The sequence below is a fragment of the Lathyrus oleraceus genome, chromosome 6 (assembly GCF_024323335.1).
Source record: "Lathyrus oleraceus cultivar Zhongwan6 chromosome 6, CAAS_Psat_ZW6_1.0, whole genome shotgun sequence".
NCBI lineage: Eukaryota > Viridiplantae > Streptophyta > Magnoliopsida > Fabales > Fabaceae > Lathyrus > Lathyrus oleraceus.
The window spans coordinates 401,236,173-401,308,261 of NC_066584.1; the positions used below are offsets into that span (position 1 = coordinate 401,236,173).

General features: G+C 35.7%; 1 protein-coding gene across 1 annotated transcript; it reads right to left on the reverse strand.

Moving 5' to 3' along the window:
- Window positions 1-28,455: 28,455 nt before the first annotated feature.
- LOC127095850 (uncharacterized) lies at window positions 28,456-29,466 on the reverse strand. The gene is made up of 2 exons (XM_051034482.1): window positions 29,347-29,466; window positions 28,456-28,767 (listed from the first exon to the last, which is right to left on the reverse strand). The coding sequence occupies exons 1-2, from the start codon at window positions 29,464-29,466 to the stop codon at window positions 28,456-28,458; spliced, it is 432 nt and encodes a 143-aa protein (XP_050890439.1).
- Window positions 29,467-72,089: the final 42,623 nt, after the last annotated feature.

A 72,089-nucleotide genomic window follows, 5' to 3' on the forward strand; every position in this document is an offset into this window, starting at 1 on the left:
ACCAATGGTAAACAAAAATGAAATGAAGATTAGGAGTCAAGAAATGTCAAACATATTTTTGGTATTTTTTTGAAATTAAAATGATACATAAAATAAAAATGAACAAATAAAGGTCAAACTTCAAATCCAACTCAAATCAACTTGGATCAGTCCAATGGGATCATCATAAGTCTAACATGGTCAAACAAGGTTTGACAAATTTTCTCAACATTTTTTGAAAACAGAAACTAATTTTAAACAATTAAAAAATGAAGAAAAATAACATAATTGGACTAAAATCTCAAAAAAATCTCAAATCAATTAAGAAATTTATGAGAATATTTTTCATAGATTCATCATCATCTAAAGATGTTAAGAAAATATTTTTGGCATTTTTGGATATCTAAAAGTATTTTAAATTAATTAAAAACAATCAGAAAAGAAATAATTCACAAAAAATATTAAATGGAATAAAAAAAATGATTAAAAATCATTTTATGAAACTAGAATTTAAGAGAGAAATTTTGCAATTGGTCCCATATTTTTGTGATTCCAAATAAAGAAGTTATGAATTTTTAAAATAAAATGGAATTAAAGAAATTAAAATGGAAATTCAGAAAATAGAAAAATCCAGAGGCGTCAGATCCAACCTCATTAATTGACATGGTTGATCACATGGTTAGGAAGCGTGCGCGCATTGTATACATTAGTCAACAGCGTGGCATCATGTATTAAATAAAGTCATAACATTCCAAGGCCAGGATTAGATCTAAGACTCATCATTCAATGGCCAAGGTTTGGACGCGTGGGGACGGTGGTGGAAACCACCGTCTTCTCCAGTGAGAAGGCTCATTCCGGCCACCAGTTGCAGGTTTTGAAACCTCAACTAAAACACGCGATCCATATACCATTTGAAAGTTGGGGTGATGTACATCACCCCTGTGACCTTAGTTTTTGCTCAAGATCCTTATAGAAGAAGAAATATGAGGTTGAAAAACAAGGTGTTCAATCTGAAGTTAACCAATTCACAAAATCAAAGCCACCACTGGCTTGCCTCTCAAATGAGGACTTCAGAAATGCAAACCAACACAAGCAATGCACAATATATAAGGAGATTCGAAGGAAAACAGTTGGAGAATAAACCTTTGCAGAGCAGCTTTCAAGAGCATAATTCAACCAATCCTTTGCTTGCAGCTTGATCTGGATGCTTGGTATGAGAGCTAGGCTTAGGAATTAGTGATGATAATCAACTGATGTTGTTGAAAATCACACTTGAAAATTGAAAGTGAAAACTCAAATTCCTTTGGTGAGAGGTTAGGGAAGCAATTCAGCAGAGGTTCAGGCACCTTCAGGTTGGCATTCAAGCAAGGCAAGCATTCTATTTATAGATGGAGCTGATGCAAGGAGGTAGAAAACTCATGTGCATGTGAAGTTGGGTCCTCCGTGCATGGGCCTGTACATGCGCATGTGAGGCCCAAAATCAATTGGTTTTGCATGCTGAACTTAAATGAATCAAGTTTGGACGTGCAGATGGCAATGCAATGGCTTGTGCATGAAGAATTAACATGATATGCATAATTGATCATAAAGCTTCATCTCTTCGAAAGTACCAATTGGAAAATCCAAACATAAGCATGTGGGAAATGGTTGAAAAGGTCTTGACATAAGGAAAAAATGTTATGTTGAACAAAAATCCATTTGGAGTATGGAAAATATTGAAAACTAGCCATGAAGTTCAAGGTACAAAACATGTATGTGAGAAATTTGCCAAAATGGACCAACTTCAAGCCCTTCTGTTTCAATGATGTAAGCCTCAAATGACAAAACCTTCGACATCAAAGTTGTATATCTTTTTAAGACAAGAAATTTGGACTTAAAGTTTGCATAATTTGGATTTTTGATGAGAAAGTTATGGGCACTTGAAGTTGGACTTTTTTCACATTTCAATGGCTTTGGTCCAAAGTGACCTATAATGTTTTGTATTATCACATGTACTTCTTTTAGGATTATGAAATTTTGTCCAACATAACAATTTAAGTAGACATCTTAAAATTTCCAATTCACTTGGTCTAACCTCAAAATCATAAAAAATGAAGGAGTTATGTCCTTGGGAAGTTGACCCAAAATTAGGGTTTCAGTCAAAATGACCTATAATATTTTGAAATGAATGATGACCTTCCAAGTTTCAAATGAAATTTTTATGAACATTAAAGTTGTTCATATGGTTATTAAGAACATTTTTTTTCTTGGGGTCATCTTCATTTTACAAACACATCAAAAGTTAGGTCTCAGTGGATTTGAAAATAGTCAGATGAATTGACTAATCAACTTCTCAAAGTCAAACTTCAAATCTTGATGAATAAATGATTGAGGACACTCACATAGGCTCGTATATACATAAAATGATGAATGGAAGAACTTCCCTTGATTGGGTTTGATCATAGGTTGAGGTTGATTCATGAGCAAGGCACAGTCAATGCACAGATGAATTAGGGTTTCCTTGGGAAGCAATCCTCAAGCCCTTTGGTTTATCTTGATCAAATTGAAAAATTGAGATACTTGGGAGGCATATATGATGATTGAGAGCTTGGTGAACCATCGTCATGCTTGCTTTCATCTTCATCTGGCCATTTCAATGGGCATAGGGGCCTTCTAGGAGCCTTGGATCACATGACTGCTTGAGCTTCAAAACAAACAAAGTTAGTGACATATTTTTATGCTTTTGGTTAGTAAAAAAAATAATAAAAACAATAATATACAATTCAAGCGTGCTTGGTGGTCTCAAACCAACTCACACAAGTCACACCCTAGGGTTAAGGAGCCAAGATGCTATGATCCTTGAGGCAAATGGAAATGAGCAATGTTATGATGCCATGAGGGATCTTAGGGTCAAAATTAGGGTCTTACAAAATGGAATTCAAATTTCACATCAGATTAACACACTAAATTCAACTCACTCGCCTAGTTAACTCCCTCCAACTGTCAAATTTCACTTCAAAACTAACCTCGTATTAACACTAACCAATCTCTAAACCTTCCTTAGTTGAACACACTTCTAACAACCTTCCTGAAACGGTTAAGTCTTAAACAAACATAAAACCTAACTAATCTTCACTCTAGAAACACAAATCCAACTAAAATTTGAACTACACCAAACTAACACACAATAAACTCAATTCTCACTAAACAAACTCAAACTCTAACAGCTTTTGAAATCAATTCTCAGCCCTTGATTAAACCTTGCCACAAAATACTATCTAAGAGCTAGGATCCATCCTGTAAGAACAAGATTCTGTGTCCATAATTCATCTCTAAGGTTTTGATGATAACAAAGGATGAAACAAATTGGTACCCTAACAAAGTTATCTAAGTGTGCAGGACTTTAGACGAAAAAAGGGTCAGATAGACAAACATCTGACAATCACGGGTCCAAAATGACAACTTAGAATATATTAAAGCATAAGTTCTGACTCTGAAGAAAAGAAAGCACACAGAGTTTGACGGAGAGAAGACTCAGACATTCTGAATCTGAACAAGTGCACTCAATGGATCTGATGATTTACACTCTGAAGAAATCACCATTAGAAAGACTTCAAGAATTTCTGAAGTCAATATGCCCACAACAATTATTTGAAAGTATACACACTAAACAAGAACTTCTAAGCTCCGTGTACTCTGATTCAAAGACAACCACAAAGACTTAGCTATGAAGCTTTCTGTTTTTGGTATGAATCTATTTTTGGAAGAGATTTAACACGCTCCAAATTGATATGGAAAGGACAATAAGTTTAATGAAATTAAAAAGTCCATCATTGCCAAGATATCCATGAATGCCTCAACTAACGGTCTCCTTATCAAATCTCTATATAAAGGCTGGATCATCTTTATACAAGACAATGAAGCATACATGAATACTACAACGAATTCATAATATCTTCTACTCTTGTTCATTATGTTCACACGAGTTGTTGCTATAAGTGTGAAATACTTTTGTTCTAATATTGTGTAACTACTGCTTACCTAGAAGCACTAAACATTTCATTGTATCTTTCAAATAGTTATTGAATATTTCCTCAAGTGACTTGTGAAGTCTGTAAACTTGAGAGGGCTAAGAGATTTTCATCTTCTTAGACGTTTTTCTGTGTAATATTTCAAGATTAGTGGATTAAGTTCTTGTTAAAGGCGAAATCACCTTGGCCGGGTGGACTAGAGTAGCTTTCAAGCGAACCGGGATAAACTTCTATGTTGATAGCCTTATTTTCATGTGTGTTTTATTTGCCAAAAGTTTTTATTATTTGTGGAAACAATTCAAACCCCCCCTTTCTTGTTTTTCTCTACCTTCAATTGGCATGAGATCTTCGGCTATGTTATTGATTTTCTAATCTTACACTTAACAGTGTAGAGAGATCCAGCGTGAGAAAAACACTATGGCCAACACTAATGAAAGAGACAGTTATAATGCCAAACCTCTAGTATTTGATGGAGAAAAGTTTGATTATTGGAAAATAGAATCGAAAGTTTCTTTCTGGGTTATGACGCTAACCTATGGGACATAGTTACAATTGGCTATGTACCTCCTGTATCTGATGCCGATATTGCTATTTCCAAAAATAAAATGACTGATGATCAGAAGCATGATTTTAAAAATCACCACAAAGCAAGAACAATATTGCTGAATGCCATATCCTACAATGAGCATGAAAAGATCACCAACAGGGAAACTGCTAAAGAAATACTTGACTCCTTAAATATGACCCACGAAGGCAACTCTCAAGTCAAAGAGACAAAGGCTTTGGCTCTAATTCAGAAATATGAAGCCTTCAAGATGGAGGGTGATGAAGCTATAGAGGTAATGTTTTCTAGATTTCAAACATTAATTGTAGGACTCAAGGTTCTGGACAAAGGCTACACAACATGCAGATCATGTCAAAAAGATTGTCAGAAGCTTGCCAAATAAGTGGAGACCTATGGTCACTACATTGAAACTATCAAAAGATCTAAACAACAAACCTGGAAGAACTCGTCAGCTCCCTCAGGAGTCATGAGATAGAACTTGAGGAAGATAAGCCCCAAAAGAAAAGAAAATCTATAGCTCTAAAGTCGAGATCTGAGAGACGCAAACCAGAAAGGAATAAAGCCCTCCAAGCTGAAGAAGAAGATAATGATGACTCTAAAAAGGATGATTCTGATGATGAAGAAGAGTTATCCCTTCTAACCAGAAGAGTAAAACAACTCTAGAGAAACACCTCCTCCCTTCACTATTCATCGTCACCCTCACTCAACAACACCAAATCTCCTCTACCAACCGCGATCCCCTTCGCACGACCTTCATCTTCTCCTTCGTTCGCCATCGTGAACAACAACTCCATCACCGGAAACACGCCTCACAGAACCACCTTCCATCGCCGCACCACTGCGATTCCACCGTCAACATCTACCAACATCTTTCACCGCCAACAATAAACACAAACGTTGTTGCGTCCTCTCCGTCCAACAAACTCAGACCACCACTGCTTCGAACCTTCTTCCATCCTCCGATCCATCACGAATAACCACATAGATGCTTTTGTTCAACCGTACGTCATGACTCCGTGAAGACGCCAGTTCCGCGGCGGTCTGCGATTGGAATTAGAGGCAGAAGTTTGGACAAGCACAAGTCAAATTCAAGTGCAAAGAGGAATGGATGGATTGTTAACAAGCTTGTACTGAATAGTCTTCACTGGTTTTGTCGGTTGGTTCATAACTTTTCCTTTCTCACTTGCTTTCAATATTGTGTGGTTGGTGTTCTTGCTTGTTTACACTTTTTTGAATTGTGTTTGTGTTGCTTTTGAGGGTTTGTTCATGTTATGGTTAAATGATAGCTTTGAACATTAGAGAAATCAGCTTTCCATTTCTGTTTCAATTAGAAGGCGGTTGGATTTTGTTTTAGATGCAGGTTTTTCTTACTAGAAATTTCGGTAACAGGTTGTAGAAAATTTCTGAGTATTGCCACTATGTTATCGTTGATTTTTTTGTGTCGATTATACGATAACGATTCATACTGACATTGCTTTGGTATCCCACCGGTTTTGTCGGAAAAATCTCAAATATAAGGGGCATTTAAGTAGGCCAAGTGTAGAGAAAAGAGAGTGAAGGTCTGGGATAAAAACATTTATGTCACTGTACATTATAAAGTTGTTTCTATCACTGTAATTGCAATATAAGAAAATTCATTATTATTTACTTACTGTAAGTTAACTTAAACTAATTCCTTGCCATTATTTTTTTTATTTTTTTTATTTTTATTTTTATTAATTTTATTTTTATGAATTATTAACTTCTACTATTATTAACTATTATTTGTTTTTATGTAGTTTTATTATATGATTATTATTTAGGTTCAAATGATTGTTGAGATTTTAAATTGGACTTTAAGTCCATTGATATATTCACCCGGTAATTTTTTGGTATTGAATTTTCGGTTCAATTTGTTCTATATATGTGTTATATTTTTAAATAACCACTATTCTGTTTCAATGTAATTTGCAAATTTTGTAAATATACGTGTCATTAGTATTTAATCTCATTGCATTTTGAATCGAATTAAGTTTTTGGATTCGACAAATTACATGTCGTTATGCCGCCAAAAGTTAAATAAATTAATAGAGTATTTCACCGCGTTTCGATCTTTAAATACGACATTCCAACTATGTTGTCGTTATGTATAAACCGGTTTATGAGCACATGATTCCCGATTCAACTCGATTATTCTACACTCAATATTGTCATTTGTTCCTTTTTTTAAAATTAATTAATTAGTGTTTTGATTAAATTAAGATGATTTTGTTAACTAATTTTAATTAACTTAATTATTTGATCATATTAAGTCTTAATCAAATAATTTTGATAATTGATTTTAATTACCTTAATTAGACGTTTTAATCGAATTTTAATCAAATTAATTGTGTCAATTAAAAAACGGACGGATCCATTTTCACGATCATTTTCCACCATATTTTCATAATAAAAAATTAGATTCCATTCCATTTCATCATCATTCAAAACCACTTCAAACCATCTAAATCACATGATTCTCGATTCAATGTTGAACCCATTTTCAAACACCTTTGTAAGTTGATCATTTTTAAAGCGTCGCCATCAACCTCACATAGCTTACTCTTGGGCTTTTTTACAATGAGAACTATTAGGTTATTAAATAACCAATTAGATGATTTATTCACTAAAAATAATCCAATTTATTTGCAAAACACAAATTTAAAACCTCGATCCAATGTAGAGTATTTTTATCCAAATCAAATTAAAATACCCAATCACAATCAAATACCATTTCATTTGGAAATGAAAAGGGGGATGGTCTTGAGTTTTCAACTCCTCTCCTCGATTATTTGAATACGAGTTCTCTTACTCAATTAGTCAAATAGTCGTCATTTCTATCCGCCTAAACACCATCAAAACGAATCATTCTTGTAAAAACAAAATGAAAAGGGGATGGTTTTAAGCCTTTAACTCCTCTCCTCGATTGTTTGAATACGAGTTTTCTTACTCGGTCAGTTAGACACTCGTCATTTCTTTACAAACCTTAAACCAAGCTTAAATCAAATTATTTTCAAAATAATGAAATGAAAAGGGAGGTGGTTTTGAGTTTTCAACTCCTCTCCTCAATTGTTTGAATACGAGTTCTCTTACTCGGTTAGTCAAATAATTGTCATTCTTCCGCAAACTTATAACTTAATCAAATCATTTTTACAATAAACTATACGAAAAGGGAGATGGTCTTGAGTCTTCGATTCCTCTCCTCAAATGCTTGTATATGAGTTGTCTTACTCAGCCATCCGAGCACTTGTCGTTTATCTAAAATACATCGACCATACACAAACCTTTTTTCATAATCACTAAGATGAAACAGAAAGTGGTCTAGAGTTTTCTATTCCCTTTTCCGATTTTTAGGATACAAGTTTCCTTACTCGACTATCCGAGTATTCGTCATCCGTTCAAAAACACCTTAACTATCATCAAATTCTTTTACAGTTAAAGACGAAAAAGAAAGTGGTCTAGAGTCTTCTATTCCCTTTTCCGATTATTAGGATACGAGTTGTCTTACTCGACTATCTGAGTATTCGTCATCCAATCAAAACACCTTAATTATTATTAAATCCTCTCATAATTAAGGATGAAAAAGGAGATGGTCTAGAGCCTTCGATTCCTCTCCTCGACTATTAGGATTTGAGTTGTCTTACTCGACAATCAGAGCAATCGTCATCCAACAAAAATATCTCAACACATCAAATCTATCTTTCTCGCCCCCGCACGATCGAAACTAATCCAACTAAAAACATCAAACATATTAACTCAGTTTGTCACCCCCGTGTGACCAAAACTCTTTTCAGAAAGAACATTGTTTAATCCTTTCTAATTCGCACAATAAACTAGTGCTTAAGCCTCCGCCGAGAGTAGACAAGCCAACGTTTAGCCTTTAGAACATGATCTAAACAACTGTTCAGTAAAAGACACCAACCAACCGTAGTTCCCCGAACTACGAATGCTCTGATTTCCTTATTGTACCATAAGTATACGTAGGCACGAGATTGCAAAATCTTGGCGATCACATTAATAAAAAACCTCCCTTTTCTCCCCTTATGAGGTTTCCATCAATCTCTATTTTTAATCATTTATTCACTCGAAGAAAACAAACAACATTAGCTAACATTCAAATCACAAATTAAACTAAAAGGTTCCCGTTGAGTACAACGGACATGAGGGGTGCTAATACCGTCACCTTGTGTAATCGACTCCCGAACCCGAATATGGTTGCGACGATCATTATTCTATTTTCTAAAGGTTTTATCGATATTTTCCTATTCCTTCATTGGGATAAATAAAGTTCGGTGGCGACTCTGTTCGAACATAATTTTTCCGTGACCATCGCGAGGAATCGTATTTTTTGAGATGCGACAAATGGCGACTCTGCTAGGGAATAACTCCAAGCAAGAGAGAGTGAAGCCTAACTTAGTTCAATTCATGTATTAAGTGTTAACCTTGTTTGTTTGTTATCTTTATTCTGTTATTATTCTGTCATAATTATTGTATTGTGATTTATTGACTATGTCTTATTTGGGGCTCGCTAGTTAGCGGTGCTTTGTGAGATAGGCTCTCTACCCGAGTATGAGAAAAAAAACATAAGTTTAAGTTGGTGGTTGCGTAGTGGACGCCCACAAGGAGTCTTCCTTGTTGGTACGATACGAAGACCCCGCCTAGAGGAGATTCTCTTGAGATATTGTTGCCCGACGAGTCTTCGTCACGATGATAGTATTCTGAAGTTGGATCAATGACTCTACGGACCTTTTAACCCACTATATCAGGCGGTTATGTAGTATTTGCCGAAAAAGTTTCAGACTTTTGGGGTTAATACGAAAGTCCCAATCAGATGAGATCCCTTGGACGTATTATTACCTTACAGTAATATTTCCAACCCCGATCTGTGACTCTAAGAACCTTGTTAGAACCCTAGACTCGAGAGTTGTGTAGTAGAATCCCCAAGGAGCCTTCCTTGTTGGGACAATACAAAGACCTCACCTAGACGAGATCATCTTAAGGATATTATTGTCCGACGAGTCTTCGTCACGGCAATGACGTTCTCAAGAAATATCTATGACTCTAGGAACCTACCAACTGTAAAGCCTACCCATGGGGTTCCATTAATCAGAGATACCTGTCGTTTACTTGTTATTCTGATCCATCTGAGAACACCTTGAACCTGTGATCCTAAACATGTCACTACATTCATACACATATCATTACATTTGCATTCATCATCATACATTTCATATCATTTTTCACCAAAAAAAATATATACAAAAAAACTTATCCATCCTTCGTCCATAACCTGCAGTTGACTTCCTGACACTCATATCAGACTTGAAGTAGCTCTTGAAAGATCATGGATCCGTTGGAGCAAAGTCATATTGCATTAAGAGGATATGTTGACTCAACGAAAAACCAGATAGACCAACTTATGGAGGCTATGATAGCTTTAGCAAAGAGAGAGGACAACATTCAGCAAACTGCAGTTATTGAGAATGTCATTCCGCCTTCAGTAAATAGTCCTACCCAACCTCAACTTGTGCGAACCCCAGTTGATAACTCTATTGTACAGAAACATCATATTGTTTGAGATTCCTCTTACCATGATGGCGTTGAATATCACAACTTTGCATTCTCTGTTCCAAATTCACATGGGACAAGCCTAGTGGTTAATGCTGAACAACCACAAGATGATGAGATCGCTAAAAGATGTCGCGTGCTAGAGAAAAGACTCAAAGCCATAGAAGGACAAGATACTGTTGGACTGAATGCTTTAGACATGTGTTTGGTATCTGACCTAGTTATACCTGCAAAATTCAAAGTACCAAAATTTGAGAAGTACAAAGGGGATGGCTGTCCAAAGCACCATTTGGTGATGTTTTGCCGAAAAATGACCTCTCATGCCCACGATGATAAGTTGATGATTCACTGTTTCCAGGACAGTTTGACTGGGGCATCATTGAGTTGGTACATGAAGTTAGAAAGGAATCACGTTCAGTCATGGATGGACCTGGCTAACGCCTTCTTGAAGCAATACAAATATAATTTGGACATAGCTCCCGATCGCATGCAACTGAGGGCCTTATCAAAAGAAAACAGCGAATCCTTCAGAGGGTATGCCCAAAGATGGAGAGAGTTAGCGGCTTGCGTTGAAGCACCGCTCTTAGACAAAGAATTGATGGAGTTATTCAGGGATACCTTGCAAAGTCCTTACTTTGAAAGGATGATTAATAGTGCAACATCAGACTTTGCTCACTTGGTAACAATTGGAGAATGTATCGAGTATGGCCTTAAAAGTGGAAGAATCCAATGCGCCTCAAGTATCCAGAACATTGAAAATGAATCTATTGCCATCTCCCAAAAGGAAGAAGAGGCTGAAATTAATGTAGTCTGGGAAGCTCCAAAAGCTTCACATCAAACACCATCCTCTCCTTATGGTCAGTATCCTACAAATCAACGATATCCTCAACATCAACAGCAGACTACATCTCAGCAACCATACAAGCGTCAGAACGCTCCACATCAACAACGTCAAAATGCTCAACAAAGGCCAAGGAAGCCAGAAAGGCATATCGATCCGCTTCCAATGTCATATAGTGAAGTAATTCCATATTTGATTGAGAGAGGACTGATAGCGCCAAAGGAGCTAAAACCAGTAAGTTCTCCATACCCACCAGGATTTGACGTCAATGCTCGATGTGACTTCCATGCTGGGGTACATGGGCATTCAACTGAAGACTGTAAGGTGCTCAAGAGTAAAGTACAAACCCTGCTTGATTCCAAGATGTTCTCATTCGCGCCTCGCAGCTTGCAAATCAGTAATACTCCTTCACCTGGTTGTGCTGGTCCATCAGTCCATGTTATGGAAGAGATTTTCGAGAATAGGTTTGAAGATAATTATCATATTAGTCTCAATAAGCATAACTACCACTACTATGGAGAAGGCTAGCCTAGCAGTGAACCAGGCATGAGAGAGCTTCCTCTGCATTGGCAACCATTTGGCTATTTTAGCACTTTCATTTGTATTTTCTTTGCATATTGAACACTTAGTTGCTTTTAAGTATTGTTGATTTTCTTTAATGGTAATATTAATCAAATTATCGTGCATGTTTTGAACGAATCCTTTCGTATTCACTCACATTTTCCATTTATATCAAAAAAAGTATTTCTCCCATTCACTTATCGAATTGTTGTTTTAGCAAAGATTGAAGAGAGGATGACGAAAACAAAATACCCATAATTGCTGATTGTATGCTTTCGGATAAAACGCTGCTGATGATGTACATGCATCATTTCAAATCCCCAAACACTATAAAAATAAGGAGTTAATCCCTAGTCAACCACTTTGAGCCTAGAAGTAGGTGTTTCTTCCGGATATACAAACCTTTATGTTTAACCCGGGGCAGGGTAGTGTTCAGTTAATCTGACTCCACATTCGAACTACAAGACGAAGTATCCCGCCTGTGGATCAACTAGATGTCGTTCTTCGCACACATCCTGAAGTGTCGAAGGAACTTTGAAAAATCCAAAATTTATGTCCGTTGTTCTTTAATGACCAATGACTTGGCAGTCACACCCTCTAAAAATCATCAAAGAAAAAGCCCGCTAAGTCGAACACCCAAACAGGAGACTTAGGCAAAAACTGGGGCAATCTCGATGGAATGAAGCTTCAAAAAGCGGTCCATGCAAAAGTTAGGGATCAAAACAAAAGTCAAAAGAGGCAATAAAAATCCTTAACAAAACAAAACAAGATTCGGTGACCACCATACCAAAATCAAAGGGTCGCCAACATCCATGAAGAGCAAAATAAGATGACTGCCATTTCAAGAGATTTTACACCTTCAAACTCTCTTAAAAGTTGAATATATGTGTTGAATTAACTGAACGTAGGATTGGAGATCATCATGAAGAAGGGAATGGTTAAAATAAACTTTGAGCCTTATACCCTTTTGTTTAAAAGCCACGAATCAAGCCATGTTACAATCCTCAAAAGACCTAATTGAAGTAGAGTTTATTCTGAAAGCATATTACAGCAAGGGTTCGTAAACTGACTCCTAAATGTTTGCTAACCACTTGTATCGGTATCATATTCTTGTTGTATCTTTCACACACTAGCTAAATGAGCAATGCGTTTGAACTAATGGTTTATTCGTCACACACTATCACCTCACCTCAATAAATGATTTTTTCAAACCTGCATGAATGTCGCATTAAAATTACCATTGACTAAATAAACTATTTTAACTACAAGTAAATACTTGACATCAAGGAATTTCAAAGAAGAAATGAGAGAAGAACTTGATCATTCGTCAATACTGACCCAAATTAAGACTACTTCCTAATCCTATGGATTATGGGCATGGTATCCAGTGACTATGAACTAATCAGACCAAAAGACCAAACTCTAAGAATCATGGGATCAAGGAGGAAAATCCATTCAAAATATCCAGTCCATCTGAGGCAAGCCTTTCAAAATCTCAATCAGGGGCGAACCACTGAAAGATTCATACACTGGGGAAAAATTGGTTCAAGCCATGGAATATTCATTCTCAAGGTTTCCTTTCAAAAGGATAATCCCTTCAAAGACCCTACAGGCTGGGGCAGACAAATTCCAAAGAGCCTTGGGGCAGAGTAAAAGCATAATTATCATGCATTGATTACGTCGCTACCTCACAAAATCATTTGCAAGCTATCAAGGCATATCAAGCAAAGAAGTGGGGTTTCTATCAAGAAGAAACACACAGTCCATGAGTGAAGGATCAAACTTGGGGCACCAAGAGCATCCCTATTTATCCTTCAATCATCACATCTTCAAAAGATCAAGTGTTGGGAAGTCAAAACCTTTCACAAACCAAAAGTCCAATCCGTATTAGCAATTACCAAAAAACCAAAGTCCAATCCATATTGGCAACTACCAAAAATAAAAAGTCCACTTTGTGTGCATCTTCATAAACTCAAATCCAATCAACATTGGTACCCAGAAAGTCTCACCTTCAAAAAGGTAGATCAATCCAAAAACAACCAATAATCCTCTTCAATTACCATATGCACTGCATATAATAAACACGTATCACTTTCCTGCCAAATCAGGAAGTTGCATATTCAAAAGCTTTCTCACAAAAACGAGAAATTTTCATTAACATGCATCATACGCATACACAACATCATAATTCCTTCCCATTAACTCTTTGATGAGGATGTAACCTGATCTTTCTTTTCCATCAACCCTCTGATGACGACATTTTACAACAAATTATTTTCCGTCAACCCTTTGACGATGTCACTCCATAGTGAAGTTTCTTTCCGTCAACCCTTTGATGACGATACTACATATATAATTCCTTTTCCGCCAACCCTTTGGTGATGCCATCCTTTAATTCTTTCCGTCAACCCTTTGACGATGACAAATTTTCTTTCCATCAACCCTTTGATGATGCCACTCCATAGTGAAGTTTATTTCCATCAACCCTCTGATGATGCCACTCCATAGTGAAGTTTATTCTCATCAACCCTTTGATGATGACAAATTTTTTCCATCAACCCTTTGATGATGCCACTCCATAGTGGAGTTTCTTTCCGTCAACCCTTTGACGATGACAAATTTTCTTTCCATCAACCCTTTGATGATGCCGCTCCATAGTGAAGTTTCTTTCTGTCAACCCTTTGACGATGACAGTTTCTTTTCCACCAACCCTTTGGTGATGTCTCTCATATTCTTTCTGTCAACCCTTTGACGATGACAATTATTTTCCATCAACCCTTTAATGATGTCACTCCATAGTGAAGTCTCCTTCCGTCAACCCTTTGACAATGACAATTACCTTTCCATCAACCCTCTGATGATGACAATCTCTTCCATCAACCCTTTGATGATGATATTCCCCAATAATCTCATTGAAAAATAAACCCTACAAAAAATCCAAGTATCCAATTGCATTCCCACAAGCATCACATGCATCATTTCATGCATAATTTTCCTGCCAAACAGGAAGATTCGTCAAACATAATCCCATCAATCATCGGCATACCTATGCATAACCTTATACAAAATAAAAAAATCAGTTGCATTCCTATGCACATCCTAAATATCCCCAGCAATTGCATACTTGCATATGTATCATGCATCATTCCATGCATGGTACTTCCATCCAAAGCGGAACATCATACAAAAATCACACCAAAATATCCGGATCCAAGGTCATTCATATGAATCCAGGACACTTTTCATTTAATTCAATGGAGTTATTACCCTTCATGTGCTCGTGGAATCATTTTCCAGCAAGCCGTTTTTTCAAATTTATGATTAATAACGATGTCCCTAGCATCTTTACTATCATTACTCCCCAAGCAGAGGTTACCCTAAAAAGTCTCTTATGAGTTTTTCCACTGTAGAGCATTTATAGTAAATCTCCTCCAAAATGAGTCTTTTCTAAAATATTTCCCCCAACAAACGAATATTTGAGATGTTGCTTCATCAATATGAAGAATCTCACTTGTTTTTTGAGATACTGCTCTAGTATCCTTGAAGAGTCTTAGATTCAATTAGGGTATCATTCCCCATGTTGAAATATCTTAATTCAATCATATAAGATGCTTCTTCGGTTTGATACAGAGAATCTCATTTTATCTGTTTGAGATACTGCTTCACCAATATGAAGAGTCTTATTTGAGATACTGCTTCATTGATTTGAAGAATATTATTTATATGTTTGAGATACTGCTTCATCGATATGAAGAGTCTCATTAATTTTTAGAGATACTTCTCTAGTATCCTTGGAGAATCTTAGATACGATTGAGGTATCATTCCCTTGTCGGAATGTCTCAATTATATCGTATAAGGTATTGCTTCGTTGATCCTCAGAGAATCTCGTGTGTTCAATTCAAGACATCAGTTGAGATATCATTCCATTGTTGGAATATCTCGTTTGTGACATCCAAGATATTATTCTAATAATTCTCAGAGAGTCTTAACTGTTTCATTTTACCTCCTAAAAACATTTCTTACTGTATTTCTCATAGCATTTCTTCCTTGAATTTCAAAGGACAAAATTCGGGTCTTTTCGTATTTAATCATCTTCCACCATGAATGCACGAAGACTACTGTCATTCTTACCTTCTGGTTCAAGGTAATTAAATAGGGGCAACTGTCATACCCCAATTTTGTCCGGGCATTTTAAAATTTCATAAATTCAATTTTAATTTCAGTTTGCATCATATGTACAGCATAACATGCATTTCATCATGAATAATACTTAAAATATTAGTCAGAATAAATTCTTGAAAATACAGACAATTTGGTTAAATCATTTCTCAAGTACGTGCAAAATCAACGAGTAAAAAGTTTCGAAATCAAACTTGCAGACATCAGTATTATTAATCTACGGTTCACGTAGTTTAACCTGATGTACTCGTTATATTTTTTGACGACTTTTTCAGTCGCATTTTAATCCGTCTGAGCCTTTTAACCGGTGAAAATTTATTTCAAAATTAAAAGAAACGCTGTATTTTTTCAATAAGTTTATTTCATGCTGATCATTCTAGTGCGCCCGATTTAATTTGTAGAGCAAATTTTCACCCGTCTTTTATTCGTTTTTAGTCATTTTAATTTTATTCTTTCGCCAAAATATTCAGATTAAATAAATAGAATTTTCCATTCTCTTATTTTAATTTTATCATGATTATTTAAAAAGTTGTGAATTTTATTTGAATTAATTGATTTAACCCCATTTAAATCAATTAAATCATCTAGAATAGGCATTATATGCATTTTAAATTATTTTTGTGTTTCTCTAATTCAATCTTAATCATTGATTCAAATTAATCAACGGACCTCATTTGCAATCCATGCCCATTTCTATTATCCAATCACAAAATAGGAATAAATAGTAATATTAAAAAATAAAATAAAAAGGATCCCTCTCCTACTTTTGGATTTTTTTCCAAACGTCTCTCTCCACTCTAATGGTCCCACTCTCTTAACGGTAAAAAAAAGGAAAATAAAAGAAGAAGTTTTTCTTCTTTGAGAGGTGGTGACAACTAGCAGAATAAGGAGTTATGACAGCTAAGAAAGACTCACTCTCTCTCCAAAAAGGACAAAAAAAGAAAAGAAAAGAAAAGAAAAAAAGTAAAAGGGAGAGGTTCCTCCGATTTCATACTCTCCACTATAACCACTCCAAACGGACTCTCTCTCAACTGGAAAGAAAAAGGAGATAAAAGAAGAAGTTTCTTCTTTCAAAAGAAGACCACCTCCACTGGCTCTCTCCAGAAAACGAAAAGAAAAGAAAAATTAAATAACTTCTTCTTCCTCATAAACTACCACCATCACAAAATCCATCCTCCGCGAAACACCTCCTCCCTTCACTATTCATTGTCACCCTCACTCAAAAACACCAAATCTCCTCCACCAACCGTGATTCCCTCCGCATAACCTTCATCTTCTCCATCGTTCGCCATCGCGAAAAACAACCCCATCACCGGAAACACGCCTCGTAGAACCACCGTCCATCGCCGCACCACTGTGATTCCGCTGTCAACATCTACCAACGTCTTTCACCGCCAATAACGAACACAAACGTTGTTGCTTCCTCTCCTCCTAACAAACGCAGACCACCACCGCTTTGAACCTTCCTCCATCCTCCGATCCATCACGAATAACCACCCAGATGCTTTTGTTCAACCCTACGTCGTGACTCCATGAAGACGCCAGTTCCACGACGGTTTGTGATTGGAATTACAGGCAGAAGTTTGGACAAGCACAAGTCAAATTCAAGTGCAAAGAGGAATGGATGGATTGTTAACAAGCTTGTACTGAATAGTCTTCACCGATTTTGTCGGTTGGTTCATAACTTTTCCTTTCTCACTTGCTTTCAATATTGTGTGGTTGGTGTTCTTGCTTGTTTATGCTTTTTCGAATTGTGTTTGCGTTGCTTTTGAGGGTTTATTCATGTTACGGTTAAATGATAGCTTTGAACATTAGAGAAATCCTCTTTCTGTTTCTGTTTCAATTAGGAGGCGGTTGGATTTTGTTTTAGATGCAGGTTTTTCTTATAAGAAATTTCGGTAACAGGTTGTAGAAAATTTCTGAGTATTGCCTCTATGTTATCGTTGATTATTTTGTGTTGATTATACGATAACGATTCATACTGATATTTGTTTGGTATCCCACCGGTTTTATCGGAAAAATCTCAAATATAAGGGGCATTTAAGTAGGCCAAGTGTAGAGAAAAGAGAGTGAAGGTGTGGGATAAAAATGTTTCTGTCATTGTATGTTATAAAGTTGTTTCTAATACTGTAATCGCAATATAAGAAAATTCACTATTATTTACTTACTGTAAGTTAACTTAAACTAATTCCTTGCCATTATTTATATTATATTTTTTAATTTTATTTTTATTAACTATTAACTTCTACTATTGTTAACTATTATTTGTTTTTATGTAGTTTTATTATATGATTGTAATTTAGGTTCAAATGACTGTTGAGATTTTAAATTGGACTCTAGGTCCATTGATATATTCACCCGGTAGTTTTTTGGTATTGAATTTTCGGTTCAATTTGTTCTATATATGTGTTAGATTTTTAATTTTTAAATAACCACTATTCTGTTTCAATGTAATTTGCAAAATTTATAAATATACGTGTCATTAGTATTTAATCTCATTGTATTTTGAATCAGATTTAATTTGTGGATTCGACAAATTACATATCGTTATGTCGCCAAAAGTTAAATAAATTAATAGAGTATTTCACCGCGTTTCGATCTTTATATACGACATTCCAACTCTGTTGTCGTTATGTATAAACCGGTTTATGAGCACATGATTCCCGATTTAATTCGATTATTCTACACTCAATATTGTCATTTGGTCCTTTTTTTAAAATTAATTAATTAAGGTTTTGATTAAATTAAGATGATTTTGTTAACTAATTTTAATTAACTTAATTATTTGGTCATATTAAGTCTTAATCAAATAATTTTGATAATTGATTTTAATTACCTTAATTAGACGACTGAATGGAGTTTTAATCAAATTAATTGTGTCAATTAAAAAACGGACGGATCCATTTTCACGATCATTTTCCACCATATTTTCATAATAAAAAATTCGATTCGATTCCATTTCATCATCAATTCAAAACCACTTCAAACCATCTAAACCACATGATTCTCGATTCAATGTCGAACCCATTTCCAAACACCTTTGTCAGTCGGTCGCTTTTAAAGCATCGCCATCAACCTCACATAGCTTACTCTTGGGCTTTTTTTTTACAATGAGACCTATTAGGTTATTAAATAACCGATTAGATGATTTATTCACTAAAAATAATCCACTTTATTCGCAAAACACAAATTTAAAACTTCGATCCAATGTAGAGTATTTTTATCCAAATCAAATTAAAATACCCAATCATAATCTAATACTATTTCATTTGGAAATGAAAAGGGGGATGGTTTTGAGTTTTCAACTCCTCTCCTCGATTATTTGAATACGAGTTCTCTTACTCGATTAGTCAAATAGTCGTCATTTATATCCGCCTAAACACCATCAAAACGAATCATTCTTGTAATATCAAAATGAAAAGGGGATGGTTTTAAGCCTTTAACACCTCTCCTCGATTGTTTGAATACGAGTTTTCTTACTCGGTCAGTTAGACACTCGTCATTTCTTTACAAACCTTAAACCAAGATTAAATCAAATTATTTTCAAAATAATGAAATGAAAAGGGAGGTGGTTTTGAGTTTTCAACTCCTCTCCTCAATTGTTTGAATACGAGTTCTCTTACTCGGTTAGTCAAACAATTGTCATTCTTCCGCAAACTTATAACTTAATCAAATCATTTTTACAATAAACTATACGAAAAGGGAGATGGTCTTGAGTCTTTGATTCCTCTCCTCAAATGCTTGGATATGAGTTGTCTTACTCAGCCATCAGAGCACTTGTCGTTTATATAAAATACATCGACCATACACAAACCTTTTTTCATAATCACTAAGATGAAACAGAAAGTGGTCTAGAGTCTTCTATTCCCTTTCCCGATTATTAGGATACGAGTTTCCTTACTCGACTATCCGAGTATTCATCATCCGTTCAAAAACACCTTAACTATCATTAAATTCTTTTACAGTTAAAGATGAAAAAGAAAGTGGTCTAGAGTCTTCTATTCCCTTTTCCTATTATTAGGATATGATTTGTCTTACTCGACTATCCGAATATTCGTCATCCAATCAAAACACCTTAATTATTATTAAATCCTCTCATTATTAAGGATGAAAAAGGAGATGGTCTAGATTCTTCGATTCCTCTCATCGACTATTAGGATACGAGTTATCTTACTCGACTATCCGAGCAATCGTCATCCAACAAAAATATCTCAACACATCAAATCTATCTTTCTCGCCCCCGCGTGATTGAAACTAATCCAACAAAACATCAAACATATTAACTCAACTTGTCACCCCCGTGTGACCAAAATTCTTTTCAGAAAGAACATTGTTTAATCCTTTTTAATGCGCACAACAAACTAGTTCTTAAGCCTCCGCTGAGAGTAGATAAGCCAATATTTAGCCTTTAGAACGCGATCTAAATAGCTGTTCGGTAAAAGACACCAACCAACCGTAGTTCCCTGAACTACGAATGCTCTGATTTCCTTATTGCACCATAAGGATACTTAGGCACGAGATTGAGAAATCTTGGCGAGCACACTAATAAAAAACCTCCCTTTTCTCCCCTTCTGAGGTTTCCATCAATCTTTACTTTTAATCCTTTATTCACTCGAAGAAAACAAACAACATTAGCTAACATTCAAATCACAAATTAAACTAAAAGGTTCCCGTTGAGTACAACGGACGTGAGGGGTGCTAATACCTTCCCCTTGTGTAATCGACTCCCGAAACCGAATATGGTTTCGAAGACCATTATTCTATTTTCTAAAGGTTTTATCGATATTTTCCTATTCCTTCATTGGGATAAATAAAGTTTGGTGGCGACTCTGTTCGAACATAATTTTTCCGTGACCATCGTGAGGAATCGTATTTTTCGAGATGCGACAACCCCCACCTTCTGAGGAACCATCTAATGTATCCTTTCAACAAAAACACTCAACCAATAAAAACTCCTTTTTCCACTCGGCTTTTCTTATGTATATTTTCAATAAGGTTTGTTACTCATAAAAAACACAAACACACCAAAGTTTTTTAGAAGAACTACGGTGCTCTGACTCTTTTTGATATGTAGGCATTGGGTTGCAAAACCTAAGCGAGCGTAATAATAAAAATCTTTTATTTTTCTTTGTTAACAATTCATTTTCATGCATTCCATTTGCAACCTAGTTTTAGACTTGACACACCCTTTGATTAGAATAACAAGAGTGGATCCTGTAGAGTACTACAGACGTGAGGGGTGCTAATACCTTCCCCTTGCATAATCGACTCCTTTACCCATCTCTTGGTTGCGAGACCATTAGATTAATCCTTTTATAGGTTTACTCAGTGCTTCCTTTCCCTCTCTTGGGATAAATAACATTGGTGGCGATTCAGTTTTCATGTGCGCGTTTCTCCGAGATGCGACAAGAAACACCTACCAACTTATACATTAAATCATTAATCGAAAGTGGATACTTGTTCTTTATTTTAACTTTATTCAGTTGTCTATAATTAACGCATAACCTCATGCCACTACTTTTCTTCTTAACTAGTAACACCAACGCACCCCATGACAAAACACTCGGATGAACAAACTTCTTCTCAGGTAGATTTTCCAGTTGCTTCTTCAATTTATTCAACTCTAAAACATGCATTCTATAAGGAGTTGTCGAACACCGAACTAGTACCAGATACTAAGTCTTTATCACTCAACTTCATGCTCTGACAATAAATCACTGATATCATCAAGAAACTCATCTAGAATATCACACACCACTGGTAACTCACCAATCACAGCCTTACCTTCATCCTTCATAGAAGCTAACATCATAAATGTTGTAGCATCATCCTTTACGAGCTCATCCATTTGCTTAGCAGACACAAACCACTCATCACTAGCATCCAACTCTAGAAATGATACTGATTTGTTAAAACCCTTGATATGAGCTTCGAATCTTCCCCCTCAACAACTCAGGAAACAACATTGATTCATCTAACAATCTACACTCTTGCAATCAGCAGCACGCCGAACAAATTTTCCACACCTAAAACATATCATAGAAACAGAAGCTTATCTCCACTTGTTTCAATCCCAATCCTACAGGCAAGCGGTTAGAAAAACAAACAAGCACCAACAGTGTTTCACACACATGTCGCATACTGGGGAACAATCAACATTACAAAACCTGGTCGGACGCACCGACCTGGTCCGATTTCACTATGTAACACCCTAAAACCACACATACAAATTATCTCATGATTTAATAAAAATTACAACCATATAGTGTGTCACTCACATCAAACATATTCTGCTTCGTATCATAGGTTACGTTATTTCATATAAAACTTGTCATAACATGCTCACCTTCACTTAGGGTATCATCACAACAGAGTCGTCATTAAACAATTATTAAATGTATAACATCTCATGACATTTAGTCTCAAACTTCAATTTTCATAACATAATTAAAAGGAGTTATATCAATCAACTCAAACGAATCAGTTGGAATCTCCATAAAACATAACAGTATTTACTTCAACAAAAGCAATGTAATAAGTAAACAAACATTCCCAAGCCAATGTGATATAATCAGAGCAAGACACCACTAATCAAACTGATAAACTAAGGAAGTACTCCAACAACCAGCTTTCACTTACTTCAGCGAGATCTACTCCTTAGTATCTGCATGATGGCCTGATAACGCGAAAATGCATCAGATATTTTCCTTGATTTACACTCAAAGATCATACCACTTTAGTTAATATTCTGATTATTCCACAAGTATTCAAGTTATTTTTGCAGGTATTTAAATCTCCAAGCATTAATGAGCAAAATGTAGAAAAGGAAGAAAAAGAAAAAAGAAACAGATGAGAAAGCACAGAAAAAGCAGAAAAACCAGAAAAACCAGAATACATAATTTGCTGATGTGACGACCGTCACAAGCTGCATGACGACCGGCACGACCCAACCTATGACGACCGTCACAGGTCCATGACGAGCGTCACACGACCAGATTTTACGCTTTGAAGCAGTCATCAGAGGAAACCAAACGTGCCTAAATTCTCTCCAACAGAATGACTCTCCCGTGGATTCCTCATTCAACCAGTCTTCCTTAATTTTGTCAACTGCCAAGACCTACCAAAGCAATATATAAAGGACCGAAGTTGGAAAAAAAGGGGATGCCATACACTTCGGCTCTGCAATTGATTTTTTTACAGCATTCTAGCTTTTTAATTATTTTCTTTTCAGCAACTTTGTTTCCATTGCCTTAATTCATTTACCATTCCTTTTAGAATTCCCGTTTTCTCTTTTCCTTCCCGTTTTCTAGTTAGCCATAGTAGTAGTTTCCTACACTGGGGAACTACTACACTTTATTTAATTTAGTAAGAAATTGTATTGAAGAAGCAGAATCCTACCGACTTGTGGAGGACTGCTCAAGTACTCCAAGATTTGTCGTACTCTGTTAATCCAATTGCCAGGTTTTTATTCAATTATTATTATCATTGTTTTGTTATTGTTATAATTATGTTTGTTGCACTGTTAATCTGTTTATACTCTATGTTTGCGCTATTTAACATGTCCGGCTAAACTACCGGTATCGGTATGTAACAATTTAATTGGATGGGATTTAATAATAATCGGTGAAAACTCTTTTTCTCAAACAATCTATTAGGTTGAGGTTTTTCATATATATTTAATTAACTTTGTCACAAAAGTGAGAAGCTATTTAATACGATTTTGCCACGAGAGTGGGAAATTAACTAAGGTGAGAACCAACAATCGCAAGAGCGTGAGGCTCGAGCTAGATAGTAAAAACTATGCATTGATTTTAAAAACAGCGAGAGCACTTTAAAAGCAATTAAAACTTATTTATTTTCAAAAAGTATTTTTAACTTCAAATGGGAGAGCGAGAGCGTACATTCTGACTTAAAGCTATAGGCTGAATCAACAACCACGGAAGTGTGAGATAAAGCCTTTTGAATAAATATTTTCTACTGAAAGATATTTGGCATTTAAACTATTCACTGGTGACTTATCGAATCCTTGACAATTAATGCGTTGCATACTAATTCCTTCCATCAATTCTTTCTTAAAACTAAATTTCTCTTAGATTTAATATTTTGCACCCGAACTTCTATAGATCATTCCCTTAGCTAAACATAGTAACGTTAGTAACACTAGTTTGACCATCAGTCCCTGTGGGTTCGATATCTTTTAAAACTAAAATGACTGGACTGTGCACTTGCAGTCAAGTATCCGATAAACTATATTTTATATATAGTCACGATTCGCATCATGCCCATATAAAGGCAACATTCAAATAGAATGGGTGAGAAATACATCCAAATAATTAATGGTGCATAAACAATTAGAGTAGATCAAATACATACAATTCAAACATAATCCACTATGAACCACAACACATGTATTCAAGTATCACCCACTTCACCATAATCAATATGCAATGTGACTCTCAACAACATTATATACTCATATGCATGCAGTACCGATATCAATAATGGTTCCAATTATGAACCGAGTTTCATCTGTCAAACTCGTGAGCTCCACACTGAGCTCCAAGCCCCACACCAAGCTTGGGACAGTCACAAGTCCCCTCACCGAGATCCATAGCCCTCCTCTTTCACCAATAATAACAACATAAGATGAATGCATGAATGAATGAATGCATCATCACCATATTTCAACAATAATTAGTGGCATCACATTGAACCGCACAATTCTTGTATAACAATCATAAGGCAGTTTCCACACTTAAACTACATATCTTAACTCAACATGTTATCATTATAAGTATAACAATTCATCTCATAGTCACATCAATATTATCAAAAAATTGCAACAACACAAACAGTATCACATCAACCGCATAATTTCCTGTACAATATCAACATGATAGTTTCACATCGAAACTATACATCACAACCCGCATGTCATCAAAACATAACAATCAAACAACCTGCAATTATATTAGCAATTTACCACATCAATTTATCAACAACAGAAACTCAACATTTCGCTAAATGGTTTGTCACATCATCATGAAAACCACAACAAAAGTACACATATAATCCTAATTTAGGCATCTCAACTCTCACCATCACTGTGTAGTTCGTCATATTAGCTTACCAATATTTCTAAAGACATCTAAATCGGAGTTACGAAATGAAAGTTATGACCAAAATCGTCGGGATATATCAACTATTTTGAAAATAGATTTTTCTGAAAATTATAATGTACAATTGATTTCAGTCTGGGTGCAATCGATTGTCATTGAAAGATTTTCCAAATTTTTACACTATTCAATCGATTGCAATCAGGGTGCAATCGATTGCACTAAAAGATTTTCCAAAAATTGCTCCAGTGCAATCGATTGCAATCTGAGTGCAATAAATTGCAACTGAAGGATTTTCTAAAACAAAGTCTCCTCTGTTACAATTAAACCACTTCCAAATCTTCAAACCTCATATCAAACCCAAATTAATCATTCAAAAGCTCACAAAATCATATTCTAACATCACCAATGGATCAAACAAACTTAAATTAACACAACTACAAGTTTTTCCTCATGATTCCATCACAAAAAATTATACCCTAAAACACCAAATTTTTATCAAAACTCAAGAACACACCAATGTAACATAACACACCATTGCAATTCAATTCAGTCATGTTAAAATAGAATTATCAGCATACAATTCATCAACAATCAATCAATATTGAACAACATCTATCAAGGTTCATCAAAATTTATCAAAACATCAATTTAAGAGAAAACCCTATTGGAGGTTAAGGAAACCTCACTACCCTTTCATGATTTAACACCCATAGATTAATATTTTCCCCCTCTTACCTTAGATTTCAGAATTTTCCAGCAAAAGCAAACTGAGTTGGTGTTCTTCCCTCAATCCCTAGCACTCCTCTTCAAGCTTTCTCTCCAAAACAATTTTCTATTTCACGCACTGATAGAATGAGGGCTATTTCTCTCTAATTTTCTATTTTTATAAAATAATTAATTATCTCTCTCTAATTACATCTTTTGTCCAACTAACTAAACCTCTTACTACTTGCTCTCCTTTATTTCTAATAATACACATTTTCCATCCCATTCTCACTAATCCTCTATTTCTATTATTTTAATTTAATTATTCTACCCAACCAAGTAAATAATTCACATAAAATAATTATTTTATGTAATTTCACACCAATTAAAATTAAATAATTAGATAAAGTAATCTATAATTCTAAATCGGGGTGTTACATGGGACACCTCATTAAGAACCCTTACTACCAAATGCAAGGGAAATAGTGCCCCATCACTCAAAATAAATAATGTCTTAAAATAAATCATACAATCATAAGAGGTGATACCATGTAACATCCTAAACCCCAAACTTATATATAAAGGATGACTCGATAATTTTAAGATGTTATTAATGCAACTCTTCAATAAAACATATACATTTTGAAAACATGCAGCTGAAATATAAACAACATACAACACCTATCATTACATGCTCACCTTCACTTTGGGTATCATCGCAACAGAATTACATTAATAGAAGTAATAACACATTAACTTTAAATTGGGTCTTATGGAGAATTAACTTTCACAAAATGATTTCAAAAGGGATTTCAATATCCAACTCTCAACAACTTCAAAACAACGCAATATAATAGTCATTAAACTTCAACATAACAAGTAAGTCGACATCAAACATAAGAAAAGAAAACATTGTTCGCCTCTAGTGTCACAAAATCAGAGCATAACAACTAAAAAATAAATGAGATAACTAATGAAAATAACTCCAAGAGATATTTCCCACCCACAACAACTACTCTACTCTTGAGTATCTGCAAGATGTCCATGGTTGACAACATCAAAACAAAAGCGTTGATAATTCACATCAATAATTTAACACCATAAGTTGCAAGGTATAATTCAAACATCTACGCAATCAACAACAATCACATAATGTGATTCTCACCCCAATCCATCATCATACATAAAGCAATCACATATTCATCATTTAAAGTATGCAATGAGACTCTTAACTTTAATCAGACTTATATACATGTGGTACCATATTATCATAAATTGCTTCACTCAGGGACTGGGTTCGCCCTACTCGAACCCCGAATACACCCTACTCTGATTCTGGATAAGTCACCAATCCACCCTGCTCGGATTGCAACTTTCCTCTTTCATCAATAACAACGACATAATGAATGCATGTCACAACAGGTCAATGCGATAAGAAAATAATGTTTAAAGTACTCTTCAGACAGTAAACAAAGCATGCATTGACCCAATGATAATAGTTCCCCTCCCGAACTATCATCCTACAACAACATAATCACAATTCAACAACATAATTTCATGCTCATGAAACATCATATTATCATCAAAAATCACATCAAATAACATAACATCGTCATCACGTGCGCACATATTCATTATTCATCAAATAATTCATAGATTCGATTAAAATCATGTTTAATCATTAAGTCATACCAAACCATCATTTAAACAGTAACTAACAGAGTGTAACGGTATCTAAAACATCCACAAAAGTCAAAGAATCAAAATTTACAACTTAATATCATCAAAATAAGCAATTACTACCACTGCAGACTCATGACATGTTACCTGTCATGGTCGCGACGTCCGTGACCGACCTCAACACTTCAAAACATCTCCTATGTGACGAACGGCTTGGAAAACAAGTCTCGGCAGCATGACGGGTTATCTGTCACCAGCGCGACACCCGTCATTGACCTACAACCTGCAAAATTTGTCTTTTCCAATTGAGTTCAATGCAGAACTCCTAATTCTCAGTCCAAGCATACAAAATCGATCCAAAATATTACACGCTTGCTATATATTCAACAATAACATCTAATTTCATCAAATCAACACCTTTAATTCATGGTTTTTATAAAATCGTATTATTCCAAAAACCTTCAAAATAGCTACAATGGTGAATAAATGTTAACTCATAAAAACATAATGTTTCATACATCATAGCACACAAATTTCGTCACCAATCATCATCACATACAACAAATCAATCATCAATAGTAGATTTTATTTAAAATCCCAATTCCCTATTGGAGGTTAGCGATTCCTCAATTTTACCCCTCATGCATATACCCAATATTGACATAGTTCTCCTCCCTTATTGGCTTATCCTAGAAGTAGTGTAAAAATTCTGGTTTCTGATTCTCTAATCTCCTCCAAGTTCCAAGCCTTCTCTTGTACTTTCTCTAGCCTCTTCTCCATTCTCCAATTCTGGTTATATGCACTGATAAAAACTCACTAAAACTAGGTTATGTTGTAATTTATCTCATTAGGATAAATCTTATTATAATTCTAATGCTGGCCCAAACTCTTATTCTTCTTACTCCTTCCTCCCTTTCACTCCTCATAAATCACACTTTGGCCATTAACTTTCAATTTTCTATTAAATTAATAAATTAAATAAAATACTATTATTTTAATTATTAAAGTAAACTCTAATAATTGAATCAAACTCTATGAGCCTCTAATTACTCTCCACACTCTCACCTAAATGTCACACACCCCCACCACCCTTATTTATTTAATTAATATTACCCAACAATAAAATAAATACAAAAAAAATCATAATAAATATAGTGATATCAATAAATAAAAAACTAGGGCGTTACAACTCTCTTCCGCTTAAAGAATTTTTGCCCGCGAAAATTGCCTTAAGGAAACATATTCAGATACGACTTCCTCATCTGGCCATCAAGCTTCCAAGTCATGTTTCCACCAGATGGTCCTCCCCAAGCTACCTTCACTAAGGTAATCTCCTTACCACGTAACTGCTTCACTTCCCGACCCTCGATCTGTATGGGTGATGCCTCAATAGTCAGGTTATCTCTCACATGCACATCATCCACTTGAATCACACGAGACAAATTCAAAATGTATCTCCTCATCTGAGACACATGAAACACATCATGAAGATTATCAAGCAACGGTGGTAAAGCAATATGATAGGCCACTTCTCCCTTCCTCTACAAAATATGGTACAGACCAATGAAATGCAGAGTGAGCTTTTAAGACTTCAATGCTCGATAAATGCTATTTACCGGAGTAACTCTCAGAAACATGTGATACCCCTCTTGGAACTCAAATGCTTTCCTTCGCTTATCATGATAGCTCTTCTGGTAACTCTGTGCAGCTCTCATTTTCTCTTCGGTCACTTTGATCTTATTTATGGTCTATTGGACAATCTTCGATCCAATCATAACAACCTCTCCCGACTCATACCAACACAAAGGTGTTTTACACCTCCTACCATACAATGCCTCAAACAGTGCCATTCCAATGCTCTAATGGAAACTGTTGTTGCAGGTAAACTTGATCAATAGTAAAAATCTATGCCAAGTACCTCCTTATTCTAGCACACATTCCCTCAATAAGTCTTCTAAGGATTGGATAGTCCTTTATGTCTGACCATCTATTTGCGGGTGATAAGCAGAACTATAACGTAGCTCTGTACCCAAAGCTTCCTGCAAAATCTGTTAAAACCTCTATGTAATCCTCTGATCCCTATCAGATACAATATTGGATAGAATCTTATGAAAACTAACAATCTTCTCAATATACAACTCTTCTAGCCTCTCCAATGGATAGTTAAGTCGAATCAGAATGAAGTGAGCCGATTTAGTCAACCTATCCATAATAACCCAAATGGTATCATAATTCTTCATTGTCCGTGGAAAACCAAACACAAAGTCCATCAAAATATTGTCCCACTTCCACTCAATTATAGACAACGGCTGCATCAAACCCAACGACTTCTAATGTTCAACTTTTGACTTTTGGCAAGTAAAAAACGCATACACGAACTCAAGAATTTCCTCCGTTATTCCTGGTCACCAAAAAATCTTCCTTAAGTCTTATACATTTTAGTAGCACCAGGATGAATACTCAATCCACTCCTGTGACCTTCCTTAAGAATAATCTTCTTATGTTCAGGTACATATGGTACACAAACTCTTTCTTTGAATCTTATCACACCATTCTCGTCGATTATGGTACATAAACTCTATCTCTGAATCTTTCAGCCAAAACTCTCTCTTAGATAACTCTGCATACAACTTCTTTTCTTTCAAGGTCTGTAACACAATTCTCAAATGCTCTGCATGATCTTCATCTGACTTCGAATATATCAGAATATCATCGATAAGCATAACCACGATCTAATCTAGATACAAATGGAATATTTGATTCATGTACTCCATGAAAACTCTAGGCGTGTTAGATACACCAAACTGCATCACAAAGTACTCATAATTACCATATCTCGTTCTGAATGCAGTCTTTAGAATATCCTATGGTTTCACTTGAATCAGATGATAACCTGGCCGCAAATCAATCTTGCTGAAAACACAAGTGCCAACTAACTGATCCATCAGATTGTCGATTCTCGAAAGTGGATACTTATTCTTGATAGTCACATTATTCTACTATCAATAATCAACACATAACATTATGCCACCTTCTTTATTTTTATCTAACAATACCAGCACTCCCCATAACAAAACACTCGGTCAGATAAACTTCTTCTCCAACAACTCTTATAACTATTTCTTCAGCTCACTCGGCTCCAAATCAAACATTCTATAAGGAGCCATCGACACATAACTAGTACCAGGGGTAGCGGTAAATTCATGACCATCAAGCTATGGATAAGTTAGACGTCAATAAAACCGGAGTCACCACCGCGCTTTTATTGTTTCCAAGGGAAAAGGGAAAAGTACGAACAAAACCCAAAGATAAGAAGTTTTCAAATCAAAACTAATAAAATGCCATAGATTACAGGTAAGGGGGTTAGTTACACAGAGGGAAGGTGTTAGCACCCAAAGTGTCCTAGGTACTCCTAGGGAGCTCTTTCTTGTGTGCATATGTTTTTTGTACAAATGATGTTTGAAAATAAAAATAGTGTGGGGATGAGAAAATAATTCATTAATTATATTTTTGTGTTTGACAAGACCTTCGGACTTGTGCCTATGTACCAACATAAAAATGAGGGATCAAAACCTCGTAGTTTGTGGTATCAATTTCAAAGTGAGTGCATTGCTTTTAACAAAATTTAAGTTGGAAAGGCACAAGGGCCTAAAATGGTTTGAATGAGTGTTAGTTCTTTTTGGCTTTTGAAATTTTAAGTCAAGTATAGTTAAATTCATTTACAAGTTTGATTAAGAAAAGATTTTTTAAAAATGCAATGGCATAAGGCTAAAGTTTCTAGTTTGCAATAAGGTCCAAGTTTAGATAACAGACACAAGCAAAGAAGATTTTAAAAGGAGGGAGAGATTTTGAAATTAAATAAATGGGGAGGAGATGGAGATGCTAATCCTAAGCATAAATTTAAAAGTTGAGAGTTGAAAAGATCTGACCAATGGGCTGCAATCCAATAGACAAGAATGTCATATAGAAACCCAAATTTACCTTGGACTTTAGAATCAAGCAACATCAATACACAAGTACAAAATTGAATAGCAAGGCATCAAATAAAGATAGCCACATCCAAGCTTAGTAACTCCATAATCTTCTTCAATATTTCCCATGTATCAGACAACTTCCAAGATGGCATAAGTCACAAGTTCAAAATAACAGCTTCACAATGATCATGTTGTAGATGAACTCAAATGGATCTTCAATGATGTATCAGATGAAGTTTCAATTCACAAGCATTTGGTCTCATGAAATTTGGCATTGGCCAAGTCCTTTGCATAGGGAATTTTTCCTAAATTCTAAGTCCAATTGTCTCAGATCAAACTAACAGTCCACACAACATATTTTTAGGTCAAAAGACCACAAAAACAAATCACAATATACACAATTACAATATCACAAACTATGGTCCAAGTGGACAAAGTGAAAATGACATTAACATAAACAACTTGAATGGTATGAATAATGACAAATGAATAAGGCTTAAAAATCAAAGTGCATTAAAAGTAAATGACTTAAAATTAAATGTTAGTTGTTAATGAGTTAGAAGTTAGTATTGTTTTTGATTTTGTTTTGTTTAAGTCATTCTTTAGAGAACACTCAACCCACTTATCACAAGCATGGATCCTTGAACCAAGACATCTTCCGAAGGAAGGAAAAAAGGCCAAGTTTCCACACAATACCATGAAAGAGGGGAGACTTACAATCTCACTAACTAGAATGTTATGCCTTTTGTGTCATAAATTTAGCGCTATGTTAAGCAATCCTAATTGGACTTATGTAGAAGTCACAACTATTTGAGGCTGGGCAATAGAGTTTTGGTGTTAATGCATGTTAGAAATATAGTATGATGGACTATGCTCATGAAACATATCACACACAAAAAGAATATGCAAAGTGGGGGATCTAATCTCATCCATACTTATGTTGATTTTGCAATCAACTATCCTTATGATATAGAGATATTATAGGTCCATGACATGAATGAATAAAGAAGGGGGATGAGATGAAGAGGGAGAGGAAATGGATCAAACACAAATTGGATAAAGGAGGACTTTTACCAAATTAAGATCATTCATTCATTTTGGGAGATGGAATGTACATTCCATAAATCCCCTAAATCCAATTATCTTAACCTAACAAAGTCAAATCAACCTTGACCAAGGCCCAACAACACAAGTTAAACTCATAAAGTCAATTAAAATGGCTCTGCACAATTTATTTGGCATTTAATCAATTAAAAATAATAAAAATAATGCATTAAATTAAATATGGTTTGTCAAATTCCTAAAACCTCATCAAAGCACCAAACAAATGACCATGAGATTTATCATAGGTCAAACAAGGTCAAAGGACCTTGGAGAAACATTTTCAAAGTTTTTGGAAACTTAAAAGCATTTTTAAACAATTAAAAATATTCACAAAATCAATTAAATCATGAAAAATATTAATAATGATCCAAAAAATAATTTTAATTCAGAAAATGAAAGAGGATTTTATTTAAACTTTTTTGGTGAAACTCACATAATTTTTGGATCAATATTAAATTTAATATGAATTAATGAAAATAAAAGGAATAAAAAGAAAATCAATTAAATCAGAAAAACGTGGACCACTTGATCTCCCTTATTAATTGAGGTGGCAGGTCAAGTGGTGGAAAACATGCGTTCCATGATACGCTTGAGTCAGCGTGCCACACGTATGGTATTCACAAGCAACGTTCAAGATTAAAACGATTTGAATTGATCAGATGGCTCTGGACGACGCCACCTCATTGCCGGAGCAAAGCGTTGGTCGTCTTCTCATGCGACCTTGGTCGGACTGGTCCACTCATCACCATCACATAAATGAAAAAATAGGACATGATCTTAAAGGAAAAATGGTGTAGATCATGAATATCACCTCAACTTAACCTAACTCCAAGTATATTAAGAGATACATGAAGTTGAATTTTGAGGTGTATGAACTGAGTTGCTTCGATTTGACCTCAAAGTAACTCAATCTTCTTGCCTATATTGGGAGGACTTCAAACAACTAAGGACCCAAGAGAATTGAGGGAGAATCGAAGAAAAGAAAAATCTGGAAAAATACCTTTAATGTTGTGCAGAACTGGATCTCTTTTGCTTCAATTCGTGCTTGATCTTGCTTATGGATCCTGGAGTTCTTGAATCTCCAAACAGTGAGATTCAAACTCAAATTTCAAGTGAAAATTATCAGGTTTTCCTTTGAATTGTGAGGGTTTCAATGGTTGGAGGCAAAGCTGGCACACAAGGTCCTTCAAACTGACGCAATTGACCTATATTTATAGAAAAGTGTAAGTGATATTTGCACACTTGAAAATGCTTCCAAAATTGGCAATGTGAAGTGCACGCTTGCATGGGCATGTACAGGACCATGAAGCAACTCAATTAGGTCCAATGCAAGTGAAATGAAGTCTGAATGAGAATTGGATTGAAAGGCAAGAATGTTTTGATGTTTGAAGCATGATTCTTGCCAACTGATACAACCCTGTTCAAGTCATGCGCATACCCCTCAAACTTTGTCCAAAATGGATGAAATTGGACTCATTGGAAAGATTAGATCAAGAGGAACAATTCTCATGTTGGACACTTTTCTATTTGGAACTTGTATCATGGTTAATTTTGAGGTGGAAGTTTGAAATTTTCAACATGTCAAAATATTTTCTAGGTGTCAAGCCATATATTCAATTATTCCACCTTGGCTAACTTTTTATGTGAGCTTCAAATGATAAAAGTGTCCACATGAAAGTTGTAGCTATTTCAAAAACTTTCAAACGTGTCACAAATTTGACCTCATTTGGATTTGGGATGAATGAGTTATGCATTTTTGAAGTTGAGGAAAATCACTTATTCAATGGTATTGGTCCAAAATGACCTATAATGTATCCTCATATCACATGCTCATAAAAGTTGATTTAGCTCTTCCTCCAAACATAAAAGTTGAATTAGACACCTTGAATTTGATTGTGCAACTTGGAAATCTTTCATCTCATAAAAATTGAGCAAGTTATGGCCTTGGGAAGTTGACTTTCAAATTAGGGTTTAGACAAAATGACCTATAATCTTTCAACATAAAAAATTACTTTCCAAGCAACATTAGCTCTAGACCTCAACATCAAAATTATTTGGAATGTCATTTAGAGTAACTTTTCTCTTGGAATCAATTTAATATGATGAAAATTGTAAGAGATAGGGTCTAGGGAGACCCCGTTTTGATCAGATGAATTCACCTGGTCAACCACCATCAACCAACTTGCTAACTTGCAATTCTCTTGACTTTTTAGACTCATGGGAGATCATATATGCATAATATGATGAAATGTGAGATGTCCACTTGAAATATTTGATCAATGGGTGAAGTAGCTTGTTGAAGAAGTTACACAAGATACCCAAATGAACTAGGGTTTCCAAGGCAAACCAATTCCAAACTCTTGATGAATTCTTGATCAAAATAACATGTGAAGCTCATGGGGATCCATATATGATGCCTAGAACCATTGTGGATCATTTATTGGTTGAGCTTTTAGCAGTGAGGGTCTTAAACCCTAGATGTGAACTTGATAGATCAATGCTGATCATGCCCTACCTACAAAAGAGTTAGACAAATACAAAGACATATTTTTGATATTTTGGTTAGTAAAGGACAAAATAAAAAGTAAGATACAATCACATGGTGCTTGGTGATCTCTCCCAAAACAAACCCAATGAAAGAGGGGTAATGAGGATGTCAAGGTATGAAGTCACAACCAATGTCTCAACATCAGGGAACCAGGATGAGTTATCATCAGAAGAAGAAATTTCAGAGATGGAGATGTCACTACTGTGGTAGATTTGGTCATATAAAAGCCTTCTGCTACTGGTTGCATGGTTTTCCTAACCAAATCCCTCATGTCAGACCTAAGCATAAGGCATATAATCACAATGCCCCCATCAAGAAATGTCAATGGGTTGCTAGGTTAGCTCACACAGCTCTAAGGGCATCTACCAGAGAAGACTGGTACTTTGATAGTGGCTGCTCAAGACATATGACTGGGATGGAGAATTTATTGGTGGATATACAACCTCACACTACCAGTTATGTGACCTTTGGTGATGGTGCTAAAGGAAAAATCAAAGGTGTTGGTAAACTGGACAGCTCTGGAGTTCCAGAACTGAATAATGTGTTGTTGGTAAAAGGACTAACCGCTAATCTCATCAGCATAAGCCAGCTGTGTGATCAAGGGTTCTATGTTCAGTTCACTAAGGAGCTATGTGTTGTGACGAATGGAGATAATCAGGAAGTTATGAGAGGATCCAGATCCAAAGATAACTGCTATCTATGGGAACCTAAAGTCTCAAACTACTCCACCATGTGCTCCTCAACTAAGGAAGAACAAGAGGTGAAGTTGTGGCATAGACGTCTTGGTCATCTTCATTTAAGGGGAATGAAAAAGATCATATCCAAGGAAGCAGTTAGAGGAATCCCAAAGCTGCTTATCGATGAAGGAAGAGTCTGTGGAGAATGTCAGGTTGGCAAACAAACCAAGATGTCACATCCGAAGCTGGGACATCCTACGACATCCAAAACTCTGGAACTCTTGCACATGGACCTAATGGGACCTATGCAGGTTGAAAGTCTGGGTGGAAAGAGATACGCCTATGTGGTAGTTGATGACCACTCTAGATACACTTGGATAAGCTTCATCATAGAAAAATCAGATGCATTTGACGTATTCAAGGAACTGTGCATCAGAATTCAAAGGGAAAAGGACAGTTGTGTGGTCCGAATTAGGAGTGACCATGGGACAGAGTTAAAAAATTCCAAGTTTGATGAGTTCTGCTCGTCTGAAGGGATAAGTCGTGAGTTTTCCTCTCCTATAACTCCTCAGAAAAATGGGATAGTTGAAAGGAAAAACAGAACTATCCAAGAATCTGCCAGAGCTATGATTCATGCAAAGAAGCTTCCTATGCACTTTTGGGCTGAAGCTATGAATACAGCCTGCTATGTTCACAATAGAGTTACCTTGAGAAAAGGAACCTCCTCCACTCTGTATGAGATATGGAAAGGCAGAAAACCCATTGTGAAGTACTTTCATATCTTTGGAAGCAGATGTTACATTCTGGCTGATCGTGAACAAAGAAGGAAAATGGACCCCAAAAGTGATGAGGGTATATTCCTAGGATACTCAACTAACAGCATAGCTTACAGAGTATTCAACTCCAGGACCAATGTCCTGAGGGAATCCATAAGTGTTATAGTGGATGATAAAGAGGAAGGAGTCAATGTCATAGAGGATGTTGGAACATTCCTTGATACTTCAACAGACATACCAGTCAAGTCTGAAGAAGTACAGGAGGCTCCTCCTGAATGTGAGGTAGATGCATCCAACAAAGTGTCGTCTATCAGAATTCAGAAAGACCACCCTAAGGATCTTATCATAGGGGATACCAATAGTGGTGTGACTACTAGGTCAAGGGAAATTAGCTCAAATTCCTGTTTTGTATCCAAGGTTGAACTAAAAAATTTGAAAGAAGCCCTGACTGATGAATATTGGATCAATGCCATGCAAGATGAATTGGAACAGTTTAAAAGGAATGAAGTATGGGAGCTAGTTCCACGACCTGAAGGGACTAACATCATTGGTACCAAGTGGATTTACAAGAACAGGTCTGATGAGAAAGGAGTAATCACTAGGAATAAGGCAAGACTAGTGGCTCAAGGATACACTCAAGTTGAAGGGGTTGATTTTGATGAGACGTTTGCACCTGTTGCTAGACTTGAGTCAATCAGATTGCTGTTAGGTGTGGCCTGCATTCTGAAGTTCAAATTGTTCCAAATGGATGTGAAGAGTGCATTTTTAAATGACTACTTAAATGAAGAAGTCTATGTGGAACAACCTAAAGGGTTCTGTGATCCTAACCAACCTAAGCATGTGTACAAGTTGAGGAAAGCCTTGTATGGGTTGAAGCAAGCACCTAGAGCTTGGTATGAAAGGTTGACTGAATTTCTGACCTCTCATGGGTACGGAAAAGGTGGGATAGATAAGACCTCGTTTGTGAAGGATGAAGATGGAAAAATCATGATTGCCCAAATTTATGTGGATGATATTGTCTTTGGTGGAATGTCAGAGCAAATGGTGAAACATTTTGTTCACCAGATGCAATCTGAGTTTGAAATGAGTCTGGTTGGGGAATTGACTTATTTTCTTGGAATGCAAGGTAACCAAATGGAGGATTCTATGTTTCTCTCTCAAAGCAAATATGCCAAAAACATAGTTAAGAAGTTTGGTATGGATAATGATAGGCACAAAAGAACTCCTGCACCCACTCATTTAAAGTTAACCAAAGATGATGGAGGTCCCAGTGTTGATCAATGCTTGTATAGAAGCATGATAGGTAGTCTACTATATCTAACTGCAAGTAGACCTGATATTTCCTATGCTGTTGGAGTGTGTGCTAGATACCAAGCAGAACCCAAAGTGAGCCACTTAAATCAAGTCAAGAGGATTCTCAAGTATGTCAATGGGACTTGTGACTATGGTATGCTATACTCTCATGGCTCTGAGCCTGTCCTATCTGGGTATTGTGATGCTGATTGGACTGGGAGTGCTGATGACAGAAAAAGCACCTCAAGAGGATGTTTCTTCTTGGGAAACAATCTCATATCATGGTTCAGCAAGAAACAGAACTGTGTATCTCTGTCCACTGCAGAGGCTGAATACATAGCAGCTGGAAGCAGTTGTTCCCAACTGGTGTGGATGAAACAAATGCTTACTGAGTACAATGTCTCTCAAAATGTCATGACCTTGTACTGTGACAATCTCAGTGCCATCAATATTTCCAAGAATCCCATCCAACACAGCAGGACCAAACATATTGACATTAGACATCACTTCATCAGAGATCTGGTGGAAGACAAAGTGATTACCTTGGAACATGTAGCCACTGAACTACAACTTGCTGATATATTCACAAAGGCTTTCGATGCTACTCAATTTGAAAATTTAAGGGGCAAACTGGGAATATGCCTCTCTGAGGGTTTATAGCAACCAATGATGTTTGGGATGTATTGTTTAATATCTCTACCTATTAAACAATTGAAAGTGTGCTATGACTGGACAACAGATCACAGCTATGTTACTTGCTGCAAGTATGGTAACAAGATGTTTAGGGGATATCCTAACATGGGACAGCCTATGTGCCTGCTGGACTTCAAGAAAGTGTTCATGCAGGAGTGGTTCAAGATGTCAGACTCAAAGTCATGGCATCTGATATGGGTGTACATGCTGTGAAGCAAAAGTGTGTGACAACTTGATCAAAGCTGTGAAGCAAGATCAAGTGGGTGGTGTCTTGATCAAAGCTGAAAAGAAAGATCAAGAGGGGGTATTCTTGATTGAAACTGTGAAGTAAAATCAAGATTGTCTGTCTGTCATCTATATGTAATTTTGTTTACTTGGTCTGTAATTTAAAGTGTTGCTTTGGCAACATTTTTGACAAAAAGGGGGAGTAACACCTGTGATGCCCCAGGACAACAGATTTTTTGTTAAACAGATATTGAAGATCCTCTAATCCAGAGGTTGTGCTGCAGCTGATGTTCCACTTCTATGAGTGTGAGTGTGTTTGTGTGTGCTGCTATTAGAAGTTTTTAATTAACTTCTATGTGTGTGATGCTGTTAGAAGTTTTAATTAACTTCTGTATGTGTGTGCTGATTTGTGAAGTTTTTATTTAACTTCTATCTATGGTGAGTGTGTTGCTGCTCAGAGTGTATTAGCTAGGTTAATTTCCCTGCTAGATGTGTGTTTTCCGCTGCTGTGAACTCTGTTGTGATGCCAAGTTGTTTTAGGCAAAAATTTGCCAAAGGGGGAGTTTGTAGATGTTTGATTGGCTGCATTTTATGTTAAAACACTAACTGGACTCTAATGTCTTGACTGATGTCATGACATGATGTGGAGATGTTTGATTGACTGCATTGTGTGTTAGAACATCTAACTGTACTCTGATGTCCTGACTAATGTCATGACATACTTGAGTATTATGCTGCAGGTTTAGCTAATACAGGATTTACTGAATGTCAAACTAGATGTTATAACATTCATTCCTGACAACAGGTACTGAGGTCTAGAGCAGTTGGTTGTCTGCTATAACTCAGTATTTAATTTCAGTCTGTTTAGGGAATAACAGACCTGGCATAAGGCCTACTGTCTGAATGTCAAACTGGATGTTATGACATTCATCATTGACAGCACATATACTGAATAATAGGCAAGTTTGTTTTCTACTGCAGTTCAGTATGTATCTCAGTATGCTCTTCAGGAGAACAACAGACCATGGCATAAGGCTCTATGTGTAAATGTCAAATTGGATGTTTTGACATTTGTTACTGTAAGCTGGTACTGAAGTATAGACTGGTTGGTCTTTCACAGTACAACATTTTGTACAGTCTGTTTTCAGGAAAAACAGACTTAGCATATGGTCTATGATTTGGATGTCAAACTGAATGTTGTGACATTCATTCCTGACAGCATATGCTAAATTGTAGGTTGGTTAATTTTTCTGTTTCAGCAGTTTTCTCAGGCTATTCTTCAGGAAGTCAACAGCTGAGCTAAAATCCAGGAAACTAACAACTGAGCTACAATTAATGAACCTAACAAATAGCCTATTTGTTAGTACCCTAACATGTGGAAATTAGGTTAACTTGCTTGACCTTAATTTCAGGAAATACAAGTACAAGGCCCAAGTGCTGCAATGTAAAAGGATGGCAATCCTTCATTCAGAACTCGGGGATTTTTAGGCGTGAAGATTTTATTGTTCCATCATACTTCACTGCTGTAATTTTTGTGTGTCTTGTATTAGGTGTATCTTGTGAGCCAAGAAATTATCACCTTGATGATTGCATTGGACTAGGGTGTTCATTGAGTTGTAAGTGTTATGTCACTCTAAGCTTTTAAGCGTGAGTGCTGTGTATCTTGATTAAAGCTTTTAAGCACAATCAAGAGTTGTTTGAAGTGTGACTTCATAATTAACTTTAATTTAATTAAAGGTTGTAATCACTGAGGTGATTGAGGGGAGAGAGTAGGAACTCTTATCTTAGTGTAAGATTGAAATTGCATTGGGTAGGTATTAAGTGATAGGATTAAACAGTTGGTTTAAGGTCTGAATTAATACTACTAATAGTGGATTTTCTCCTTGGCTTGGTAGCCCCCAGACATAGGTGTGTGTGACACCGAACTGGGTAAACAATTCCTTGTGTTATTTACTGCACTTACTTTTAAGTTCTGCATAATTCTTGTCTGCGCAAAATTGGATGTCATAACATCCCGTGTGACATCGAAAGTCTGTTAACTAGAATTTCAATTACCTTGTAATTTACATTCAAGTATTCATTATCACCATCATCTACATTATACAAACTCATCATGCATGTTTATTTACTTGTTATTTATTTTATTATCATCATACATTAAAAACAACAAAAACATGATAAAATGATAAGACCAAAAATATTCATTCCACTCTTAATCAACTTGGACTTAGAGGATTTCATTTTAGGACCCTTGCTTGGAAGCCTTTTCCTTATCTTTGTGATACTTTGTAAATGTTGGATTTTATTCGTAACTTACATGCATGTTATAAGAATGACATCATGACACCACCTTAGGGGGACATGTTTGTAATACTGTTATCCTTTGTTTAGCATAAGTCACTTTTGCACACACAAGACTTTCTCTTGGGCTACCTTACAATGAGACCCTTTAGTTTCTTGTTGGTTACTTTGCATTCATGTTGCATAAGTAAAATTTCATAATCAAATAAGTCAAACCCTTAATTCAACGTCAAGTGGCATTTTCATAGTCAAATTCAAAAATACAATAAAATTACGATTATTATTGTGCGCCATGAGCCTTAAGTGGTGGAGAATGAGTAAGAATGGAGCATTCCAACCCTTACTTTGATTATTTTGGACGCAAGACGCTTGACTTGTTGTCTAGAATAGTCACCTCCGTCCATAGACTTTAGTATAATATAATCACAAACATTCTTTCATAAAACCCTTATTCAAGGTAAAAACAATACAACTCATCAAACTCATTTTTGTGTCTTAGGGCATCATCCTGAAAACCCTTTTCTCAAATGTAAAATCAACCAACACACAAATATTTTCTACTCCAAACTACGGAGCTTTGATTCCTCATCCCCGAATGAATGATACGTAGGCACAATGGCCCCAATCCTTGGCGAGCACTATAATAATAAAACACCCCCTCTTTCACACACATTCTTTTGAAAATAAAACAATGATAGGTAAATCTCATGTATGTAAAACAACCCTAATGGTTCCCATGGAGTACCATGGACGTAAGGAATGTTAATACCTTCCCCTTGTGTAACCGACTTCCGAACCCAAATCTCAGTTCCCAGACTGATTCCTTATTCTCTTTTAGCGCTTCCCGTGCACATCTCCTTTCCGAGGGTTTTATCGACTATTTCCCCTCGCCTCTCCGATAGAGGTAAACTAAATAAATTTTGGTGGTCACTCTTCTGATTTTGCCTCTCTTCGGCATCTCTTTAGTCCCGGTTTCATTATCGTGAAATCCCGGTAGCGATAGATACTTCTTATTTTATTTCCAATCTTCCATAATTTTTTTGACCATTTATTTGGTGTTTTGAAGGACTTTAGGGATTTTCCATTTTATTTCTATTTTAAAATTCATTTAAAAATACCTTTAATGCATTTTTATTTCATTCAATTGTGTTTTTTTATTCGTCTGACCCTTGTGAACTTCTATTGGCCTTGGATCATGATGGTTTAGACCTCAAGTCTCATCAAACTCAATGGATATTTTGTGTTGATGGGTGTGAAAACCCTAATCCACCAAAATGGATGATTGATTTTGATGATGACTTAATCAAACTATTGGTCCAATTTGGGTGTGACTTTTATTATGTCTCTGTTCTTCATCTCATTCTTTCCCATTTGATCAATTGGATGGCTTGTGTCTATATTGTTCATGATGTATGGATTGGTACTTGATGAACTTTCATCATTTTAAATCTACCTCCTAATTGATCATAGATCATTTAAGGTACTTTAGAAGGATGTATAAGTTTATCCTAAGTGTCATGAAGTGTGGGTTGAAGTAATGGACCATCCTCCTAGCCTTTGTGATTGATCATTTTTTCTTTTTTGTGTGGCATGTCTTTAGGAGAATGATTTACATATAATTTCTCTAGCATGTATTAACATAAACATTATTATTGGCCGACCTCAGATTGTTGGGACTTCTACATAAGTCCAATTATGATTGCTTAACATGGCGTTAAATTTGTCCCAAGGATAAGAAAGGCATTTTTATAAGTGAGACTGTAAGTCTCCTATTCCTCATGGTATTGTGTGAAAATGTTGCTCCTTTTCTATTTGTGAGAGCTAGTGGCATACTTGTTGATTTTATCCAATTTTGAGCCCTTCTCATGAATGGTGTATAGGATCATATTTTCATTCTTGTGATTGCATAGTTGAGTGTTCTCCAAAAAATGACAAAAACATCTTTTCATCTTTTACTAACATCCTTTACTAACACTTTACTTGTATTTAACTTTTACTTCTAAGTCATTTACTTTATACTCTTTTATCTTATGCAATTTACTTTATAATTTATGTTTAGCATTTCATATCATATTGTTGGTAATTATGTCATTTATTCTTTGGAATTTACTTTCATATCTTTGTAAAGAAAATATTAATAAAGAAAAAACCTAAAAAAGAAACTTGGTTATCCTGATTCATGGACCCGTGGTTACTATTATTTGCATCATTGCAGAGTTATAGACTTAGAATTAGAACCTTCTACTTTGCTTTGGACTTGTGATTTGAGATCTTGGGATTCATCTGATACCTTTGACTTTGGACTCCCTATGTAGACTTGGTTGAGTTAGTTTGGTTTCATTTGATGCATGTATTATTATTTGCTTATTCTGGCTTACTTGAGGCTCAATCAAAAGGAGGAAATTCTTCCTTGACTTAGGTCATAAATCTTGATATTTCTTGGTTAGATCTTTCATATTTAGCTTTTACTTTATGCTTTAGGATAGCCCCTTATTCTCCTTCCCCTTTTTTTAATTTTCAAAATCTTCTCTCTTTTTTCGAAACTTTCTTGTTGTTTAACTTGAATCATTTTTTTCAATAAATCTTGACTTTTGTCAAGTGATTTTCAAAACATTTTTCGTAATAAATGCTAATCCATCTTAAGCATATTTAGACCAATTTCAAAATACTTAAAAAAATGTCTAACTCATTTAAATCATTTTTGTGCCCTTTGTGCACTTTTCCTTTTAAAAACTTCTCTCAAGGGCATTAGACATGAGTCATTCCCATAGTTGAGATATAATTTTCCTATCCCCATGGTATTGATGACAATTCTTTTCCATTTATGATAACTAGTGGCATACTTGTTGATCCTTATCCAAGTTGGAGCCCTTCTCATGATGGTGCAAAATACTCATACTTGTGGGTGACTAGTTGAGTATTATCCTTAAAATGACAAATTGTCTTTCCCCCTAAAAATGAATCAAAACAAACTCATTTTGTTAATTTTACCATGAACTACGAGGTTTTGATCCTCCATTGCAATTTGTTGGTACGTAGGCATGAGACTTCAAAAGTCTTGGCAAACACAAAAATCATAAAAATATTTCTTTTCCCATCTCTCTCATCCTTTTTTACAAATAACTTTTTTTTTAACCAAAAGACACATTTTCAAAGAGGTTCCCATGGAGTACCATGGATGTTTAGGGTGATAATACATTCCCTTTACATAACTAACCCTCGAACCCATGTTCTCTTTTTATTAGTTTTGCTTTAAAACTTCTTCGGGTTTTGTTCATACTTTTTCCCTTTTCCTTTGGAAACAATAAAAGCGCGGCGACGACTCTTGCTTTGCGAGTTAAGTTAATAAATAGCTTAATCTCAAAAAAATTTACTGCTACACAATCCTTTGAGCTCTTTGAGGGAAACCCTAATTCATAGATGAAACAAAACCAAACATACCTTGATCTTGATGTTAGCTATGCATGAATGATGTATAGGATGCAAATGAGGTAAAACTAGACGGTTGAGTTTAAGTTTGCATGAATGATGATGTATAGGATGCAAATGAGGTAAAATTAGATGGTTAAATTCAGTTTGCTTGTCCATTATTGTCGAGGTGAAAAATAATGTATTTTTAAATTAAAAATAAAATATTCAAGAATGCGTCACTTTTAATGAGGTAAAAACATAAACTATGGCAGTTGAGATTCAAAGCATGTACACTGAATAGATTTACCTTTCGATTTTTCAAATAACCGACGAAACATATTGTATATTTTAAAAAAAACAAGGTGCGTCCATATATTTGACCTCAATTTTTCAATACGTGAAGTGAAATCGTCGTCATGAAATGTATTATTTGTAGTAATATTTTTTAAGTTTTATAATTTTTAAATATATATGTTTCTTTTTTTTATCACTTAAGATTTTAAGACTTTTTTTAATATTTCAAATATAATTTATTTTTTAATTTATTAAGTAATATAACTAACTAAAAAATATATAAATCATATACATCAATTTCTCAATAAATTTAAAAAGTGAAACCTCTCTAATGAAGTTAGTATTATATAGTTTAAAATTGTAACAGTCCAATGACTATCATACAGTTTCAAAGTGCTAAGTGCAGCCATCCTGGACTGCATCTAATCCAATCCTAAATGCAAGGGTTAGGGGGTGATGGTCAATTGCCAAAGTTGAGAATCCATTCTCAATATGAATAACATACACAACTATAAGTAGTGCTGGACGGTGCTAAATAATCATGTTAGTAGGACCTTTTAGTCTCAGGTTGGTTGAATCTAGACGCACCCATTGATTGATAGTATAAACATGTTGGTGCAGACAGACAAATAGCGGGAAAACATACGAAATTAGTTGGGTAGTGAAAGGAGGTTATTGGTGTGGATTTGCCAGCCTGTGGTTAGATTCATTTTGCTTGTCCATTATTGCGTTACAATGCATTTCTTGTCCAAGTTTGATTGATGAGTATCTGATTGGTGGTTGTTCCCCACAAAATTTCATATCACCCCCGGATAAGATCCCCAGTAGAGTTCTTCTATGACAGATCTTATTGATATCTTTGCATGTTCCCCTGCTGAGACTTTGCCTATCCCCAGCGGTGGTCCATGACTCTTGGTATTTGATGCATCCCCACCAGAATTGATTTCTCTTATGGACCTGGCCGTTCTCTTTTGAGATGTTATATCGGATGTCTGTCCATTGATTCTCGGACCTGTTTGTGTTAGATATGTCTGTCTGTCAGCATTAATCATACATAAACCACACATATACCTGCATAATTATAGTACTAAGATATTCATGATGCATTCTTTGCCATATATCTTTGCTTGTTATCTCTTGCTATTGGTGAAATATTCTTCCCCAAGCAGATGTTTCTGTCTGATCTCTCCATATAGAGTCAGCCCCCATAGGCAGAAAGTGTCTACATTTCCTTTCTTATTCCCCACTGAGTTATGTCCTCGTGGATGGACATTTGCTTCAGTTTCCTCCCCAGATATGTATCGGGATGGAATTACTCCCTTGAGTTATATCCTCATTGGGTTGAGTCTTGTTTGATTGTGAATTTCTAGTTTGTTCCTAGATTGACTCCCTTCTTGTTATTTCCCCGCAGTTCCCTGTGGTTTAGTTGTTCAATTGCTCAGTAACCAGCAATTGTCCATCTTTTCTCCAGTGGATTTCTGTGGCCTTCTACCCAGTAACCGGTAGTTGTAAGTCCTATTTCTGTGGTTCTCTACCCAGTAGCCGGTAGATGTAATCCCCTTTTTTTTGGTTATCTTTATCCAATATTCGGTATTGATATTCCTTCATTTTTGAGTATACCACCCAGTAACCGGTGATATATCTCTTGGATGATTCCTTTTGTCAAGCAATTTATCCCCCGCGAGTCATCTTTCATTTTACCCTTCTTTAGGTAATGATTGTTTCTCCTTTTGATTGGTCATCCTTTTATACCCAGTAACCGGTATCCCGATGTCCTTTTTTTTCGGTCGGTTTATCCTTTATTAACCCAGTAACCGGTTATGGATAATCTTCCATGCGAGTATGTTATCTATGTTCTGACGGTAATAGATAATATATCTCATGCGCTCTTTAGTCGAAGTCTTTTTCTTCCCCATTTGAGTAAGATTCGTATTTCCTTGTGGAATCGAATGGCCATCCTGTAAGTCGAGTTTGCTTTTTCAGCCCTCCTTTTGGATGATGAGTGTCTTGGATATGTTCCTAAGTCACGCCTAGTTGGTCACCTATTATATGCCCAGTAACCGGTATCTCTGGTGTTCCTTCCTTCTGCTCCCTATTATGACTTTTGTCCCCTGTGGAGTCAGATTTTCCTGAATTGAGATGTGCCTTTTAGGTCATCCTCAGATGTTTCGGATGATGGATATCTTTCACCCTTATACCGGTCTTGGATATTCTTTCTTCCTTAGCTGTTGTTCTCTCACCCAGTAATCGGTGTTTTGATAACATGTCTCGCGTTGAGTTTATTACCCAGTAGCCGGTAATATCTCGTTGTTTCTTCCTCGGCTGAGTCCTTTGTGGACGTCCCCGTCTGAGTCCGGATTTTTATCCGAAGTATCCTTTGCGGATAGTTTTGATGTATTGGCATATTCCCCAATACATGCATCTTTGCGTTAGCTCGAGTCTTTCCATCGATTTATTTTCGTGGAATCCCTTCGTGTCTCCCAACAAGTTTCCAAGTTGTGACCTGCTCACGCATTTTACCTTATTTTTTCCCCCAAAGTCTCTGTCTCCCTAGTGGGTGCATTACTCCTATGGATTTTTTCAGTTTCTCCTGATTTCTTTTCCTTCGTGGCAATTATTCACCATAAAGATTTTATTTTGCATGCATACATTTGCATCATGAGGTCTCTTAGGGACCAAAATTCGTCTCTTTGTTATTATTTAAGCCCATTCTACCTCGTCGAGACGAAGATTTTTAACCTTCATATATCCGGCTAGAATGACCTTAAATAGGGGCATCTGAAAGACCCTAATTTTGACCCTAAGATCCCTCATGGCATATATCATTGCTCAGTGCATTGCCTCAAGGATCATAGCATGTGTGGCTCCTTTTGCCGTAGGGGTGGGACTTGTGTGAGTGGTTTGAGACCACCAAGCATGCTTGAATTGTATATTATTGCTTTTCTTATTTTGTTAACTAACCAAAATCACAAAAATATGTCACTAACTCTTTTGTTTTGAAGCTCAAGTGATCATGTGTGCCCTTGCTCCTAGGAGGCTTCTAAGCTCAATAAAGTGGCTATATGAAGATGAGAGTAAGCATGAAAATGGTCCAAAAAGCTCCTAATCATCATATATGTCTCTCAAGTATCTCAACTTTCCAATTTGATCAAGATAAACAAAAGGGCTTGAGGATTGTTTCCCAAGGAAACCCTAATTCAACTATGCATTGACTATGCCTTGCTCATGAAGCAACCTCAACCTATGATCAAATTCAATCAAGGGAAGTTATTTCATTCATTATTTTATGCATATATGAGCTTATGTGAGTATCCTCAATCATTCATTCATCAATATTTGAAGTTTGGCCTTGAGAAGTTGACCAGTCAAGTCATCTGACTAAATTGAGGATCACTGAGATACAACTTTTGATATGTTTGTCAAATGAAGATGACCCCAAGAGAAAAAAATGTTCTTAATAACCATATGAACAACTTTTATGTTCATCAAAAATCCATTTGAAACTTGGAAGGTCATCATTCATTTCAAAACATTATAGGTCATTTTGATTGAAACCCTAATTTTGGGTCAACTTCCCAAGGACCTAACCTCCTTATTTTTTTATGATTTTTAGGTGATACCAATTGCATTGTAAATCTTGAGATGTCTACTTAAAATGTTATGTTGTATAAAATTTCATAATCCTAAAAGAAACACATGTGATAATACAAAACATTATATGTCACTTTGGACCAAAGCCATTGAATTTGAAAAATGTCCAACTTCAAGTGCCAATAACTTTCTCATTAAAAATCCAAATGATGCAAAATTTAAGTCCAAATTGAAAATATTGAAAAGAAATACAACTTTGATTTTGAAGGTTTTTCCATTTGAGGCTTTCATCATTGAAACAGAAGGGCTTGAAGTTGCTTGGTTTTGGCAAAAGTTTTCAAAGGAAACCTAGACATGTTTTGTACCCCAAACTTCAAAGCCAGTTTTCATAAATTTCCAAACTCCAAATGAATTTTTTCCCAACATGACTTTTGTTCCTTATGTCAAGAGATTTCCAACCATTACTCACATGACAATTTTTGGATTTTCCATGTGTGAGTTTCTAAGAGCTTAATGTTTAGGTTCAATTATACAATTCATATCATAACTTCATGCACAAGCCAATGCAGCTCCAATTACACGTCCAAACCATTTTCATTTGAGTTCAGCTTGCATTTTCATCCATTTTTGGGCTTTGCACGCGCCTGTACAGGCCCATACATGAAGAGTCCAAGTTCCATACACACGAGCAAATCACCTTATTGCATCAAGCTCAACTATAAATAGAAGTTCTTCCTCATTCAAAATAAAACCTGAAGGAGATCTGAAACTCTGCAGAATTGGATCACCAAACTGTTTAAAGTTGCATTTCAGAGGTATATCACCAAACTGTTTTGATCTAGATCTTGTTATGCAATGTGAATTCCTCTGGTTTGAATTGTTTTCTGAAGTCCTCGAGCAAGAGGCAGGCCAGTGGTGGTCTTAATTTCATGAATTGTGACATTTCAGATCAAACACCATGATCTTCAACCTCTTGTTTCTCTCTAAATAGAAACATTGAGGAAGATCCAAGGTTACAGAGGTGATGTACATCACCCCAGCTTCATTTTGATACCATTGTTTTTCATTTTCATTGAGGTTGAAAACCCTACACGTGGTGGCCGGAAACAGTTAGCTGGCTGGAGAAGATGGTGGTTTCCACCACCATCCCCACGTGGATGCATCTGAACCTTTGGATCTCATTTAAATGTTATAATCTCAGCCTTGCATTTGTTTGAGTTATTTTAAATACATATGTTGCACGCTTGACCAAGGAGCATCGTGCATCAGCGCCTCTGGACCGTGTGATGATGCCACGTTAATTAATGAGACAAATCCAATGGGCGCTGATTATTGCTATTTTTTATTTTCTATTTTAATTTCATTTAATTCATTTTATATTCAAAAATTCATAAATATTTTATTTGAAGTCAAAAAAATATGAAACCAACACCAAAAATTTTCTTGAAAAATCTAGTTTCATATTTTATTTTTAATTATTTTTGTGACTTCATTTAATATTTTTTGTGAATTATTTGGTTTTGAATAGTTTTTAATTCATTTTAAATACTTTTTGATATCTAAAAAAATCCAAAAATATTTTCTTAATACATATGGATCATGATAAGTCAATGAAAATAGTCTCATCAATTTCTTAATTGGTTTGAGATTCATTTGAGATTTTAATTCATATTGTGTTATTTTTATTGTTTTTAATTGATTTAAAATAGTTTCTGATTTCAAAAATTGTTGAAAAAATTTCTCAAACCTTGTTTGACCATGTTAGACCTATGAGAATTTAATTGGACTTGTTGAAGTTGATTTGAATTGAATTTGAGGTTTGACCATATTTTGTTCATTTTATTTTTGCATTTATTTTAATTCCAAAAAATACCAAAAAAATATGTTTGGCTTGTTGACTTCTAATTTTCATTTCTCTTATGTTTACCATTGGTTGATGATGATTTGATTCACTTTTGACCAATTATGTTTGACATTTTGTTTCTTTGTCCACTTCATTTCATCTTTTTATTAGTTTTGCATAACTAACCCTCGAACCCTTGTTCTCTTTTTATTAGTTTTATTTTAAAACTTCTTCGGGTTTTGTTCATACTTTTTCCATTTTCCTTTGGAAGCAATAAAAGTGCGGCGATGACTCTTGCTTTGCGAGTTAAGTTAATCAATAGCTTAATCTCAAAAAAATTACTACTACACAATCCTAATTCACAGATGAAACAAAATCAGACATACCTTGATCTTGATGTTAGCTATGCATGAATGATGTATAGGATGCAAATGATTATGAAATCTAGAGGTAAAATTTGGGGTGTGACACCCTTATTTTTACAAGTTATGTTATTCATATTATTGAAACCCTAGTTTATTTCTTCCTTCCCTACTTTGTTATCTTTATTGTTAACAATAAAGACAAGAATGATGGATATACATAATTGAAATTGTTGAAATCCAACTGATCTATAACAAGTCTAAAACTCAATCCATTAACGGACAGATTCAAGAGCCAAAAAACAACAATATCAATACACATGAACCGAGAAAACTAGAATCAAACTCCAACGAACTGAACCGTCTACCAGACTCAAACCCCTTGTCGTGTCGCAGCCATCGCCTCCGCCTCTAGATTGATTTCACTACTAGAAAAAGCACATTTAACCTTGGACGTGAAATGCATTTAATCTTTCTATAGAGGGGAGGTGACGAAAGGCGTCATGAAGAGTGCAAAATTTACCTCTCAGTTTTTAAAAAATTGACGGGTATGTGAAAATTCCATTTGTTTGATCCCCGAGAGACCTTTTAGGAATTCTGAAATGGAGAAAACACATGTCCCCTCGATTTTGTAATTTCACTGACATGCATATCATATTTTCACCTCAGTTATCTCATAAAACCAAGGAGTAAAACAATTTTGAGTTTATTAAATCTAAAATGGACCGCTCATTTCACTAAACCCTATATTGAACATATAACTTCTAAAAATTGGTTAGGAAAATAATTATATGAACAATTGTGTTATATTTGAAGAACAACTTACATTGATCATGATTTTCATGCATCCTGCAACTCATCGTTCATCTCACGCTATTTTAAAGTTAAAATATCTATATTGTTTCAAATTCTTTATTCAACACTTCATTTTATACTAATTCATTCTTGAAAGCATAAAATTTGATGCTTTGAAAAATGAACAAATATGGAAGAAAGTTGAATGAAAACTAGAAGTATTAGAGAGATTTTAACGATAAAACAATGTGAGATGAATGATAAGTTATAAAATGTTATAAAATCGTTAATCAGTGTAAGATAAGTTTCAAATACAACATAATTTTGCATATGATTATTTCCAAAATCAATTTACTAGGTTATATACTCAAAGAGGGGTTAGTGAAACAAACAATCGACATTAGATGTAATAAACTCAACTAGACGGAACAAGATGAGAGTTTCACAAAGAATCACAAAAACCATAACTTCAATATCAATATCAATAACAAAAACAACAAGAAAACAACAACAACAACAAAAACAACAAGAAAACAACAACAACAAAAACAACAAGAAAACAACAAGAAAACAACAAGAAAACAACAACAACAACAACAACAACAACATCAAACACAATATCAAGAACAACAACATCAATAAACAACAACGATATCAATTACAACGACGTCAATAAACAACCTCTAGGATTTAGTGTCTCAACAACAAGAACACCAACATCGACAAAAACAACATCAATAACAACAACAAAAACAACAATGAAAACAACAACAAAAACTCTAGGGTTTCAAATCTCAACAACAACAACAACCACAATAACAACAACAACAATAATAATAATAACAACAACAACCATAATATGACGAAAATATTAGTAGTGATGTTTGACGTACCAGATCTCTGAAGAAGAAGTAAAAGAAAATGATTTGGATCTCTGAAGAAGAAACGAGAGTCTTAAACACATAACATCTTCGTATTAAAGATGGTATGTGTTTATGGTTCTCCTTGTTTAGGACTCTTCGTTAGAGTTATGTTTGTGTTATTTAGACAAATGAAACTAAATGCTACAAACTAAAGCTATATATATATATATATATATATATAATATATATATATATATATATATATATATATATATATATATATATATATATATATATATATATATATATATATATATAATATATATTATTATATATATATATATATATATATATATATCAAAGAAACATATTCACCTGGGTTGATAAGAAATCCGAGGTGAAATATAATGTATTTTTAAATTAAAAATAAAATATTCAAGAATGCGTCACTTTTAATGAGGTAAAAACATAAATTGTGGTTGTTGAGATTCAAAGCATATAGACTGAATAGATTTACCTTTCGATTTTTCAAATAACCGAGGAAACATATTGTATATTTAAAAAAACAAGGTGCGTCCAGATATTTGACCTCAGTTTTTCAATACGTGAAGTGAAATCGTCGTCATGAAATGTATTATTTGTAGTAATATTTTTTTAATTTTTACAATTTTTAAATATATATATTTCTTTTTTTTATCACTTAAGATTTTAAGACTTTTTTTAATATTTCAAATATAATTTATTTTTTAATTTATTAAGTAATACAATTAACTAAAAAATATATAAATCATATACATCAATTTCTCAATAAATTTAAAAAGTGAAACCTCTCTAATGAAGATAGTATTATACAGTTTAAAATTGTAACAGTCCAATGACTATCATACAGTTTCAAAAATGCTAAGTGCAGCCATCCTGGACTGCATCTAATCCAATCCTAAATGCAAGGGTTAGGGGGTGATTGTCAATTGCCAAAGATGAGAATCCATTCTCAAAATGAATAACATACACAACTATAAGTAGTGCTGGACGGTGCTAAATAATCATGTTAGTGGGACCTTTGAGTCTCAGGTTGGTTGAATCCAGACGCACCCACTGATTGATAGTATAAACATGTTGGTGCGGACAGACAAATAGCGGGAGAACATACGAAATTAGTTGGGTAGTGAAAGGAGGTTATTGGTGTGGATTTGCCAGCCTGTGGTTAGATTCAGTTTGCTTGTCCATTATTGCGTTACAATGCATTCCTTGTCCAAGTTTCAAAGTGTTATTCACTCGCACGTTGTGAATCAATGCACGAGTTGCATCTTATAGACACCAAACTTGGAAAATAAGAATCTAACAACAACGTACACCGAAAGCTGAATCTTACCTAGGATAGTGTTGCGTTATTGTCTCTTAACAAAGTGACATAAGTGATACAAACAACCATGGTTAGAGTAGTTAGTCAAAGTCAACACACTTACGGACCCCACAAGGCCGTAACATAGTGCAGATAAAATAACACATAAAACTCGTGTGACTATAAGAATATGATCTGGTCTAGGATTTCAAACCGACAAAAAATTAAGAATACAGATCAGACCATTGAATTGGGTGACGTCTGGTCTATAAATAGAAGTGAATAAAATTGTGTATCATGCAAAAAAAATGATTTTATCTATAATAGAAAGTTGTCCCGTAATGTAGATTATAAATATTTTACTATTTTTCTTATATTATAGGTTGACTCAATTTAAAAAAACAAAAACTATGTAATAGGTTCAAATATTAATTATTCATCTTGACCAGTTTTTTTGACCGTGAACTAAAAGTATAAACATTCATTTTAGCCTCGTGAACATGTCAGTGTAATTTTTTATTAATCCATATTTATAAAATATTGAAAAAGAAGATCTTTAAGAACAAACAAGATTTGATGTTTAAAAAAAAACGAAACCTTATTTACATTAATTGCTTCAAGTTGCTAGGAGTAACACAATGATTATACTGCTACACGTACGTTGAATTAAATTGATAGACTATAATCATATGCTTTTTCAACTTGCTACAAAATATAATCATCATTTTTCTCCAAAATGTTTTAAAAAAATATTTGTTAATAATTTTTGTGGAAGAAATATATTTGAGTTTAGTGTTAATAAAAAAATCAGAAAATTATAATTGTTTATCCTTTCCTCTTTTTCTTAAGAAAGAAACATATCAAATATAATATTTCTAGTATTTAGTGATAATTAGAAGATACAAAATAATAATAAAATATTTATCATGTGTCCTAATAGTAGAGCGGAAAAAATATTATTTTTAAATTATCCAAGGTTAGAGTTGATGTGGAAAGAAGTTTTTATGATTTTGAACGGTGATGTTGAACTCCTTTACGGCGGCGCGGGATGGATCTGTATGGTTAGCACTCTAACACACAAGTTAATTCAAGATTTAAGTTTAGTGTAGTCAAAAATGGAGATCCGAGAATGCACCTTACTCTTTGCACACAAACTGATTTTACGCCTTAGATCAAGTGGAATGGATTTGAGATGGATTGGACCTTAGTCATTGAGCATTTGGCCGATCCAAAACAGTTGCCCCCAAGACTTTGTCGGACACTAAAGGAGTCGGGGGAAACCTTAAACGATGTTGGTCGGCCTCCTCGACGTTGTCCAATATGAAAGGAAATGGAAACGCTTAGAATCGGTTGAAAAAGCATGGGGAACAAGTGCGTTAAATATGGTCTCATCCCTGAAAAGTATTGTGACCCTTTCTGACATGTGCGGTGACGTGACTAGCTAGGCCATGACATAGTTTACAGTGCACTCGAGTTGGCGCGTATACAAGAGAAGAGATATAAATGTTAATCTTGTGACCTTTTTCCTAGTTGGTCTGATACAATCAACTGTCGTTGCTTATAAATAGAGCAAACTGGTTATTTGGAAATTTATGCAACCCTTGATATTCAAATTTGTAGTTACTTTCTCAGAAAATGACTTTGTTTCCTCTTTCCTGACAATATTATTAGAAGCGGTCTCCAACATTTTGCTTAAAGCCTTTGCCTTTCTCCCTCTTCTTCTGCTCCACCAATCTCACATAATCATGTACCTGTTTACCGATGTTTGTGGTAAACAATCACGAGTTTAAACGTCTGTGATATTAAATCAAAAAATCTCCAAAGCTATTTGTGCAAATAACTTGCGGGAACACACGTGCGTGTGAACTAAATGCAGTGTGACAAAAAGACTTTAAAGTAAGTCAAGTTGTAATAAATTATAAGGTAGAAATGCAGTAAATAACGTTAAATAAAGCAAAGAAAAAGTACAATATTTCGTTTAAGGAGACAAATAAGATTAAAAAAGGGTGGACGCAGACACATATATGTTTCTCACGCAATTGTTTTGCTCTATGACTCGGGTACTCTAGTGATATGGAGAGTATGTATGAAATTTTGTGACCTTTGATCCAATGTATGAGTATGTTATTTGTCCTATTTGCAAGATAACCGTTGATGGCTGTTATGACCACTAGGGCTTGTTTCATTTGTTTCACGTTCAGTTTTTCAGGTTCCCACTAGTGCGCTTACGTATCTTCCAATATGCTATCTTCTTATAACCCATGTTGAGTGGTAACTGATTTTCCACTTCTTCCACATCTTCACGTCCTCTTGATGATAACCGCTCAAACATGTTGTCGACGATGCGTGTCAAAGCTTCGAGACTTACGAACTTACCAAGTCTTTTATACCATGTTGTTTAGTCGACCAATCCCTTTGGTGGAATGAGGGATCTTGTCGATTGTCCCTCTTGAGATTTTGGATATGTTTCTGTCGACTGTCATTTTTGAGATTTTGGATGTATTTCCCAGGAATCCAGGCTTTTAGGGGGTTTACCCCTGAGAGTCTTCCAAACCATTTCTTGTTGTGTCGATGGCTCAGTCGAGCCTTCTTTGTTGGCTTGTCGACGACTTCTCATTAATGCTTCTATTTAACACACTTCATTAATGTTTATTCAATAAATGTATTTTCATTGACATTCTTGGTTGACTTTCCAATAGCTAAAAATCTCAGTCTAACAGATGTCCCTCAAAAAATGTCATTATCGACCTACATCTGAATGGAGAAAAAGTGGCACTATTTGTAACTATTGTTGTATTGTTCACATTTTATGCCACGTCACTTCAGTCACACTTGTCGTTAGTCATTATGACTAACTTTCTCACCAAACGTCACGTCTTCCAAAACGTGCAAACGTCAGTACATCATTACCTCGAATTTCAATGTCACTCACTAGCCACCAAACTGAGATTCAAGATTTTGTTTTTTATTTTAATTTTACTAATCATGAATTTTCTCTCTTCGAGACTACTTTTTGACTCCAAACACGCCACCTGTCCAAGTTCATGGGAGAAACATTTTGTCATATTTTCCCTATCTATTTAAACTCATCTTCCTTCTAATATCCCTTTTCTTCCTCTATTCTCCTCTTTGAAGCTAATGAAAGTGGAACCCTAAACAGTATCACCCACTACTTTTCTCTTACCTAACATTTCATCTTTAAATGTCTTTGAAAATGGAACCAGAACGTCTCATTCATGATCACCCTCCATTTTTCGTTGTTCTTGATGATTTGATTCTGGATAATGATCGATCATATGTTCGAGAACCACCTATGGCAGATGCTCAGAGGCGTCCTTGGTATGTGAATTTATTAGTCCCTTTCACAGTAGCATGCATAACTTTTATTTCATGGGTCATATTCCCGAAGCTTCCAAACTACATGTGCGTTTCATAAACTTCTTTCCAAGTTGTCTTGAGGAAAACTAGGGCCCGGTAGCCTTCAAAGGTTCTTCCTTTGACTTTGGTTTCTGCAAAAATGAATCTTTTGTCCTTTGCCTCCCCTTTAACCTGCTGACTCCGCTTACATTACCTTGCTGAACCGTGTGGAGTCACAAAAAAAAACTTTGTGGGAAGAACAAGGGATTTATGACCTCATCCATATTTCTAGGGTAGGTCCTAAATAAAATTCAGCCATGCTACTTCAGTGATGTGCTTCTAGGATATTTCTACTAACACCTTCCAGTTACCTTGTGGTATGGTTACTCCATCCTTTTTGATATTGCCGGTCTTTGGCCTAGTGGGGAGGATTATGAACCTTATGTTGAAACTGACTTCAAGGTTTCCAACCTCGCTTATAGCACTTTCATAGGAGATCACCGAGGCTCTGGTGGCATCTTTAATGCTCATGAACACATAGCATTTTTTACCTATTGGATGTGTCAGGACGTCTTCTGCCCTCGTGGGATTAAAATTGCTAAGATGTATGTTTCTCTAGCCACACGCCTTCATGAAGGGGTGAATGTATGCCTCAGCAAACTGATTTTGGCAAGCCTTTATAAATCGTTGAGGCATACGCCCAAAGACCTTCAACGAGGGGTCGAGAGTTTATAAATTGGGGGCACTATCTGGCTGCTACAATTGTGGCTCAATGCCACTTTTGTTCATGCCCTTGACATCCAAATTCCTCCTAGTATTGAGATGAACTTTAAGGGTACAAGGCTTGCCCGACTTACTCCTGACGATGACAAGGGATTATCTAAAGCAACTTTTGAGAAAAAAATTTATATTTTTTATAATTGTAATACCTTAGATTCTTCGATGGTGCCCTTTGCATCCCGACAGTATTGTCCAACTTGGTTTCGTATGCCATTTTCCAACCCCTCTACCGAAGAGGCGGACGTTATCCACAACGTGCTTATGGAGTGTATGTGTCATGTGCCTCTGTGGACCAAAATTACTACCAAGAAAGATGGGATAAGCCTTGGTTTGTATCAACCAAACTTAGTTGCAAGACAATTTGCTTTAAGCCAGCTTCTTCCTAAACCCTTGGTCCCAAACAAGAAAGGCGTGTTCCTTTTCACATATGGCACAAAGGAAGAGACTTTGGAGGTTTGTCTAGAGTACTTCAGAGACAAACTTTATCATTTACCCTCTTTATCCTACTCGTTGTATTTCTTCTATACAAAGGAATTTGAATATTAGCTGGGCTTTTATTATGCCCAAATGGCGTTTCCCAAACGCATATCGAAACATATCTATAGGGCTTTCGCCTTCCAGTAAGGTAAAGCTCACACCAACCAAGATATCTTATTTCTCTTTTCGCATCTCTGATCGTTAGCTTTCGACCTCAATTTCATTCTCAGACTTGCATATCTATTTTTAAGATGCCTCTCGCTAACCTGAAGGTTCTTCTCACAAAACCACTATTGTAAACCCCAAGGCTCCAAAGGTAAGACTACCATCTTTTCTTTTTGGTGTTTGAGCTCTTCAGAGTACATATAGTTTTTTTTCTTTACCAATGCTTCTTTTCAGGTTAAGATGACAATTTTCTCCTCTTTCGGCGCTGGCTCTTCCAAGCATCGAGCTGAAGATTCCACTAGCCAAGGGGCACTGGTTGGTATCAATTTATTGGTTCTCTTGCTACTTATCTTATTTTTAAGTCTAACTTCTATTTTGTTAGTCTCCATATGAAGAGTCTGAGTTCTGCAGTGGAGAAGAGGCTTCGGTTTCTCCTCAATCATTTCCCAAAAAATCCAAAATCTTTGCCCCAGCAGGCACTATCACCCTTGTGTCGTGCCAAGATACTTTAGTGTCAGAGCCTTCTATTAAGAAGAAAAGTAAGAAGAGGATTATGCTTGAGTCACCCACTTCCCTTAGCATGGAAGAAGTAGGGGAGGCAAAGGTTCTGAAGAAAAAGGAAAAGAAGAGGTCACACAACATGTCGGCTCAGCCTTTGACTCATAGTCCTCTATCCCCTATACCTACATCCCCTACTGCTCAGGTACTTTGATCTCATATTGACTTCTTCCATAGTTCACCTTTTGCCTATATTGTGATTCTTCTATTTTGTGAAGGTTTTTGGAGACTATTAGGGAGGAGCTTTCAACCTTGGAGGATGGAAATGTGCTTGCAGGCTCTATTTGTGAACCTGGTCAGCAATTCAACATTCGCTTGTCGATCCTAAGCGAGTCGCTTGAAGAAACTCCAGTTGAATTCTTTAAACACCTAGTCGAATCATATGACGAGTTTGCCATGGACTATCCTTCTTCACCTGAAGCATCCCCGCTTCCTGTTTTCGTCGAACTTTTTCAACAACTGAAGTTAAAAGTGTTCAGCATAGATCTTCTGGAGGCTGCATGCACCAATTTTCCTATTCTTTTTGAAATACAAGAACTGATGTTGAAGTTGATTCGACCGGAGGCCTCTTCTTCAATTTCTACCATTATCTTGGATATGGAAAACATCAGGTTATCCAAATTGTGGCTTCCAAAAGGGATTCTTCCAGATGGGTTGAGGAAAAGCTAATGCCTTGACCCAACAACAAAGTATGGTATCTCAGTCTCAACAAAATGTTGTTCACTGGGAGACCAAAGTAGTTGATAAAAATTTGCTGGCCTCTCTTGATAAGGACATCTTATCACGGACCTAACAAATTAACTGGCTACAAAAGGCTCTTGAGGAGGCCAAGCAAAAGAGGGCTACAATAGACACCACCAATTTGGACTCCATTGAGGCGAAATAACATAAGAGGTTGGTGTAGGCGTTGAGAGGGCAAAAATAGCTCATGAGTTTTTTAAGGAGGTTGAACGGCTGAAAGCTCAGGACCTCCGACATTACCAGAAGCTTGTGCGTGTAAGAGCTCTTTTCGAAGCCTTGCAGCAGGAGGAAAACACTTGATTGACTCTGAAGGGTCCTTCCCAATTGGGTGACCATTTTCCCAAAGTTCTATCCTTCTTTTCGAGAGGAAGTATAACCTTCAAAACATAATCTCCAACAGAGGAAACTTTGGGCTTGACCTTTTTCTTATAAGTCTTGATTATTATATTCTTTTTCCTCATCAAGGCATCTAAAGTGGATAGTCTTTCTTCATAGAGGTCGATCAAATCATCTTTCATCATGCTCCAAAAATGGTCAGATGGGATTTCGTTTTGCCTTTGGATTCTTATCGACTGTAAGCATATCTCCACAGGTATAACTGCATCATGGCCAAACGTGACTCGAAAGGGTGTAGCATTGGTGGCCTCTTTAGATGAAGTTCTACAAGCCCTAAGAGCTTAAGTCAGAATTGTATGCCAACTCCTTGGATTTTTTCCTATGTGTTTTTTTATCAAGTTCACAATAACTTTGGTCATAGCCTCCACTTGGCCATTAGCTTGAGAATCATAGGGAGTCGACACAAGAACATAATCCATGTCTCTGTAGAAAATTTCATCACCTTTATGTTGACAAAGGCTGAACCTTGGTCAGTTGTTATAGTTTAAGGAGTCTCATATCTACACATGATGTGACTTTATATGAAGTCGATCATCGTGTCTTGGTCGACATTGGTCAAAGGTACCACCTCAACCCATCTTGCAAAGTAATCAACGCCCACGAGGAAATATCTATAGATTTTAGAGGATGCTAGCTTGATCTCTCCTATTATTTCTAACGCTCATCCTCGAAATGGACATGGCTTGATAACCGAATGCAATTCTCTAGAAGACACGTGTTGTATCCCTCCATGCTTTTGGCATTCTTGATATCCTCGAGCGAACTCGATACAATCTTTCAACATAGTGGTCTAGTATACCCCATGTCAACATAACAGCCGCTTCATTTTATGGCCTGCTTGTTGAGCACCACAAGATCCGCTGTGAGTGTCAGAAATTTCCAAGTAGGCTTTGCTTTCGCTAATGCATTTGAGCAACACCTCTTTGTGAATTCAAGCTTATCTATGATGAATGTATTTTGATGAAGACAAAGCTCCAAGGGACAAGAAGGCAAATATGTTACTCAATGATAACGCATCATGATTCAAGAAGTTAACCTATTGAATTTCAATAAGGTATAATAAGAATACTTACCTTCACTAAAGTCTTAGATTCTCAAGTATTCAAACAATCATTGCATAACCTTTCCTTATGCATGGAAAATGTCTTAGGCTTAAAGTTTTCATTTTCAACTGGGCAAATCGATTTACCTCTTAGGGAAATCGATTTACCACTGAAGCCTATACATTTCCAAATGCAAATAATTATTTTTTCAACTGGATAAATCGATTTACCTCTTAGGGAAATCGATTTACCACTGAAGCCTTACATTTCCAGAAGCAAAGACTTAATTTTTTCAACTAGGTAAATTATTTTACCTCTTAGGGAAATCGATTTACCACTGAAAGTTTTTGAAATAATTTTTATCATTACCATAGGGAAATTCATTTACCTCTTAGGAAAATCGATTTACCACTATAAGCTTTTGAAAAATTTTAAACGTTGCCATAGGGAAATCGATTTACCCACTATGTAAATCGATTTACCATTGTGCATTTTTGAAAAATCAATAGCTTTACTAACACCTCTTCTTGCACCACTTTATGGAATCATTTCATTTCAAATTAACAATTATTCATGATATTTTTCAGAACATTACCATGTTTCATTAGAGGTGTTATGCATATATAAATACGTGATCTTTCAAATTCAAATTTCACCTCTTCCAATCAAAACTATTAGAATTTTCAGAATTCACATTTCTTATTATCAACTTTTATTCAAGATATTTTCTGCATATTTTCATATCATTCAAACCAGAAAATACTTGAGCAATCTAACACCTTTGTGTTTGTGAATTATTGACATTGAAAGAGAAGATCAAGTACATTGATATATCACTTAGTGTGATCATTATACTACAAACTTTACACTTAAAAACTATTGTTGTAATCCATTCTTATTTTTTAGGATTGTTGATAATAATATTGTTTTTTTTTTGTAAACACCTTGTTGTCCAGAATTGTTGGAAGCAAGAGAGTTGAGTTTGAGAGGATTGTTCTTATATTAACTTGGTGAATCACAAGAGGTTGTTCTTAGTGATTCTGTCTATCTTGTACAAGTCATAACAAATATTAAAATCTCTTTCGTGTTTAAAGGGGACTAGATGTACCTTAGGATTGTGAAGGGAACTAGGATACATCCTTGTGTTCTTTATTTTTCTACACTTTATCACTTTTAAAACTCATCACCAAACTAGAAAAATAAGAACAAACTTGTCTCTAAAACTATAATTTTTAATTCGTCCTAATTCACCCCCCTCTTAGGCACACTCTGAACTTACAATTGGTATCAGAGCAGGTTATAGGTAACCTGCTCCTAAAAGATCCATGGCTTCCGCAAACTGAAATCCTATTTTTAGAGACAATGGCAGCTGTAAGACCCCAATTTTGACCCTAAGATCCCTCATGCTATCTCATCATTTGCATTGGCTTTTGGATCACACCTTGGTATCCTCCTTACCCTCATTCATTGTGTTTGCATTGGGAGAGGTCACCAAGCACATTTTATTGTATCATACTTTATTTTTCATTATTTACTAACCCAAAATACCAAAAATATGCCAATGTATAGTTTGTTGCTTTTGTAGGTAGTGTGTGTGTTCACCCATGCTCCATCAAGCTCATATCTAGGGTTTAAGACCCTCAATGCAAGGATATCAATCAAGAGGTGGTTTATATTGACTCTAGACATCATGTATGGATACCCATGGTCTTCACATATCATTTTGATCAAGAGTTCATCAAGAGTTTGAAGCTTGTTTGCCTTGGAAGCCGTAATTCATCTGGGTATCTTGTGCGATTTCCTCAGCAAGTTTCTTCATCATTTGATAGGAATTATAAAGGGATACTTAATATTACATCATCTTATACATATATGATCCTCCATGACTCCCAAAGATCAAGAGAATGTCAAGTTTGCGAGATGGTTCATGGTGGTTGACCAGAGAAAGTCAACTAGTTAAAACTAGGATTCCCTAGACTCTATCTCCTATAATTTCTGTCATATGAAAATGATTCCAAGAGAAATATTACTCATAGTAACACTACAAACAACTTTCATATTGAAGTCAAGAGCTAGTTTTGCTTGGAAATTCATTTTTTATGGTGAAAGATTATAGGTCATTTTGTCTGAACCCTAGTTAGGAGGTCAACTTCCAAAGACCATAACTTGCTCAATTTTTATGAGATGAAAGCAATTAAAGTTTCATGATCAAATTCAAGATATCCTTTTAAACTTTTATATTTGGAAGAAGTTAAAATTTAACTTGCAAATGCATGTGCCAAGAGGAAACATTATAGGCCATTTTGGGCTATTACCATTGAACAAGTGATTTTCCCCAACTTCTAAAATGCATACCCCTTCATAAATAATCCAAATGAGGTCCAATTTGTGACAAAATTGAATAGGTTTTAAAGAGCTACAACTTTGATGAAGGAACTTTTTCCAAACTTCCACCTCAAAATTCATCATGATCCAAGCTTCAAATGGAAAAGCGTTCAATATGAAAGTTGTTCCCCTTGATCTCACCTTTCTGAAAAGTCAAAGATCACCTCATTTGGCCAAAGTATTAAGGACTTGCGCATGGTTTATTTTCAAGGGACCAATTGGATGATTTTCACCTTCACATTTCAAACTCAAATGCATGGCAACATGACATGATTTCAGCATAATTCTCAAGCAACTTTGGACCTGAATACATCACTTGATGGGCCTATCACACACCTATGCAAGCATGCAATGAAAATTGCTAAATTTGGAAAAAAATTGAAAGTGTGTGGAAATGAATCACATTGCCTATAAATACAACCCCGTATACTCAGAATTGAGGACCTCATGCCCAAGCTTTGAACCTGCAATCCAAACCCTCACCATTAAAGGATAATCTTGAAGGTTTTCATTTGAAAATCGAGCTTCAAATCTCATTTTGTTTTGATAGTGAATCTCCAAGAGTCCAAGCCATTTTTTGATCTAAATCACTTCCTACAAGCTTATGAAACCAAGCCAGGCACAATTGGGATCAAGATCAAGCAAGGTTGAAACTCCCTCGAAGGTAGTTTTTCAGAATTTTCATCTCTTCGATTCTCCCTCAATTCTTCACTATTCTTTGTGATTTTTGGTTGGCTGAAGTCCTATTGATATAGGCAAGAAGATTGAGTTGCTTTGAGGTCAAATCGAAGCAACTCAGTTCATAATTCTCAAAATTCAAATCCCTGTATCTTTTTATATACTTGGAATTGGAGAAAATTGAGGCCAGATTGGAACTCCTGAGCATTTTTTCGTTAAATATATGTTCTTATTTTTTATTTTAGTGGTGGTTGGTGATGGACCATTCCGGTGAGGTCCACCGGAGAAGAAGACCGGAGTCCTAGCTCTAGTGGTGTGTTGGCATGCCTCCTGACCATCAGATCATGTTCAAATGTTTAATCTCAGTCTCTCATTATGATTACCACGCGTGTGATGCTTTGACTGAGGTGCATTGTGGATAGCATGCGCGTGGCATCAGATCTGTCACCTCAATTAATGAGGGAGATCTGATGGCCCTTGTTTTTTGTATTTTTTGATTTTTCATTTAATTTCTTTATTTTGATTAATTCATAATAATTTCATTTTTAATCCAAAAAATATGAGACTTTCACCAAAAATCTTTAAATATTTTCCTCTTTCATTTTCTGAATTAAAATTAGTTTTTGGATTAATTTTGATATTTTTAATGAATTAAATGTTTTTGTGCATATTTTTAATTATTTAAAAATATTTTTGACTTTTCGAAAATGATGAAAAAGTTTCTAAGGTCATTTGACCTAGGATAAATCTCTTGCCCATTTATTTGGTGTTTTGAAGAGGTTTTAGGTTTTGACCAAATTAAATTGAATTTTAATGCATTTTTAATTTGATTAATTGTGTAAAAATTATGTTGAGCCATTTTTATGGATTTATGATGTTTGACTATTTGTTTGGCCCTTGGTCAAGGTTGATTTGAATTTTGTTGGATTAAAATCATTGAATTTAGGGGATTGATGAAATGTATATTTCATCTCCCAAAATGAATAAATGATTTTAATTTGATAAATTTCCTCCCATGACCAATTTGTGTTCTCTCACCCCCCCCCCCTTCATCTTTATCCCTATTCTTTCTCATTCCTTTCATTGACCAATGAAAACTCAAATATCCTAAGGCTAATTGGTTCATCAATGACCTTGTGTCAGATGAACCAATACAATTATGGATGAGATAGGTTCACCCTTTTTGATCTTTTCTTTTAGTGTGTGGTATGTTTTATGATATAGGTCCTTGTGTTCTTTATTTTTCTGCATTTTATCGCTTTCCAAACTCATCGCCAAACCAGAAAAAATAAGAACAAACTAGTCTCTAAAACCAGAATTTTTAATTCGTTCTAATTCACCCCCCTCTCAGGCGCACTCTGAACTTATACTCTTGTGGAGTCTTTTTGAACAACTCGTTTCAAATGATGACGTACCTTAATGCCATGTATTTTGTTTCTCGATTTGTTGTTACTTTCAGATTTCTAAGGAACTCAACAATCTCTCTTTGCCAATCGGCACTTGCTCTGTTGTCGATGGCAATTTTTTCACAAAATTTTGGTAACTCTTCCGCCCCCGCCAGTTTTGGCGTTGACAACTCTAGTCAGATGACACTGGTCGTTAGCAATTTTTCTTTCACTTTAATCAAGCTTTTTAGTATTTTCTTAGCCACCTTGTAACCTGAAGCTACTTGGGCCAAATTGTTAGCCTCATGGTTGCGTATTCGTGGAACGTGTTCAAAATCTGCTATTTCAAATTGTTTAAGCATTGAATTTTCCTTGACGAAGTACGTTGCCAAGTTATCTTTAATACATTTGTATTCCTTTGTTAATTGCTTTATTACCATTTCGGAGTCACCCTTGATCTCAACTCTAGTTTTCCCCAAGTCCAATAGTATGCCAAGACTTGTAATAAGGTTTCACATTCAGCTTCATTATTGGAACAATAAACATTAATTTTGAACTTATATTTAGCAGGGATTCCTTCTGGGGATATAATGAAAATTCCTATACCTGTTCCTTTAGAATGGGTGGAATCATCAAAAATATAGTTTCCATGTCGGGAACTCGACATAGTTTTATGCTATTTCCATTACTTCGTGATCTACTATGAAATCAGCAACAATTTGGCCTTTCATGGCTTTTAAAGGCGCATAAGTTAAAGAATATTTGGTAAGGGCTAGTGCCTATTTCCCAACTCTACCATGTGAAATTGGTTTCAGCAACATGTGCTTAATTATGTCGAAGTGTGAATAAACAAATACATCTGGAGATTTTATGTAATGCTTTAGTTTGGTACAAGAAAAGTATAAAGATAAACACAATTTTTCTACCATAGTATATATAGTTTCAACATCATTCATGATTTGACTTAAATAATAAATGGCTTTTTAGATTCCATAATTGTCTTCTTGGGCTAACATACTCTCAATCATCGAGTCAAATGTAGAAATGTACAAATTCATGGCTTTGTTCTTCATGGGAGGTAACAACATTTGAGGTTTCAACAGATACCTCTTAATCTCATCGAAGGCTTGTTGATATTCTGGTCCCCATACAAAACCTTCTTATTTCTTTAATCATAATAGTGGTGATAATACTTTTGCCTAGCTGCTTAGATTTGAAATAAATCTTCTCATAAAGTTGATTTTTCCCAACAAGGACTACAGTTGTTTCTTGTTGGTCAGAGACTCAATATTTTGTATGGCTTTCGTCTTGTTTGAGTTTATCTCTGTGCCCTTATTATGGACTACAAAGCCAAGAAAATCTCCTGGATGAACACAAAAAGTACACTTTAACGGGTTCACTTTAAGCCCATATTTCCTCATCCTTTTGAATAATCGTCGAAGGTGGTCGAGATGACTATCCTTGGATGAAGATTTGATGACAATGTCATCGATGTACACTTGCATGAATTTTTTGATGGAATCATGAAACATTGAGTTCATTACTCTCTAGTAATTAACACCAGCATTATTTAGACCAAAAGGCATCACTACCCATTCATATGTGCCTAAGGCCCATGGGCATTAAAACGCCGTTTTCACTACGTCTTCCTCTGCAATGAAAAACTGGTTGGAACTAGAGTATCCATCAAGTAGACTTAGGTATTTTAATCAAGTCGCAGAATCGACCAACATCTCAGCCACTAGCATTTGATATTCTCCTTTGGGAGTAGCATCATTAAGGTTTCTATTAGCAAGTCATTCGACATATCAGGAAGGTCTGGTGAACCTTTCAATCTAAGATTTGATCTTCGACATGATTTCAGGCACGAACCTCCATGGGGCCTGCTTTACTAGATTCTTGTTAGGTCTGATCGGTAGCTTTAGTTAGACTAGTCCACGGCTGAGCCCAATCATTTCATCATAGACCCAAGCAAAACAATCTTTGAATTCTCTAAATACTATGACTACTTCTGCTTTCAGGTGTAGGTTGATTTTTGCAATAATGTATGTTTACCTCTTTGTCGTCTCATCCCCCAAGTCTACCTCTTCCAAAGGGTCATGTGCCTGCATTCTCCTGGTCGATGTTATTGGGTTCTTCTCAAACCTCAAAGGCTCATCGACATAGATGCAATCTAGCCTCCGACTTTATGAAGCAGTTGTTTGACCGGTAAAGCCAGATTGACGTGCCCAAGAGTTCGCAGGCCTGATGGTTTTGACAGCCATTATTTGTTGAGATTCAGCCTCTAAGGCCTCCAATATTCTTTTTTCATCCACATAGGCCGAAATATGAGTCAACGCGTATGGCTCAATCATGATCACCATCAGATTCTGACCATAGGTTGTACCCTCTGACGGTTTCGTACTCCCAGGTAAACATGTGTTAAGGGTGTAAGTTCATCGTGTATCTCACTTCATGCCCTTCAAAATTATACTCGCCTTCGGCCAATTTCCGGTCAAAGTTGAGCTTATCGATGTGATTGACATCTGCATTAAAAAGAAACTCCGATCTGCCTCGATGGTCTCGACGACACCATTAGACTTCCAGATGGTGATGACCTGATGTTTCGGTGAGGGTACACACCCTACCCCATGCAACCATTCTCTGCCCAATAGAAAATTGTAGTTCGCTTTAGTCGACACCACCATAAATAATGTTGGTCTTGTGCGTAAGTTGAGTGTGCGCCTAAGAGGGAGGGGGAATTAGGTACTATGAAATTTTTTCTGGTTTTTGACTTGTTTTAAGAATCTTTCCTAAGTGATTACTATGTGATGAAAGTGGTAAATGCGGAAAGATAAAGAACACCGAGAGATATTTTGGTTCCTCTAACAGCCCGAGAGTACTCCAGCCCCGTTTCAACATGAAAGAGATTTTACTATTGTTAGGACTTATACAAGACTTTTCCTAGTCTTCCTATACAGACACTTGTAAGAACAAACTCAGTATCTACAATTCATCTCTAAGATTTTGATGATAAAAAAGGATGAAACAAAATGGTACCCTAACAAACTTTATCTAAGCATGCAGGACTCTAATAAAAAAGAAGTCAGATAGTCATACATCGTATATAGACACAAGTTCAGAATGACCACTTAGACACAACACAAGCAAAAGCTTTGACACTGAATAAAGGAAGCATACAAAGCAAGAGAGACCAGACACTCTGAAGCGAAAGAATGCACTCTAGGATCTGAAGCTTTTACACTCTAGCGAAATCAATCAGGAAGACATCAAGAACCTCTAAAGACAGTCAGCTGCAAGCAACTATTTGAAGATATACTTGCTAAATAGAAACTCTGATATCTGAACCTCTGATTCAGAAATGATCTCCAAAGACTTATCTATGAATACTTCCACTTATGGCAAGAATCTAATTTTGGAAGAAAGTTATAGCGCCCCAAACTGCTTTGGAAAGAACACAGAGATTAATGACATTTATCAACCATCATTGCCAAAGATCCTTTCATTCGACGGTCTCCTCATCACTACTATATATAGGCTGGACCATTTCACTAAGAGGAACACCGAAAACACACGAGAATACAGAAACTCTTTCATATCTTTTACTCATTCTCTTTTTCACACGAGTTGTTGCTCTAAAATTGTGAACAATTCTTTTGCTCTTACCTTGTGTAATTCCTGATTACCTAGAAGCACTAAGCACTATTGTAAATTTATTTAATTGCTGAACTCTCCTCAAGTGACTTATGAAGTCTGTAAACTTGAGAGGGCTAAGAGATCTTTATCCTATTAGACGATCATTATTGAAATATTTCAAGATTAGTGGATTAAATCCTTTTTGAATGCGAAATCACCTTGGTTGGGTGGACTGGAGTAGCTTTGAATTTCAAGCGAACCAGTATAAACATATTATGTTAATACTCTTATTTTTGCGTGTGTTTTGTTTCCAAAATGTTTTTATTATCATTTAAAACAATTCAAACCCCCCTTTCTTGTTTTTCTCTACCTTCAACACTAACAATCACACCTAGAACAATCCTCTTGGATTTTTCACTAAGTTCAGAAAGAGAGCAATCTTCCCTTTAATGAACCTCTTGTTTCCAACAATCCTGGACAACAAGGATACACAAAGTAATCTGATTTTTTTAATAAGTATGTGAAATGGAATTGTATAAGTATCAATCTATGGATTTATCTTCTCCTTATAACAAGCAAATCTCTTAATGATATACAAGTGTTCACTATGAATGAAATGAAACTTAGAATTCTTTTCTATGAAGGTTAAGTGCATAAAGTTTCACTCTTAAAATTATGGTTTTGAACACTTAGAGAATTTTTGAGAGATGAAGAGAATATTTGAATGTTTGAAAATTTGCAAAAGGAGGTGAGATTAAAATTTGAAGAAATGGTGTTTATATAGCCCTAATGCACCTCTACAAATAAGTACAAACCATGAAAGGATGTCATGCTTCAAGAACTATTTTTGAAAACCAAAGGAATGAAAAAATGTAATTTTTTCAGGCACTGGTACAGTGGTAATCGGTTAACCAAAAGTGGTTAATCGATTACACCCTTGTAACGTGCAAAAGATTTGAAAATTTTCGCTTTTTAATCAATTAGCACAATGCTGCTAACTGATTAGTAGCCCTGCAGAATGCAAGAATAGTTACGGGAAGAGGTTAGGTTTCTAAAAAGTCTCTTAAGCGATTCCATTTCAAGCTTGTGTTCTCGATGGTTACGGTTCATGGTAGCCTCAATGGAACACATCTTGGTGTAGAGCATGTCATTTGTATAACTGCCTTCCGAAACCGGTTGTGGAGCATTTGAAGAAGAATCCACCTTATACTTGAATCGCCTGTCTCAATCCTTTATAATTCAGGTATTCTTAAGAGTTGTTTTCACATTGATTTCACAATCTCTTACTGTCATCTTCTTTTGAGCGTTGGATGTGTGTACATAGTCAAAGTAATTGGAATGGAGGGACCAGATTGATAGTCAACATAAGGGTGTGTGTGTGTGCAAGTGACTACCAGTTGACTGAGATAGTCAACTGATCTGAGGCGTTATAGAGCGCCATTTGGCACTTATCAGTGGCAACACTAAGGGAGTATTTATTCGAAAACCCTCCACCCATCTCATTTCTAAATTTCCTTTTCACTCTACTCTCACTTATCTCTCTTTTTCTCTCCCCTCTCTCTACACCACCCTCTCTCTGAACCACCCCAAACCCCAATAGCCACCATGCCAACCATTGTAAACCCCAGTTTTTGGTTGAAGTTTAACCGTAAACTTCATCCCTTGCCCAAAATGTGATGAGTGTTCTTCATGAACATTCATCCGAAACCCAGGTCTCCAAATTTTACCCGAAAATTCAACCTAACCCTAACGCTAATATGAACCCTAGGGTTCTATTGATGAACCCTAACCCCAAGAAGATAAACCTTTATCTTCTACCTCTACCAAAAATTGGGTTCAACATGAACCCTACCCAAAAACACTTAAATGATGAACCTTATGGTTCATCGAATGAACCCTATGGTTCATCGAATGAACCCTAACCCAAACTTAAACCCGAAAACTCTTTGAACCTACCCATCTCGACCCCAAACCTAGGTCGACCCATAGATCAGCCTAGCCTGAACCCCAATCAACACTATAAAACACAAAGTCACACAACAAAATATCAATCCCTACGCCAACTTTTAAACACATAATTGAGTTAGAAAAAACTTTACCTTCCCTGCCTTGACCTAGTTAAGTTGAGTCCCCCTCCTAGCTTTGATTCTGGTCTCTTATTCTCGTTCTTAAACTCTTTGATCTCCCTCTAATCTCCTCTTCTTTCTTTTGCAAGTATGAGATCCGAATGGAACTCTTCTATGAGGTCAAGCTCAGATAACTTAGGGTTTTGATGTAAAACCCTAAGTATCAAAGTTCAAAGGAGTTCTAGTGGGGGTTTGGATTCGTAGAGACAATAGTTTTAGGGTTAAATAATTTTCTTTTTTCGTCCCCTTTTCTGATTTTTCCTTAGGTTTATATAGATTTAGAATTAGGGTTTTTATTTTAATTAGATAGACGAATTAGGAAGTTTGTAATTATGATTTGATTTGTTTTTAGGGTTTCAAATTGTAACTAATTATTTGCAATGTATTGAGTCTTGTTTTAGGTGTAACTCTATTCCATTATGTATCTGTAAAATAAATTTGGAAATATTTGATTGTAAATTGAAATTGAATTTTTTGATTAATTTGCTTCCAATCATGTGTGTCAATTAGGGTTTTTGAGTTTGAAAGGGTATTTGGGGAATGAACCCATGTCATGGGCATGACCCGGTGGAATGGTGGACTCAGATCTGTGTTTGATCCAATTGGATGTGGACATGGGTCATCCTTTGGACCCAATGGGTTTGGACTTTGGTCAACCCTTGACCATCCTGTCGCACCTCGAAAAATGAGAACACGATGCCCCCGGAGCGCAAACGCACGCTCGCGGGATGGACTGAATAGAGTCGCCACCAAACTTTATTTATTCCCAAAGAAGGAAAGGGAAAATATCGATAAAAACCCTAAAAAAAGGATAAGACATGGTCGTCGTAACCAATATCTGGGTTCGGGAGTCGGTTACGCAAGGGGAAGGTATTAGCACCTCTCATGTCCATTGTATTCAACGGGAACCATTTAGTTAGTTTCGATGAATGTTAACGCGTTGTTAGTTTCTAATCTTCTACTTATTTGGGATAGGAAAGAGAGAGAAGAGAAATGTTTTTGAATTTTATGATAGAGGACCTAAAAAGGTTTTTATTATTAGGG

Bases quoted from the DNA above. Each gene is read 5' to 3' on its own strand.
- LOC127095850 (XM_051034482.1), bottom strand. From the start codon at position 29,466: ATGAAGAATTATGATACCATTTGGGTTATTATGGATAGGTTGACTAAA. The intron at 28,768-29,346 runs GTTAGTTTTCAT...CATATTTTGTAG, and splicing joins AGTTGTATATTGAGAAGATT to AGGAAGGGAGAAGTGGCCTA.